The sequence below is a fragment of the Gossypium hirsutum genome, chromosome D04 (genome assembly GCF_007990345.1).
Source record: "Gossypium hirsutum isolate 1008001.06 chromosome D04, Gossypium_hirsutum_v2.1, whole genome shotgun sequence".
NCBI lineage: Eukaryota > Viridiplantae > Streptophyta > Magnoliopsida > Malvales > Malvaceae > Gossypium > Gossypium hirsutum.
The window spans coordinates 43,688,757-43,760,845 of NC_053440.1; the positions used below are offsets into that span (position 1 = coordinate 43,688,757).

Sequence of the window (72,089 nt, forward strand, 5' to 3'; positions counted from 1 at the left end):
GGCTTGTGGAACTGTGTTTTTTTTTTAGTTATCTGTAAATGATGAAACTTTGTATTTGATGAACGAATCAGAATCTCTTTTATCTTAGAACAAAGTGAAAAAAAAAAAGTAGCCGATTTTTGTTGGGATGGTATGGTGAAAGCGAGCATGAGAGAATATAATGTTGGAACAATTTTGCTTTGGGTTTAAGAGTTCAGCTTAATTTCATCTACTTTAATGTGGGTACCCATATATGTTTGGTTGGAGGGAGTGATGACTGCTGATGGTAAGGCAAGTCCAAATATAAAGTGTTTATACGCTAGGTTATATCGAGTTTGATTGGGTAGTATTATTTATATATTTTCTATAATTAAATTCAAATAAAAATATTTTTAAAAGTATATAATTAAATTCAAAGTAAATTTGGAGATAAAACCCGAAGGTGACCCAGCCATCGATAGGTGTAGGCTCATTCAATATTCTATCTTTATTCTCTTCCCTCTTATAATAACAATTCTTTGGTGATACATAACAACAGTATTCCATGCACTATTGAATGGCAAAAAATAAAATCATTATTTTAATAATTTTTTATTCATATATAGTATAATAAATTGATTCTAAAAATGAAAGTATAACTTATTAATTTCTAATATCTATTATTAACTACTTTATATTTTATCATATTTAATAAAATTTTATAATGTTAATATTGAATATTTATTTTTAAATAATTATAATTATTATTTTGGTAATCATATTTTAATATTATTATATTATAATTATAAAACTATTTTAATAAATTAGACTACAAATTTTTAACCTAATTTATAGTAATAAATTTATATATTTAATAAATAGGGTAAACTACATCTAAGATCACTAAACTATTAGTGAGTTTACATTTTAGCCACTTAATTTCAAAAAGTTACAAAATGTTTTTTGAACTATTCAAAAATTTTTATTTAAGTCACTGAGCTATTCAAATGTTTTTATTTAAATCACTGGGTTGTAAATGTTTTTTAAAAGTCCAACTAACAAGCTCTAAGCTACAATTCAACAATCGGTATGGTGGATTAGTACCCATCGACAAGTAGAAGAACATACCTTAGATCCAAGTCGATCCGACAGTCAGTGTCGGAGATCGAAGAAGAAAGTTTTTTGAATTTTAGTTCACATATTCGTGAAATTCAAAGTTGTTCTATAAAAAAAATTGAATTGTAGAAAAGAATGAGAATGAGAGCTTTTGTTTGATGCAGGTGGTGCGAACAGAGAAGACAATACAATAGTGATTTTACCAGCATAGTGACTTAAATGAAAACTTTTGAATTGTTTAGTGATCATTTTGTAATTTTTTGAAATTGAGTGACCAAAACGTAAATTTTATAATAGTTTAATGACCTTGAGTATAATTTATCCTAATAGAACTTATTTAAGTTTTCATAAGATTAGTAATAAATAAAATATTAATTTTTATGAGAGGATAGGGGTGAGCGTTCGATCGAATTGAGTGAAAAAATTTCGAGTTAACGAGTCCTATTTTATCATTCTAACTCGATTTGAATTTTTTTCAAATCGAATTGAGTGGAATGAAATTCAAGTTGAGTCAAGTGAAATTGTTCAAGTTAAATTAAAAAAATTAAACATGTCAAATTAAAATATTGTTACAGTATAACTAATTCCATGTTAGAGCACATAAATTTAAAAAAAATTCAAAGCAAAATAAAAATAAAAATAAAAATAAAAATAAAAATAAAAATAAAAATAATAATATATTAGTATGATAAACTTGAATCATTAATTAACTTATTTAGGTCCCAAAATTATTATTTTAGACTTTCTTTATATATTCTTTAAAATTTTTATAAATATTTTGAATTTTTAAAAATTATTTTAATTTTTTTATTGTAATTTTTGTTGAGAGAGACCAATTTGCTCATTTTCAAAATTGACATGGACCAAAAGAGAATTTACACCAATTTGATAGTCGAATTATTCGAGTTACTGAAATTAAAAAATTCAACTTGACTTGAACTCGAAACTCGAATTACTTATTGGAATTGACTCAAATAACTCGAACAACTCAATTTAATTAACTCGAAATTCGAATTCTTTTTAAATTGTTTCGAATCGAATCGAATTTTAGTCACCCGTATAAAAAAGTAGAATTATATCTTCATTTTATTCCTTATGAATTATTTGATGAAACCAAACAATATAACACTATAAGTCATGTATTCCTTCCATTCACTAATTATTTCTACATTCCATTTTCATATTACACCATCCATGCTCTCTTTTAGGCATTAATTAAAAAGAAAACTGAAAGTGTGGTTAGGCGAATGCCATGACCCATTCTCCCACATTGTTTTGATACTGCAAATCCCTTTGAGCTTCCCTATAATATATATTTCAGAAAAACTAATGAATTTTAAGTGTTAGCCTGAATTTTGTTTAGGAATTCCTAAAAAGAAACAAACAGTCCCAATTGTGAAGGCCATTTCTTGGTGCACCTTTCAATATCTTTTAACACTTCTGTTTTTTGGGTCAACGTACATATCTTTTATAAAACTTTTAAAGATTGACAAACTGAAATAAAAGATAATTTTATGACTATGTTTTCTTTTTATACATTTAATCTCACTTCTACTTTTTGAATTGTGCTTTTCTTTTAATTATTATTATAAATTGATGGGCCTTACTTTTTAAAACATGTAGCAATATCTTAGTATTTTTGTACAATTCAACAAATATTACACATTTTCATTAAATGCGCAAAAAAATTATTGTAGATAAACTAACTCCACCGAAAAGATTAAAATCGAATCAGATCGATCGGTCGAATTGATTGAATTGGAAACCAATCAAGGTATTGGTCCAGATAGATGGGTTGATCGTTTGACCTGCAAATCAGTACAAATTGATTGAATTGAGGTAAAAAAACCACTTGAATTACTTTCCTCTATTTTTTTAAATTTATTACTTTTTTAATAATTTATTTGATTAAATCAGACAAACCGAAAACGAGTGACCTAACCGGTTCGACCGCTAATCTAGGTAACAATTCCATTATACGTCAGTTGTCGTCAAGCGTAAAACTGTGTGATTTTTCTTTGACATTCTCCTTGTTGACGTAGTATGAGTTTGTTATGCTTTAGTGATCTTTTAGTAGTTCCCTTGGTGGATAAAAACGAATGGTCTCTTGCGGTGGTACAAAGTAAACAGATGACTAGCCACGAATGCCCATTTGAGTGATCACTGTCAAGAATATAAAGTGGAGAACCATTTGTGAGTACCGTCTAAACCATTACTCGTGCTGCCACATATTCAAGCTGAGGTAGGTATAACATTCCTAATTAAAAAACGAGAGTAAGTTTTTTTGAATTTTAACACTTTGATACCCTTAAACCATAACTTCTTTTGTAAAAGAAAAATAGATAAACTATTATAACTACAACTTTTAGGCTTCCATGCTAATGAAGTATCTAACATTAGACCCAACTTTAACTTCTGCAAACTGTTTAATAATGGAGCCCTGGAAAAAGTACAAATTCAGGTGGTAAAAGAAAAAGCAAAAGAAGATAAAAAGCCATTGTAACACTCTTTCTAGTAATTATTGGTGTATTCAAAAGTTAAAGGCATAATTGTAAAAAAGCCCTCAACCTTTGGGGGCTTTTGGATATATGCCCCTAACTTTTTTATTTTTTGAAATCGGCCCTTAATGTAACAGATTTTTCAGATATCAACCAATTGAAATGGTAACCGTCAGCTGACCGTTAGTCAACATCCAATAAAAAAAATGGGTCTATGTGGCATTCCAATTGATTGATGATGTGGCAGACATTAAAATAATAACGCTGGTGTGGCAAAAAAATTAAACAAATTTAATAAACATAAAACAAAAAAACCCTAAATCCCTAGACCCCCAAATTCGAAACTTTTTTCCCAACTTCTAAAATTCCCAAATCGTGAAATTCTCCAAATCCATAACCTCCGAAATCTTTATTGAATCCTTAAAATCTTTAAATCCCTAAATCGTTAGCATTTCGAAATATTCTTGAAATCCCTAAAACTTTTACGAATCAAATCATTGAATCCCTAAAACTTTTAGGAACGAAAAAGCTTCACCAATCGTGAGCAATTTCCGTAACCCAAAATCAAAAGGTAGGTGCTTTCGTATTTGGTTTGTTGGGAAAATAAATTCCATTTTTGGTTTGATTTGTTGGTCATTTGTGATTTATTATTGCAATTTCAGTGCCACAATGTAGGGTTTGTTTTGTCGATTTGTGATACGACAGTGGTCCCAATGTTGTTGATAAAGCTGTTATTAAAATTGTATATTTTATTTGTGATTTATTATTGCAATTTTAGTGCCACAATGTACAGTTTGTTTTGTTGATTTGTGATGCGACAGTGGTCCCGATGATGTTGATTTTTGTTACCCAAGAAAAAAGATGTTAAAATTGTAGACATGTGTTACTGTTTTGTATTGTATTCACAGAAGTGGTCTCGATGTAGGTAGTGAGTTTTTTAATGTTTTTTGCTTAGAAAATTGTTTTTTTATTCAAAGAAAATTGTTTTTTCTTAGAAAAGATGTTAAAATTGTAGACTTGTGTTACTATTTTATTTTTTTAATGTTTTTTACTTACAATGTGTTACTGTTTTTTGCTGATGTCATCAAATGAGGAATATTATATTATTTTGCATGTGGGTAGGCACTTTGTAAAGGACCCATATGTTAGATATGTAGGTGGGGAAGTGATTAGGCTTAAAGAGGACCCAAACACATTATCTTATTTTGAATTATGTAAAATAGTGAAAATTGGGTTAGGGTTTAACATTGTTATGTTAATATATTTATGATTACACTTCCACCATAGCCATGTTAGACTTTTGGGTCAAGTTTAAAGAGATTGACTTATATGTTGAACATGAGGTTGATAACCCTATAATTGTAGGTGAAATTTTTCTGTTGACTATTGAGGAGGGTGATGTTGAAGGGGTGGAAGTTGATGGGGAGGGTGATGATGAAGGAGTAGAAACTGATGGTGATGGTGATCTAGAAAAGGTAGAATCTGGTAGGGAGGGTGATGTAGGAGAGATACAAGCTGATGGGAAGGGTGTGTTTGCTACTGGTACTGAGGTAGATGAGTATATTGGTATGGGAAGTGGTGGACATATTAGTTTAGGGTCTACTGTTGGAGAGGATAATATTGCTGAGAGAAGTAGTGGAGAAGAGGATGGTTGGGTCTGATGAAGATGAAAAACATGAAGCTTGGTTGGGTCCGATGAAGATGAAAAACATGCAAGTTTCCCTTATACAATAATAAGTTAAAATTTAGTCTAGGAATGTTGTTTAAGGATGGCAAACATTTTAAGAGTGCAATTTGAAAATACTCTAAAGAATGTAGAAGACAACTAAAGTTTATTTAGAATGAACCGAAAAGGGTTGTTGTGAGGTGCATTGCTTCCCCTAACTGTTCGTAGAGAATTAGGGCTAGCTACAGTCCTGTTGCGAAATGCTTGCAAATAAAGACGTTTCAGGATAAGCACCATTGTTTGGTTACTTTTAAGAATAAAATGGTGACTGTTGCTATGGTTGCCCAACATTTTGAAGCAACTATCAAGGATCACCTTAAGATGAAGCTGAGGGAAATTCAAAGAAGATGTGTTTCTAAAATGTATGTAAATGTGACCATTGACTATTGTTATAGAGTAAAGAAAATAGTGAATGAGAAAATGGTTGGGAATCATAAGGAGAAATTTGGCTTGCTATGGGACTATGCTCATGAGTTAAGGTCAAAGATGCCAAGAAGAATAATAAAAATGGCTGTTCAAAGGGTGACAGCAGACTCCGTTCCTCATTTTAAGAGGTATTATGTGTGCTTTGATGCACTAAAGAGAGGCTGAAAAGTGGGGTGTAGGCTACTCATTGGCTAGATGGTTGCTTCCTCAAAGGCTCATTTAAGAGTGAATTTCTCACAACTGTTGGAAGGGACGCAAACAACCAAATGTTCCCTATTGCATAGGCTGTGGTTGAAGTGGAGTGCACTGATTCATGGGCTTGGTTTCTCAGTCTCCTATCAATTGATTTGGGCTTAGAAGATGGGTATGGGTACATAATTATCAATGACCAACAAAATGTTAGTAAATATGCAATTTTAAGCTTGGTATTATTTTTTAATCTATTATTTATATTTAACTAAAATTTTCTAACAATCTATCTCGTTCATTATTTTGAATTAGGGCCTTGAGATTGTAATTTCTAACATACTACCAAGGGTGGAGCATAGGAATTGTACGAGGCACGTGTTTGCAAATTGGTCATGGAGGAAGTTAGAGAAATCTTATGAGTGATTTCTAGCAGATTGTGAAGTGCACGACTGAAAGGGAGTGTGAGGATATATGTTTAGCACTGGAGAAGAAAGATAAGGATGCTTACGATAATTTGATGAAAAAGTCTCCAAAGATGTGGATTAAGCCATTTTTGGGGACTACTTGTAAATCAAATATAGTTGACAACAATTTGTGTGAAGCATTCAATTCAAGCATTGTTGAAGCTAGGTTCAAAAGAATTATCAGAATGCTTGAGGATATTAGGACCAAGATGATGACTAGGATAGTACAAAAAAGGAAGTTATGTAATGGATCGAAGCAAAATTATGGTCCATTGGTGAAAGCTAAGTTTGATACTGGCAAGAAGGACTGTGTAGAGTGGCAACTGATATGGAATTGTGAAAATAGATGTGAGTTGAGGAAAGGAAGTTATCAATATACAATGGACCTAAGTCAAAGGATATGTAATTGTAGAAGTTGGCACATTAGTAGGATTCCATGTTCCCATGCATGTGCTGCCATGTATCACTTAAGGCTTCAACCAGATGAATATCTGCATGAATATTATCACATTCATACCTACAAGGAAGCTTACTCTTTCCAATGCAGCTCATAAATGGGCCACATGATTGGGAAAAATTTGTATTGAGCCAGTGCTACCTTCTATTGAAAAGAAGATGCTTGGGAGGCCCAAAAAGAATAGGAGGATGACCAAAGATGAACCAAAGAAATTGAAGCCTGGTCATTTGAGTAGGAAATGTCTACTCATGACATGTACTCAATGTGGCCAACATGGCCATAACAAGCGGTCTTGCACAAATTTGAAACAGGTATAGTGTTGTTATTCGGTTATACATATTGAGTAAATTTTTTATTTTATTTTATCTAACCAATGATTATGGTCTATTTTTTACAGCAAGATACACAACCACCTAAAAAAAAGGGGGAAATCTTCTGTTAAAATGTCAACTACCTTAGATAAATCTAAGGGAAAGTAAACATTTTATGTAAGTTTCTTGCTTTTACTATTGATCAAACATTATATATTGTGTTAATATTAATATAAAATACTCTTGTAGTCTGGTAGAACCACAAGGAGCATGACAACAGCTTCATGCCAAGATGGTAGTGGACAAACTTCTTCAACACCCAAGTTGCGAAATAACAAGCGAAATGCTCCTTTCGACCACTTGGGAACATAAGAATCAATTGCAGGAAACATGAGTAAATCACTGTTATTTTGTTTTGAATGACTTCTGCTGTTTGTCTTGTGATTCACTATGATAACATGATTTTGAACTTGTACAATCTTACATGGAAAAAATACAACTTCATTATATATATTTGTTGTGTTTTCTCTGGAACTAGGGATGCTATCCTTTTCTTTATGTTGTATGCCAAATCATGCCATAATTCACTTCATGACTGTGTATATAACCTTCTATAAATAGGTCCATAAAAACACAAGTCTCTTATTGCAACAGTTTTCTGTCTGCGAAGTTCCTTTGTCAAGAAAATCATTTTATCCAGGGTGCCATAATTCATTTATCTATTTGTATCTGTTTTCTATTTCGTAGAACCATCTCGCGACAGCTCATGATCTAAAAAGAATAGTGTAAGGTATTTTGCCTACAACATTTTGGTTTTAAAATAGAATATCGTAGTCACATTTTGAGCCTACAACATTCTGATTTTGGAATACACCATTGTTGAATGTTATTTTGTTGTATTGAAAACCAATATGTTGGTTTTTTTTTTGTTCATGTATAGCTCACTCACATTCTGGTTTTTGGCTTGTATAGGGTGAATGGTGTATAGGGTGAATGGTGTATAGACTAATCATATGCTTTTGTAAAGTACATTTATCCAAATTGCAAAGGGGAAATCATATGCTTAAATGATCAAATTTGTCTTTTTAGTCTTATGTTTATTGTCACTGCATTATTTATTAAACTAAATTAAATTAGGCATAAACAATAAATATTAGCCATTACTTCCAAGCATTATGTTAAATTACATAAAAAAACAACCAATATTAGTTAATCAACATTTGCAACTGCTAGCTGCATACATTTATCTAAATCGCAATAGGGAAATCATATGCTTAAATGATCAAAGTTGTCCTTTTAGTCTTATGTTTATTGTTACTGCATTATTTACTAAGCTAAATTAAATTAGGCATAAACAACAAATATTGATCATTACTTCCAAGCATAATGTTAAATTACATAAAAAACAACCAATATTTGTCAATCAACATTTGTAATTGCTAATTGCATATGCCTCTTACCATTACTGCCAAAAAAAGAAACCTATGGTGATGCATACAATACATAACATAGAGCAAGAAAATAATATCTTATACATTGACTTCTCTTTCTTGATAACTTAATTTTTTGCTTCATGGTCAACATTTTCTTCCTTAATGCTACTTCTCCTTCAACACCACAAATTGATCTACCTCCTTCAACCTCAATGTCAACAACACCATTGCCACTATTATGGTTATCATCAAATGCAACCAAATCCATAACGTTCTTTCTAAGTGCTAAATTATCCTTCAAAATATTTCGTTCACTATCACGCAATTGACGCAATAACTCAGTGCACAGTCACACATTTTCCCATCATACCACTTGAAGAAATTACAACCACCGTCCTATAAACAAATCCCAATTCAGCCAAATTGAAATAATCCAAAATGAGAACAAGACAAATAGTGAGATTTATGAAATCATCAAAGTTGAGCTCAAGCTCAATTTGCAAATAAAAATTCTTCACTTACCCAAAAATCTGAACAACCATAAAATCTCCTCCCTGGATTAAAATCGCTCCATGAAGTGTCTCTTGGAGCTAACTTATTGCAGTGACATTTTACTGCTGGACCATCGTAGACATACTCCCTTCGCGATGAAGTAACAATATTTGCATATGACGATTTTTTCTTCAAACCATTCAAACCATGCGTTACCCAACCTCTAGATTGGCTATGTGAACTATGTGAATCCATGATTTCAGACAACAAGGAAGAAAAATAAAAATTTCCAGAAAGATTAAGGATTCCACGATTTGGTTCTAAGGGATTAGGGATGTAGAAAAATCCCTTAATCAATTATTCAAAAAAAAAAACAAAAAGAGATCCCATCACAAATCGACAAAACAAATCCTACATTGTGACACTAAAATTGCAATAATGAATCACAAATAATCAACAAATCAAACCAAAAATGGAATTTATTTTCCCAACAAACCAAATAAGAAAGCACCTACCTTTCGATTTTGGGTTATGAAAACTGCTCACGATTGTTGAAGCTTTTTTTGTTTCTAAAAGTTTTAGGGATTCAACGGTTTGATTTGTAAAAGTTTTAGGGATTTCAAGAATATTTTGGAATGCTAAAGATTTAGGGATTTTAAGAATTTAGGGATTCAATGAAGATTTTGAAGGTTATGGATTTGGGAAATTTCACGATTTGGGGATTTTAGAAGTCGGAAAAAAAGTTTCAAATTTGGGGTTTGGGGATTTAGGGTTTTTATTGTCTTATGTTTATTAAATTTGTTTAATTTTTTTGCCATGTCAGCGTTATTATTTTAATGTCTGCCGCATCATCAGTCAACTGGAATTCCACATAGACCAATTTTTTTGACCCGTTGTTGACTAACGGTCAGCTGACGGTTACCTTTTCAACTGAGTTGATGTCTAAAAAATCCGTTACGTTAAGGGCCTATTTCAAAAAATAAAAAGGTTAGGGGCATATATCCAAAAGCCTTAAAGATTGAGGGCTTTTTTTGCAATTATGTCAAAGTTAAAAGAAAAACCCATCTGATCTGCTCATATTTTTTTAACTCTTACACTTGTTTTTTTATTTTCTACAAGATAAAAAAAAAATTAACTGACAAAAATTATAACTATATAAAAATTGCTGTAAAAAAAACAAATCATTGATGCTGACCTTTAAATCAAGTACAAAGATGAAAATAATGGGGTTAGCAGTGTGGTACTTTAAAATGGGACATGCAGTGTCAATAACTATATGCCTTCTGGGCTGTAAATGGTTCACATATTTCTCTATTAAAATAATAATTTTATATATTAACAAAGAGTGAAAATTAAGTGATCAGTTCTTTGATTTGATCAAAGACGAAGTTGAAGTTATTTTATATTCTAATTTTAAAGTTTAAGTGAGTGACAGAAGCATTAACCATTTAAGCTTAATTTTAATTGGTTGTCCATTTCGATAAACTTAGTTGGAATCGAAAGAGAATTCTATGCATAAATTAAGAGGAGAAAGATATTGGCTTAAGAGTATTATTTAATTTCTGAATTCGATATTTTTTTAATATTAATTTGATACTATGATATTGTAGTATCATTTTATCTTCTAAAAATTATATTTTTTATTAAAAATTTAAATTATGATACGAGATAATTTTAGAATAACATGAACAACAAAATTGATGCGGAAAACTCGGATCTAGACACAAGAGAAACACAAATTAGAAATAAAACGAGAATAAATAAAATTAGTTAAATAATAATAATAATAAAAAGGATAGATTTGCCCTATAGAACCCTTGGTTAACTTGTAACCAAAAACGCCAATGATTGAGCGGCTCTCTACGAAACCTCTAGGAGAAGAACCTCTAGAAACACCGATGAACGAGAAAGAAATTTGAATATCTGTAACTCTGAAATACCCTCGAAAGTAACAAACTCCAAAATAAATAGCAAGAGAAGAATCACTCTACTCTCAAAAATTTGCCTCACACAAATTTGGAAGAAAACAAAATACTTTCTTTTTTTTATTCCCCCTCCAATGTGTAGAAAGCAAGCCTATTTATAGGCAAATTGTAAGAGTAATTGAATCCTAATAAAACTCTTTCAAGAGTAATTGAATCCTAATAAAAACTCTTTAAAATTATCTAAGAAAATAAATAAATAATAACCTAACCAATAAAATTACTTAACTCATAAGTGATGTGTCCCAACCAATGAGAAATAAATAAATAAATAATAAGATACATAAAAGATTAATCCACCAATTTATGGGCTTTCACTATTCCAAGATTGGTCCAGTGAATTGCATTCCCGTATTTTTCAACGTCACGAACATGATGACTTAAATTTGTAGCAACAAAGTCTTGGACAAAAGCATTCATCTTTGATTTTAATTGTCGTGCCTTGCTTCGAGCGATTAGACCACTAGGAAAAACAACCCATTGAGTGTCACCTCCTTGGCTCGTATCATTCTCCCCCTCTTCAAGAAGATTCGTCCTCGAATCTGAACCTACATCAAATTCAAAAGGAGAAAGATCAGAAACATTGAAAGTAGCACTAACACTATACTCACCAGGAAGATCAATGCGATAAGCATTGTCATTTATTTTCTCGAGTACTTGGAATGGTCCATCCCCTCATGCATCAAGTTTATTCTTTCTCTTAGAAGGAAATCGTTCCTTCCTCATATGTACCCACACCCAATCTCCAGGTTCAAACAAGACTTGCTTTCGCCCTTTATTAGCTCGATGTGCATTGGACTCATTCTTTTTCTTAATGGCTTTACGAGCCTTCTCATAGATCTCTTTCACTAAATTAGCTTTCCTTTCACCATCTAAATTAGCAATCTCATTCAAAGGTGAATGAAGAAAATCTAAAACAGTAAGTGGATTAAAGCCATATCAATCTCAAAAGGAGTAAAACCTGTGGAAGAATGAACAGAACGATTATAAGCAAACTCAACATAGGGTATCCATTCTTCCAAAGATTTAACATTCTTACCTATTATGGATCTAAGCAAAGATCCCAAAACTCGATTTACCACCTCGGTTTGACCATCAGTTTGAGGGTGGCATGTAGTAGAGTAAAGTAGTTTAGTACCTAACTTACCCCATAACACCTTCCAAAAGTGACTAAGAAATTTTGCATCTCTATCAGAAACGATAGTCCTTGGGATTTCATGTAATCTCACAACTTCACGGAAAAATAGATCGACAACATGGGTTGCATCATCAGTCTTATGGCATGGAATGAAATGAGACATTTTAGAAAATCGATCCACAACCACAAAGATGCTATCTCGTCCACGCTTTGTCCTTGGTAAACCTATTACAAAATCTATTGAAATGTCAGTCCAAGGTGAACTAGGAACAGGAAGAGGAGCATATAGACCATGAGGCATCACAGTGGATTTAGCTTGTTTACAAGTAATGCAAGTAGAGCAAATTTTCTCAACAATTTTTCGCATGTTAGGCCAATAAAAATACTTATGTAAAACATCATAAGTCTTAGTGACTCCAAAATGACCCATAAGACCACCACTATGAGCCTCTCGAACCAACAATTCTCGCATTGAACACTTTGGTAAGCATAGTCTATTATTTCGAAAAAGATAGCCATCATGCTTATAAAATTTGTGAAATGCACCATGTTCACATGCGTCATAAATGCTTGCAAAATCAGAATCAGTGGCATATAAATCTTTGAGATACTCAAAACCTAATAACTTAGTATGCAAAGTACTGAGTAAAGTGTACCTCCTTGATAGAGCATCAGCCACAATATTATCTTTACCTTTCTTATACCTTATAACATAAGGAAAAGATTCAATGAATTCAACCCACCTCGCATGTCACTTGTTCAACTTACCTTGTCTCTTTAAGTGCTTAAGTGATTCATGGTCAGTGTGAATCACAAACTCCTTTGGTAAAAGGTAATGTTGCCAAGCTTCTAATGCCCTTACCAAGGCATACAACTCTTTATCATAGGTCGAATAGTTCAAATGTGCTCCACCAAGTTTCTCACTAAAGTAGGCTAGTGGTTTACTATCTTGCATGAGGACGGCACCTATACCTACACCAGAAGCATCACATTCAATCTCAAAGGTCTTTTTAAAATTAGGTAAAACAAGAATAGGAGCATTACACAATTTATCTTTAAGTTCATTAAATGCTAATTCTTGCTTATCTGTCCAATGAAAAGATACATCATTTTTAATAAGTGCAGTCAAAGGTGAAGCAATTGTGGAAAAGTTACGAAAAAACCTACGGTAGAAATCGGCTAACCCAAGGAAAGACCTTACTTCAGAAATAGTTTAGGGATAGGCCATTCTTTAATTGCCTTTACCTTCTCCTCATCCACATGGATTCCTGTAGAACTTATCACAAAACCCAAAAAAACAAGCTTATCCATACAAAAGGTGCATTTTTCAAGATTAGCAAAGAGTCGTTCATGCCTTAGCACATCTAATACTAATTTAACATGCCCAACATGATCATTCAAAGTTTTGCTATAAATCAGTATGTCATCAAAATACACAACGACAAATTTTCCTAAAAAAGGTCTAAGTATGTGGTTCATTAATCTCATGAATGTGCTAGGAGTATTAGTTAAGCCAAATGGCATGACTAACCACTCATACAGGCCATACTTAGTCTTAGAAGTAGTTTTCCATTCATCACCTTGTTTCATTCTTATTTGATGGTAACCACTTTTTAAGTCAATTTTAGAGAAAATGCATGCACCATTAAGCTCATCCAACATATCATCCAATCGAGGAATTGGATATCAATACTTTACCGTGATCTTGTTGACAGCACGACAATCAACACACATTCTCCAAGAACCATCTTTTTTTGGGATGAGAAGTACAGGGACCGCACAAGGGTTTAGACTCTCACGAATCAACCCTTTCTCTAAGAGATCTTCAAATTGCCTTTGCAACTCCTTAGTCTCTTCAGGATTGCTTCGATAGAGTGGTCTATTCGGAATACTCGAACCAGGCACAAAGTCAATTTGATGTTCAATCCCTCGTAAAGGAGGTAATCCCTTAAGCATTTCAGAAGGAAATACATCCTCAAAATCCTGTAAAAGATCAACAAAACAACTAGGCAAATGTGTATTAGGGTTAGTCAAAACAAAGTTTTCCCTAAACCTAATAATTACAAATGTTTGTTTTGTACAAATAGCAAATTTGATATCTCGAAACCTAGCGAATAAACTCACTTTCTTATCTCGTGACTTGTGTGTGCAATCACTCACCAATGTTGGGCCTTTAAGTTGGCTTCTAACACTAAGGGCCTCTTTACTTTCATCCTTTTTCAATGGTTTTACCTCACTTCCCTTACCCATCTCACTAGCAAGTTTGAGTTGATCATTGTAGACTTCTTGAGGAGGAAGTAGAGCCAAAGTAAACTTCTTTCCAAGGAACACAAAGGTATATTGGTTAAGGAAACCATCATGATTTACTCGTCGATCAAACTGTCATAGCTGCCCAAGTAATATGTGCCCAGCTTGCATTGGAACAACATCACACAAAACTTTATCAGAGTATCTACCAATGGAAAATGAAACTAAGCATTGTTTAGATACTTTTACCTCCCCACTATCATTCAGCCATTGCAAGCAGTATGGCCTTGGATGCTTCACACAAGGTAGGCCAAGTTTCTCAACAAGGGAAGAACTTACCACATTGGTGCAACTTCCACTATCGATGATCAATGAACTAGGTTGTCCACTAATCAAACATCTCGTGTGGAAAATGTTATCTCTTTGTTCGCGCCCTTCCTCTTTAAATTGGACATTTAAATCCCTTTGAGCAACAAGTACTTTCTCACCATACTCCAAGTATTCTTCATACTCATCATGAGTATGCACATCATCAGCATATTCCAAAGGAGGCATCTCATCTTCGTTATCAGACTCAAAATCAACCTCGCCATCTTCTCGAATCACCAATGACTTTTTATTAGGGCATTCTCGAGCATAGTGACCCATTCCTTGGCATTTGAAGCAGGTAATATCTTTTGGCTGCTTAATGGCACTAGGAGAAGTAGAAGAAGAAGATGGAGCTCGATTAGTAGAAGTAGAACCTTTAAGTGAATTAGGCATACCTCTATCTTTGGAGTAAGTTCTAGGCTCATTTGGCTTGAACTGTGCATCTCTCCCATTCCACAATCTATCATCTTGTTTTTGCCAATTTCCTCTCCAAGCAGGATTAGAAACTGAACTAACACCCCTCGTTGACCCTTTCTTTCGTAATTACTTTTCAATGGTGAGTGCGGTTTGAAGCATCTCTTCAACATCCATGTAGTGTTGTAACTCAACTCGATTTGCAATCTTAGGCTTTAAGCCGGCAAGGAATCTAGCCATAGTCACCTCAGCCTCTTCAACAAGATTGACTCTAATCTGAATAGTCTCCATCTCTTTGTAGTAGTCATCCACAGATCTATCTCCTTGAACAAGATGTTGGAGTCTTTGATGGAGTTCTCGATAATAGTATGGTGGAACAAACCGTTTTCGCAAGATGCGCTTCATTTCAACCCAAGTAGTAACAGGTTGCTCTCTATAAAGAATCCTACTTTTACATAATTGATTCCACCATGTTAGTGCATAATTAATGAACTCAGCGACAGCGTATGTTACCTTTTTCTCATCAGAGTAATTGTAACAAGCAAAGACTGCTTCCATTTTTTCCTCCTAATCAAGGTAAGCATCATGATCATTCTTCCCTGAGAAAGAAGGAAATTTTGGTTTGGGGGTGTCATTGTTTTGTTCCAACCTTCCTCTAGGTACATACTCGGACTCAAAGTCATCATCAAAAACATGGTCCTCCCTTCATTTAAAAGTTTGATCTCACGAATTTGATCGGCTTATAAAGGCTTCGTTCAACTTCTTGTAATTATCGGCAATGTATCTCTCTTGAGTTGTAAGTTTTGTATCAAGATACTCCCTTTGCTCTTGTAACATCTGAGTCATGCGATGTTCGAATTGAGTTTGCAACTTTTTCATCTCTTTTTGTAACAACTCGACCAAAGGATCGTTCTCTCTTTTTTGCTCATCCTCTTCATTTTTACTAGTTTAAGATCTAGTTAGCGGCATGGTATCTGTGAAAGATCAAACAAACAGGAACAAGAAAGAAAAAAATAATAATAACCTCACTCGTTAGCTAAGAAAAACTCTCTGAATGATTCAAAACTTGTAAATATGTTTGGAGAGGGTTAGTAATCAAGATCAAATAACGGAGGTACAAACTTCAAAGAGACAATGAAAACCCTAATTGCTCTAAGAGGCCAATAAACTTGACGAGGCAATTTGTAATGGAGGCTACACAGATGAAGGAATTGTGCGTGCCTTTTAATATCTGCTAACACAAGAAGAAACAAAGTGTTAGAAAGCGTAAGAGAAACAAAAAACGTAGACCTGCAACGATCCCTAACTCTAGAGTCAAAGAAAAGCTTTAATAAGAAGAACACCTAAGAAAACTCTACCCAATTTAAAAAAAAAAACAAAAATTGGAAACGTTCGGTGTCTTAAGATTTTCAAAAATTGAAGCTTTAATTATACTTGAGTCAAGAAAACAAGAAGGAAAAGAAATTCGATTTTGGGAAAAATAAAATAAAAATAATAACAATAATAGGAAAAGAAGAAACCTGCGTATGAAAGGTAGGCAACTTTTTTTTTTTGCAGTTTTTTTTGCGCTTTTTGCTTTTTTTTTTGCGGTTTTTTTTGCGCTTTTTGCTTTTTTTTTTAAGAATAAGAGGAGAAAAAAAATCGACGAAACCGATGAGAAGTGTTTTTGGTATTTTGACTCGTTTCGGATATGATTTTAGCTTCAAAAATAACACCGAATAGTCTGAAACTAATACCAACTGATGCGGAAAACTCGGATCTAAACACAAGAGAAACACAAATTAGAAATAAAACGAGAATAAATAAAATTAGTTAAATAATAATAATAAAAGGATAGATTTGCCCTATAGAACCCTTGGTTAACTTGTAACCAAAAACGCCAATGATTGAGCGGCTCCCTACGAAACCCCTAGGAGAAGAACCTCTAGAAACACCGATGAACGGGAAAGAAATTTGAATATCTGTAATTCCGAAATACCCTCGAAAGTAACAAACTCCAAACTAAATAGCAAGAGAAGAATCACTCTACTCTCAAAAATTTGCCTCACACAAATTTGGAAGAAAACAAAATACTTTCTTTTTTTTTATTCCCCCTCCAATGTGTAGAAAGCAAGCCTATTTATAGGCAAATTGCAAGAGTAATTGAATCCTAATAAAACTCTTTAAAATTATCTAAGAAAATAAATAAATAATAACCTAACCAATAAAATTACTTAACTCATAAGTGATGTGTTACAACCAATGAGAATTAAGTAAATAATAATAATAATAATAAGATACATAAAAGATTAATCCACCAATTTATGAGCTTTCACTATTCCAATATTGGTCCAGTGAATTGCATTCTCGTATTTGTCAACGTCACAAACATGATGACTTAAATTTGTAGCAACAAAGTCTTGGACAAAAGCATCCATCTTTGATTTTAATTGTCGTGCCTTGCTTCGAGCAATTGGACCACTAGGAAAAACAACCCCTTGAGTGTCACCTCCTTGACTCGTATCAGAAATTATAAAACCTAATGTAAAAAAAATTAAGTTAAAATAATTGTGAATTTCAAGATTAAATGTGGAGTTATCCTATAATAATATTAGGCATGTGATGGACAAATCTTCGCACGCTGCTGCTGCTTCAACCATAGGTAACTGCCACATCTATGATGCGCATGGCTACACCTACAAAGCACAAGCCATTCGTCATCGCCCCAACACCCCTTTTACCATTCACCTTTAATATGATTTTTCTAAAAAAAAAGGTTTTTTTATATAAATAACCTAAAATTATTAATTAATTACGTAAATAACTTGAAAAAAATATTATATACGAAAATAACTCGATTGCTATAGTAGAAGTTAGTATTGCTTGACCAACCGGTGATACTATCCTTTTTTTCCTCTAATCATGACTCAATCATAACTGTATAAAAATTTATTTTATTACTGTCACTGTGTTAGACGGTGCTCGTATGTATTTTTTAAAATATCTGTGAAAAATACGAGTATTCACAGTGGAGAAATAAAAAAAGAAAATATTTTTTAATGGGTACCGCCGGTCTATCAAGTGACACCGGTCCAATATTTTTTTAAAATTTTGTTAGTGAAAAAAATTTTTTTTATTGATGCCACCGATGTGTCAATTAGCACCAGTGATATTTAATATATATATATATATATAATTCAAGGATTAGAATTAACTATTAAGCCTATAAATTAACGTTCCACATCAACAATACGTTCCTGATGTAAAGGGCGAACGAATCAATTTTTACAGATCAATAATATTTAGTGACAATTTTATAATTTTTCATAGACTATAATAAAAACTTATTAATAGTTGAATAAGTTGTCTACCCTAATTAAAATTTGCCTCTTGTAGTATTGGGGATGAAAATATATCATTATAAATTTTACATTTAAAAATAATGTTACGTATAAATTTACATTTAAAAATAATATTTCATATACAAAATTTTCAATTGGGGAAATAATAATTTAAGAAAAAAGTGGATAGCTTTTTTTTTAATAACGAGAAATTTGCTAATTTTCAATATTGACCCGAACAATTTTACTATATATACATTCTAGTCCATAAGCTTTAATGTTTTGAAAATCTAAAAAAAAAAAAGAGAGGTTAAAAAGTAGAAATTTTAACAATGCATTTTATTATTTTATAAAAAAATTAAGAAATTCAAAATAATCCAAAACAATAAAATTTTTGAAAATTTTAAATAAAAATGGAAATTTAAAATATATATATCCTTAAAAAATCTGTAAGTTGTTAAAAATTTTAAAAATAAAAATATTATAAAACCAGAAAATAAAAATTGAAACACAATTCATAAAAAATTGAAAAATATAAAATAAAAAGTATGAAAATTATAAATTTTTAGTAAAAAGAAAATTTTTAAATTTTAAATATTCCAAAAAAGTTTACATAAATTCTATATTTTATTTTTATTTTTATTTCAATTTGAAGTTTTTATTAAATATTTTTGTATTTCTCATATCTTTAAAAATATTATATTTGGAATTTTTTTATATTTGAAAAAGAGATTTATATTTTTTATATTTTTATATTATTTAAAAAAATTTATAATTGCTTTTGAATTTTTTGAAATTTTCTTATTTTAGAAATATATTTAAAATTTTATTAACAGATAAAAGAAGTTGGGAACTCGATGAGCCAAACACACCACTATAGAGGACCTAGGACCTACAATTAATGTTACACCAACTCTCTGAAGTTGGTTAACCTTTTACTTTCTAACCTCTTAGTGCACTATAATACTCAGGTGGAAGAGCCAACCATATAAAAAAGCTAACCCAAGTGCACTAAGTGTTTAAAAACTTAAGGCTTAACCGAGACTTACAATTACAAGATAAGAGAACATTTTTATTAATACACAATACAATTACAATATGACACACACTTCTCTATTTTTCATCATCACATAAATGAAAGATCTTACCCCTATTATAAAGTTTAGTGATTGCTGGACTATTAACACATGTCAATATCCTTACCATTAATTTTACAAATATCTAATAACTAGAATGTTCATGTATAATGTCTAGTCTTTTAGAGAATATCCTATTTTTATTTTATTTTATATATATTCTAGAATCTTCCAAAGAAAATATAAGTTTGGTTTTTATCTAGAAGTTACATTGGCTTTCAACACTCCCCCTCAATGCAAACTTCTTTCCACAAATGGTTTGCAGATCATACCAAGTGCTTCTCTGAACTTCTCAAACTTTAGTCTACTTAGACTTTTCGTGAATATGTCTGCAACTTGATCAATTGTCTTTGTTGGCACCATCTTGATCTCCCCTTCAAGGACCTTCTCGCGAATATAATGATAGTGTACTTCTATATGTTTGTCCTGGCATGAAAGATCAGATTCTCTGCTAGACTTATGGCTGATAAATTATCGTAGACAAGATTTACTTGATAGTTTGTTGGCTGATGAAGATATTCCATCAATTGTTTCAGCCAAGTACTCTCTTGTATCGCTGGTGCTGTCAACCGATATTCCACTTCGGTGCTTGATAATGACACTGTTGGTTGTCTCTTGCTACACCATGATATTGCTCCTGATCCAAGGCTGAAGATGTACCCAGTTGTCGATCACCACATATCATAGTCTCCAGCATAGTTGACATCACAATACCCAACCACCGGACATTCTTTTGTTTTCTTGTATAAAATATCAAAATTAATGGTGCCTTTAACATACCTCAGGATGCACCGATATAATAAACACGTAGTAGTTCGTTGGGACACTAAAAATGGGGTAGTCCGCCAGGACGGTAGTCATGAAAAATCAAGAAAATGAGGAAAAAGGGTTAGAAGAAAAATATAATTGATGGAAGCAATAATTAGCTAGTGGACTTGAAGAATCTGCCTAAAGAGGAAAAAGTAATAGCAATAAAAAAAGTCTGCCAAAACGATAAACATATAAGCTGGTAGGGCATATGGTGGAAACCCAACAAGAATCAGATATGAGAATAACATGACAATAATTCCTTGTATATAGGAAAACGAAAGAGGATTGATCCGAGGATCACAGATAAGAATCCACCATTAAGAATCTCCAGAAAGTGCTCAAAGAAACTTTGTATGTTAGAGAAAGGTCTTGTAATAGTAACTAGAGATTCACTCCCAATTTAAGGCTTCATTAAAATCGTAGTTTATATAATGAGGTAAAACGTATGTACTCCGGATAGTCTAATTTGTAAAGAGGGGTTAGATGGAACCTATGGATAGAAAGAAGTACTATTAAGGATTATCCAAGTAACAGTTATGTCTGTCAAGACTATTCTTCTTTGAAGGGAAAATATTATGGGTACACCCACCATAGAGTTAGTTTTGTAGGGAACCATCATATAAGAGAAATCGTAAACTCGGATGGTCGTTCAGATAATAGTTTGTGGGACACTGTACGCCAAAATGGTCCACAACAGAAAAACATGTTACACCTTAAAAGTAAAGTATCACAAATAGGGCAGATTATAAGGAAGTAATCCAAACAACTTTTTAACCAAGTGTAGGGTGAAATGAGAGTAAGTCCACCATAGTGGCATAGGTTCTCTTTAGTTAATCCTACTAATGGGATGACAACAAGTTTTTCAAGACTATATTTGGAAAAGTGAGTTCGTCAAGGACTAGTTAGATTTGGAATGTTCGCCAAGGAAGACCTAACCAAAGGGTCCTTATGGTGGAAGTTTAGGAGAACAACCTTATAAGTACATAGTGGAAAGAGGATCCATACTGGTAACCGACCATTAAACATTTTAATTAAGGGTTAAATATAAAATTTATGAGTAGATGGATATCTAGTATGGAGAATGGATGAAATAAAAAGAGTATGTGAAGAAAGAACTGAGTATGCAGTTATGGTAAAACATCTGAGAAACCACCCAAGCTAGTCGTATAGTGATAAGATTGACCAGGTGAAGATCACTTAACGATATATCTGCCAATAGATAAGCTTGGAAAATGAATTGGAGACTACCATTATTGATTAAGAGAAATCATCCTAAAACGATTAGGGAGTTCAATGTGTTTAGTTTTTTTTTCATTTATTACCCACTATAATATGAGGTATTTTTTTTAAGTAATTGAATAAAGAAACTCACTAAGTTCTTTTGAACTTAAAGGTTTTGGCTTAACTTTGTAAGACTCGTTGGGTGAATAAGGATCTTGAAGAGGGACCAAGCCAAACCGTGTTAGATCAAGAATCACCGCTAGTAAGGTGTCATGCATATGGAAAGAGGTACCTTCAGAGGCTTCACCTCGGGGTTAGAATTATTGTAATTGAGTAGTTTTCTTAGAATTTGAAATTTCAAGGTAGTCAAATTATGTTTGGTTCAAGGTACCTATTGTAAGAAATATTCGTAATAAAGTTATAAAGTCTCTTAGTGAATTGTTTTTATTAAATTTTGATGTTAGACCAAACCGATTCAATTGTGATACTCCATGCCCAAACTCGACGATTGGGTTGGGTAAAGGCGTTACACTTATGCAATTACCAATCCCCATTGAAGGATTATTGTAAGGCCAGCGACAACTTACACAAATGAACTGGCGGGGCAACCTCATTGTTCCCCCTTGCTTGATAGGGATGCGAAGGGGTATGTGAAGTACAACTTCACGCAGGTTTTGTGAATGATGGGTTATAGAGGCTTCATGGCCAATTATGGTCATTTAATTCGAAAGATACGGTGAAGTACGAGAAATGTACGTAACATAAATGGAATATTTCGGAGGGTATGTCCCGTGTTCTGCCTATCATACCTCCAAATAATGTAGAATCACCCATTGCTGTGAACGTCCATCCATTTGTATCTATTGACATGAGGACCACCTAATCCTCTTCCTAGTATAGTCAAGCTTAGACTCCAGGTTAGGAAACCTTTAAAGCTCGAGCCACCATTGACATATCTTTGAACAAATAGGATAAAGGGGAGGTTCCTAAGATGTCTTTCCGCTGGATGTGGAAACACTTCAAGAGTATGTTAAATAACAGAAGAAATGGTTGGAGCAAATATCGGAGGGATGTTATGATGGGGCTCATGAACTTTGGTTGTATCCTTTCCTTTTATCCTTATTATATTTCAAAGTGTGGACATTGTGCTTGATTTTTATTAAATTTGAGTATGCTTTTCTTTTGTGCAACTACTTTTATTGCAACCACCTCAGCCTGTACCACCGACCTGATGGGCTCCAATTTTGTGAATTTTTTTGTTGACGCCGTAGCAACTACTGATATGAAGAGACTGGGGAGAGAATTTAAAAACCCGCCCAAGAAGATTAAGAAAGCTGGTTTGGTTAAGGGGCAGGGGCTTATCGAAGCCTCAAAGGGAAATTATTTGGGATCCTACTACTCCTCAACAAGCTCCATTGAAATTTCTACAGTGGAAATTTGAGGGTGGCCTAGAGCCTTATCTGGTGTCATTACCCCAAAATTTGCTCTAAGAGGTCAATCTAGAACTACGTCCTAAAGCCCTGTCGCGAGTGACATTTTTGCCGGATGTAGCTCAACCCCAATAAGTTGTTAAATACCTGCCACAATTATCTTTTCAGGTATAATTTTCATCTTAACCTTGAGGGTTTTGGAGTGGTGTTTATTGTATTAACAAGCTTGGATGGTTTCTTGTATGTCCTTCAAGTACAACAACTATTCTCACCATTTCTGGCATGTCTGTCAGAGATGACATCTTTGATCGTGTTATGCAAAGCTTGCTACCGATCGACAAATGCACTGGACTTTACCCTAAACCACTACAAAACTTTACAAAAGTATAATGTGAAGTATAATTTAAAAGGTTAAGGATGAATTGGTTGAGAGCCAACAAGCGATAGAAGAGCTCTAGAAGGATAGGTCCAATGAGGATCTCTCAGCAAGTAAAGCTAATGAGGAAGCTATTTATTTATGAAGTCGAGTGGGATTTCTCATGGCTTCTTTGGATTCCTTTGAGAGGAAGAAAGAGACATTAATCCTTCATTGTGACCGCCAGTAAATAAGTAAGATGTAGCTTAGAAGGAGGCTGTCTAATTGAAGCTAGTCCTCCACAAGAAGGAAGTGAAGCTCAAAAAAGCTCGAGAAGAGTTGAAGAAGGACAAAAGTGCCCAGGCCAAGGACCTTAAGATGTCTAATGATGAGCAACTTACCGTTGGACCTATTGTGAGAGATGAGATCGTTATAGGGGTCCAAGTCGCTCGTGGGTCGTTGGATTTGTACGAAGTGATTTGGAAACCTTGTATGGATGTGGTGCAAGGCAGGGAAATGGAATTTGATATTTTTTTTGGAAACTATTTAAGGAGAGTACGACTAGCAAGGTGTTCTCTGTTCCTTCTGTCCTAACAAATGAACCAACGAGTGGTTTAGGAGGAGAAACTACTCAAAATGAAGGTGCCATAGAAAATCATGTTCCAGGTTCCAACCATGTAGATGCCTTTATGAACTTGTAAATGTAGAAGACTAGGCTTTGATTTTTCGTATTTGTATTTGTACTTGGTATATATATTTTATTGAATGAAATTAACTTTTTCCACTTCTTGTCTTGGTTCCCTTTATTCTTCACATTATTTTGTGCTAATACCATCTTTTGCGAAATGAAAACCTTGTGAAAATTCAATAAGTTGTAGAAAAGACTAAGCACATAAAACGGATGGCATTGACTGCAAGTGGTTCCTTTGCTTTGTTTCAATACTCTCCAATTTAAGATGACGTGGTCAATAACGTCAATCATGGATGGTTATTTCGCTTCATATCAACACCGTCTGTAGCTTCACCTGTTATGGAATGAAGTAGCTAAAGGAATTCTCTAAGAATAATCATATTATTTGAATAAGATTAACCACAAGTTGTCATTTTGCATAATCCAAACATTGTTAAACCTAGGAGGTTAGCTCTAAGGAAAATTCCCAAACTTGTGTATAATCTCGTGTGAGGATATTTCTAAAGGGTGATCGTAGATTATTTTTAGATGTTAAGTATGAGTGGTTAATAGGCGGATCGTTTGTGCAGGTAGTGCAACAGGCAAAGTATTTTTTATGGGTAGTTTAGTAAATGAAATGTCTTATTGTTGAAGCGTGCTGAGAACGTTTCTTGAGAATACAAGGAGGAGGTATTGGAGGCTTATTAAATACAAAGCCTAACAGTCGTACCTTGGGAAACAACACCAATGATAGGATAGGATATATGTCATTTTGTGGGATACATGCCTTGGCCTGAGTGGCCCATGCTAAGCATGTCTATTGGATGTTCGTACACACCGTTTGACATGGCTCTTCCAAGTAAGGGGACCTTCCCCCTATATATACCTCAACACACGATGTTGAAGGGATCCCTTCTTCCCACTTTTACTCCTTTAAGCAATATACCCTAGCATAGCAGTCTTATTTATCCTTCCTCCTCCTTTGATACTTTGGCTCTCCGTCTGTCACAGGTGAAATGACCTCTTTGCCTCCACCGTCTCCTCCTCTTTATTTCCTCTTTTTTGAACGTTAGTATCCGCAAACTTTTATTTTTAAGTTAGAAAAGTAAAGAGACAAAATATTAAAATAAAAATAAGATGATTAAATTTTAAATTTACTAAAAGTACAAGCACTTGGAGTACATTTTAATTTTATAAAAAAAGAAAGAAAGAAAGAAATTGTTGGGTTAGAGGGACCTATTCCTCTGCGAAATCTGGATGGTCTGCTACAGCGAATTCATTTTCATACATTAATAAAGCATTAGTTTATCACGGGGGATTAAAATTTTCAGACGTGGTTAATTCTTCTATTATTGTGCTATGACTAAAATGATTTCCATATATGTTTGTGTTGAAGTTGGAGTGAAATTGCTTATTAACTTTCACCCTTAGCTTAATCATCTATTTTTAAATTGGTGTTTAATTGAAACAGGTCAAGACAATCACAATTTCATTCTATTTCTTACTCCCAAGTTCTGATATTCAATTAATTACCAATATCGATGTCCAAAGTTTGAATATGAGATTAGACATTAATTCAACTAAATTTTTTGTCACTGTTGGACAACATATTATATATATATATATAGGAACTGCCTTTGTTTATTTGCCATTCAATCCAACCCTTCTCTTCTCTCTCACTATTTGTTTACATATTTCATATGGATCCAAAACGCCTCCAACTTAACCTTTGGACGCCATCCATATCTTCTTCATCTTCCTCATTGGAACAAAACCCTTACTTTTCATATTGCCACTTACTTTCCATTGATCACAAACATCATCTACCTTCTTCTCCAAGCAACCTTAATGCTACTAAAGGACACCATCAAGAGTTTCTTCATCTCGATCTTACATTAGGACCACCACCTGACCCTAGCTCTAACCCTAACCCTAACCCTGCGGTGGCAGCACCGACCGGCCGCAGAGCTCGAGCAAACCCTTTTCAGAAACTTAAAGGAGGCAAAAGTGAAACCATAACAGCACCATATCCATGGGCCACAACACGACGAGCCAGGGTTCATGACCTTAACTATCTCCAATCCAATAACATTCGCACCATCAATGGGCAGGTTGAATGCAAAGTGTGCCAGACGGTTTACACCATTGAATATGACATAGAAGAAAAGTTGAAGGGGATCAAAGATTTTGTATTGGGCAACAGGTGGAGGATGAATGATCGAGCCCCCAAGTGTTGGATGTATCCCAGGCTTGATAATTGCAAGAACTGTGGGAGCAGTTTGAAACCAGTTATTGGGAAGAAAAGGGACATAAACTGGCTGTTTTTGGTGTTGGGACAAATGCTGGGATGTTGCAAACTATCAGACCTCAAATACTTCTGCAAGCATACAAAGAATCATAGGACGGGTGCCAAGAATCGACTTCTTTATATTGCTTACATTGAATTGTGCAAACAACTCTGTCCTCATGGACCTTTTCATCTTTGATTTCATGGTTTTGTTTTAGGGTTTAGATTATTATTATGATTTAGTTTCTTTTCGTTTTTCATTACTTTGTTTTTTCTTTTTAATATTAATGTCTCAATGTGATTTAATCGTAGTTATATGTAAACAATTTTATGGTTAATTCGCCTTATTTTAAACATCAGCATGAAAATTTTGGACTTATTTATTAAAAAATAGCTATTTTAAACTTTATTACCATTTTTTTATTTTGTAAAATATTACGTAGTTACCTATGCTAATTTCATCTAAATATATTTAAATTCACATTTAATACTGAAATTGATGATATTGATGATTAAATATAACCAAAAATAAATAAAAAAAGACCGATAAAGAAAATTAAGAACACTTTAAATTGAATTTTACCTTTTAGATGTTATTTTGTCCTTGTAATGATTCTATAATGAAATATGGTCAAAATTGAGTAAATTGATCCCTCTCAAAAAAATAAAAATAATTTAATCTCTGTCAATTTCAAAAGTGAGCAATTCACGACTTAATGTTTTCCATCAATTGTACATGATTTTGATTGGTATAATAACAAATTTAGCCTTCAAAGTTTACATATTTTGTCAATTTTATCCTAATTTAACAAATTTATCTAGCAAAATTTGTGTAAATGTTGAGACTGAATTTATTGAATTTTTTTGATTTAAGGCCAAAATGTCAAAACATAAACATTGAATGCTAAATTTATTATTATTCGATCAAAATTATATATAATTGATGGAAGACATTAATATTGTGATTAATTCACACAAGATTGATAGGGACTAAATTACTTAATGAAATATTATTTATGACTGAAAATTAAATATTTTAAAATTATTTAATCAAAAACTAATATTAATAAATCAAATATTTTCCATTTAAAGAAAATTTTAAATAGAATGAATCACTCCTTAAAAATCTCTCTGTTCAACTTATTTTGAAATTCAATTTAGAATCTCAATCTCATTAGAACTCAGAAGAAAAAAATTACATAAATCTGTTGAACCAGTCCTTTCTGCTTCAGATCTCCACTTCTCAGCCTAAAATTTCTCTTAATGTTCTCAAAGTTTTCTTTTCTTTTTTTGTTCTAATCTTTGACATGGATATTAACCCCCATCCTCTCCAAGCCTCTAATAACGAGGACGAAAATTTACTCACACTATCGTTATCAACACCATCACCATCAGCGCAGCCACCGTCATCTTCGTCTTCCTCACTAATGCCACCACCAACATCGTCACCTATGGGGCAGCAACAAACCATTCAACTATGTATCCCAATCCCACAAGCGCCACCATTACCATATTACCCGAACCACCAAGTTCAAACCCCAACCGGCTTTAACGCTATTGATAGTAACACTGTTTCTGGAGCGATTGTGAACCATTCACGTCCCTCTCGTTCACGTAGGAACCCTTTTCAAGCACCAAGGCAAGGGCGATCCGAAACCATCCCACCACCGTTCCCTTGGGCCACTAACCGACGTGCCACGGTTCACACCCTTGATTATCTTGTATCTCACAACTTGACCAGCATTTACGGTGATGTTCAATGCAAGAAGTGCGACAAGGTTTGCAAGGTGGAATACGATTTGCAAGAGAAGTTCAAAGAGATAAGGGATTTTATAAAAGAAAACAAGTTTGCATTGCATGATCGAGCACCCTCTGAATGGACCACACCCACATTGCCTAGCTGTGAAACTTGTGGTGGTACCTTGAAGCCTGTTCTTAAGAAGAAAAGAGACATAAATTGGCTGTTTTTGCTGTTGGGGAAGATGCTGGGGTGTTGTAAATTATCGGAGTTGAAGTACTTTTGCAAGCATACCAAGAACCATAGGACGGGTGCTAAAGATCGGGTCCTTTATCTCACTTACATGGGTTTATGCAAGCAATTAGATCCCAATGGACCTTGTGATGTTTGATCTCCCTTTTTCATATTTATGCTTGTTTTTTTTTTCTTTTAATTAAGTTCATGCTTCAATGGAAAATAAATGTTTTGGGAATGAAATCTTAGTCGATGTTTGATTCTTAGATAATTTCAGCTTCTATCAACATATTATGATGGTAAAGAATGTGCTAAAGTTGGAGAATTCCTTACAAATATGTCAATTCAAAGTTTGACGATTTTGGAAAAACATGTTTTCAAATTTAATATCATTCAGGGGTTTTTTTTTTTATAAAATAGGAATTACCACTATTTTTTACCTACCTTGTTAAATTAATGAACACATTGATTACCATGTCAAATTTCATTTTCCTAACAAAACCAGATCCCTTCACTATTTTGTATAAACTATCCAATTTAATGCTTAACCTTACCGCCCTTTTATAGTTAGGGGTGGCATTTTATCAGTTTTTTTTTAATTTTTCGAATTATATATTATTATAATTCTATTTGTTTCAATTCATTTTTGGTTTTTAATTTATATAATTTTTTATTATGAATTTTTAAACTTAATTTGATAAATAAATTTTTATTTTATAACTTTGGCAAAATTTCAATCTTTTATTCCTAAATATTTGTAAAAAATAATGATTTTTCAACTTTTATATGATATTTTTTAAAAATAATTTTTATATGGAACTTTTAAGTTATTTTCATTATATTAAAAAACATTATTTTTATATATAATAATTTAAATTAACTAAATTTATAATAAATATTTTGGACCACCACAAATTTTTTAAAACTTTTAACTTCCATTCTATTCAGATTAAATTATAATCAATAAATTAAAAACTTATGGATCTGAGACCGTCTCAAATTCCGATAGCAGCAATATAGATGCTTTGCTTTCTGATAATTCTAGCTGTGGTGTAAAGATTCAAAACTAATTTATACATTCTCGAAAATGATAATTCCATCTTCTTCTTCTTCTTCTTCTTTTTGGTATATTTCAACTTACAAAACCGAAAGCATCTTTACTACCTCAGCTACTAGTTCATCTACCAACCATATCTCTATTTCCCTACCTATTACATCCATATTGTCGCTCGACTCCAGCCATTGACATTCTCCTGCTAGCACCGTCTTTCCGGCATCCATGTTTTGGCTCACTAGTGACTTGCGCAGGCTATCTTCCACATCTTCAATGCTCCATTTCCTAACAGACTTCACACGTGGATGTAGGTGATGCTTCATGTATTGCTGATAGATCTCCCCTAGCTTTGAATTAATCCTATCAAACATCAATCGCCTTTCAGCCCTTGACGAACTATTTAGATTACCATATTTTTTCTCAAGTTCTTCGAATGTCAACGGATTCACAGGACATTCTGGAGAATGGCATCTCGCTAAGAATGTATCCAGGTCGGCTCCGTTAATTCCAGATTCAACCAAGATGTCATCTATGTACATGGATTCCCAATCCTCTTCGGCCTTCGGTATCCCTTTGTCCTCAGTGAACCCGATGGATACTTCATCACCCTCATCTTCACTCGAAAGAAGCATAATTCCTTCTTCATATGCCTCGGATTCTAGCTTTAATAGTTGAAGTTGCATCCGAAGGCCTAAAAGCATAAACAGAACTAAAAGTTAAAAACAGAATAGATAGAAACTCATGCAGTGAAAATGCAGAACAAAAGGTTTCATGCAGAATATGAATTGGATGAACTTATGGCTTTGATTACTCTGGAGATCAGCGCTAATACTCTCGAAGCATTCTGAACCAGATGAAAAATCCTCTGTGAAAGGAGTTTCTATAATTGAAACAGGACTAGGCTGATCAGCTTCGTTAGAGATCAATCGAGATTCTTGCTCTGGTACAGGGCAATGCGATGTGGCTTGCTTGGAAGGTCCCTCAGATGGTTCCTGGAGATAAAATACAAGAGATGAGTAGAGGAAATTCTATTCAACAAAACATATGCTCTAAATATTATATAAGATGTAGAGGTTAACTATTTCAGGCAAGTTTCAAATTACAACACAACTATTGGAAAGAGCAACTTAAGACTGCATCTATTATCCGCATAAGTTAAGACTTCAGGCCAAGAGTGCCCAAGGTATTAGGTTAGTCAATATCGCTACATGCAACACAATGAGAGCGATTGAGCAATACATGTTAGAAAATATAGTAGAAAAGCAGAGCAATACATGTTAGAAAATATAGTAGAAAAGCAGAGCAATACATAATTGAATCTTATATAGGTAGTGAAAAGCTGCACATTAAAGTACATGTCCTCGGTACAAGATGTGCTTTTTCATAACATTTTATAGAAGATTATGTCCCTACTTCTATGAACTTTTATAGAAAAGTTGAGCTATTTCAATATAATCATTGGATGCAACTTTTGGGAAAAAATTAATTATTATAATTATTAAAAAATCTGCACCACCAAACTACTGACAATACATGCATAGGATTTACAAGCTAAAACACTATTGAAGAGTAAAAAATAGTACCTGGGAGTCCAAATTATCCAAGTCGCCAGTAGAAACAACAGCATTCGCTGAAGTAGAAGCTGACAAATCCTTATGAAAAGGTTCAGAAAGCACAACCTTATTCTGATTATTGGCATCCACTGCATTTTCAAGAACTGAAGTTGAATTCCTGGTAGTACAAGCAGATGCCCCTGAAACCATAAGGTTGTCTTCAGATTGATTATCACCGTCTGAATTTTGCAGTAATTGATATGGGGTGAAAAGACTAACTAGTGAAGTATCATTATTTTCCCTGTTATTACTGCAACTACTAATTGGACATCGAGATTTCTTAACACGGAATCTTTGATTGCTTGGCAATGAAGCTTCTCTCTTGGAACCATCTTTTCGAATCTCACGCCGGTCTATGCAACGAGTTCCATGATTAGTGTTAATTCTAAGACTTCCAAAGTCAGTAGAACAAGTAGGAACCAACGGAGGTCTTGAAAGACTACCAAGACATCCGTCCTTCCAACAATCCCTACTGCTAATGCCTAAAGGTTCATTCCACACTGCTGACTTAACATGATTCCCAAACTCACTGCATCCTTCCTCACCGAAGCCACTACTAGAATTTGCAGGGCTCACTTCCTTCTCTGAGATGGCAAGCATTTCACCAAGTGTGCTGCCCATACTAATCAAATCTACCTCTTGAGGCCTATGTGTTTGTTTCCACCTCTCAGATAGTCTCTTCTTGGCCTCCCTACTAAGAGATGATTCACTAGAACCGGATGATGACCTCCTATGCTGCTTATTCCACCCCATGTTATCTGTGTAAGACACTGTTTTTACATCTGAATCATTTGCAGATTCAGATCCAGATACATCACAAGAATTTACATTCCCAGCATATCCTCTAAACCTGGAGGTTGAGATTTTTATTGAGCCATTGCTAAAGCGATTTTTCATTTGTCTAGTAATCTCCCTGGCAATTTTCCTGGACTCTTTAGAATTATGGATTGAAAACTCAATATCTTGGTGAACTTTTTTCTCCCTCCATAGTTCTGCCTCCCTATTTAGGATACCCGAGTTTCCAGCACTACCAGATGGAGGATGATGAGAAGAACAAGGTGATGAAGCAGTTAGGGCAGAGTTTTGTGACTTCCCTAGACTTGGTTTCAAGACAACAATTGTTGTGGGTAAAATAGGTGGACCATTTTTCTCTTCCAATTGAACCTTAGGTGCCTTGAGGCGATTGTGAGCAGCATATCTCCCATAAGATTGATTCAGAATATCTTCTTGATGCTGCTGAGGGCACTTCAATTGAGTTTCTCTCCCTGCCTTTTGGCCTAAGCAAACATTTTGGTTTTTAAGAGTGTGTGATGACTTCATAGTCGAAAATCGACTACAGCGAGACTGAGGTAGCGCAACTTGCAGATCATCCAAATGCTTTGTGAATAATGAATCTGGTTGATGAAGGAATTTCACCAGAATATCCGCATTTGAGTCTACCACCTCAAGGGTATCCTTGAATTCCCCAGAATCTAGTAGGTTTTCAACAGGTGAAAGACCCTCACCCTCCATAAATTTCTTCTGAATAAAGGCCAGTTGGACATCAGAAACCTTTGAATTTGCAGCCCCCTGCGACGAGTAACCACCAGTCTCCACTTTTGCTGCATCTAATACTTCAAAAACATCTTTAAATTCCTGTTCCTCCTTTGAGCATTTCCTAGAAGACTGCCGGCTACTGAATGTACCACCGTTTTGAACTTTGGCTTGACTAATCTGGGTTCTTTTCCTTTGTTTGTGGTTAGGCTGCAAAGGTGGTAGTCCATCAACGCCCATTAATCTTGCTATAACACTCAGTGGTCGTCTTCTAGATTCATTCTCTTTCGACATCTCTTGTGCTAGCAGCTTCTTCATTGTAGCCCCCGTTGATTGTTTTGATGATCTCCAACCCAGCTCAAACATTAACTGCAACAATAAAGAAATGCTGCTTGGTTATAAATATTAACTCATTAAATATTTGGTTATAACTGCAACAAAACAGCGCACCTTATCTCCCTCTGTAGTATCACTACTGCAAGAACCGGAATCAGACGCCGAGTTTGGAAATTTTCTCTGTTTTCCTGGAAAAGAGAGGGGGAGACAGTTTTAGAAGCTACGTATAAAAACATGAGAATTAGCAACCCGGCATCTAAGCTAAGCATTCGTAGCTCGTCATATCCTTAGAAAAGCAAGCAAAATCATGTCGATTGCATCATAGAAAAGTCAAAAAACAAGCAAATTTACTGAAAGCATAAGCAAAGGATAGAAGGAGGAGATAACCAGAAAAAGTAAAACTAAAACAATAATGCGTTTGGTGGTAACAATCTGAAATGTACCAATTTCATGAGCCAAAAATGGAATCTAAAGGATTTTCCTTTTGCCTAGGATTAACTTAGCAACCAAACCAAGTGAAAATGAAACGGAAAGCAGACCTGTAAAAGAAGGAGAGGCAGTTGAAGCAGTGAAATCAAGGCTCCGTTGCCAAAACATCTCCACTTTCAGTGGCTTTAAAGTAAGGAAAAGAAAAGAGAAAAAGAAAATGTTAGCTGGGGATAGTTATAAGGGAGAGCGTGACAGGGGCGAGGAGCAATAAAAGAGGTCCGTTAGAGGCGTGGAAAACAGGCAAGAGTGGTGTTGTTAACATTCAAATAGTGTGAGAGTGACTGTTGATTGTAGATATAAGAGCTAGCTCAGTCTGCTCTGCGCGGGCAACTGCTCACTCCTCCCCCAACTTGCCTTTTTCATTTTTCTAATATTTCTATTTCCATTGCCACTTTTATATATATATAAATATATTTTTACCACAACAAATTACGCTCTGAATTTAGTGGGGGGATGTTTGTGCCACATTAAATCATACAACTAACTTGTTGCATAAATATTTTTGTATCTTGTTATATAATGCTGTAATTATTTTTATATGAAATTCCCTTCGGTAGGTCCTAAATTTCACTTCTTTTCTCTACGAACGTTGAAAACTAACTATAACACACATACCATGTCATTTGACCCTAAATAATGCATTGCCCATCCACCTTTTAGCTGCTTCATTGCACCCAACTTTTTAAGGGGTTAAATTGCATCACACTCCCAAACTATTGCTCAAATTTCAAATTGACCCCATGACTTTCAAAACATTTTAATCCATCAATTCCTTTTAATCCACCATAAAGCATATTCAAAACACATTAATCAAATATTCCGCATAAACAACATAGATCTATTGTGTTAAAAAAAATTAAATAATGTCATTAAAATTTAATTCATATGTTTAAATTGACTATTAACACATAATAAAATGACATAATTTCTAATACTTTTAAAAACTAAATAATTTAATATTTATATTCAGAGCATAAACATAATAAAAAATAAAAATATGAATTATCACCGGGAAAAAGAAAAAAGTAGGCGTCAAATCAAATATGTTTCACTTTCACCAACCATCCATGTATATTTTTCATCAAGGCATGATTGTCTCGGAATGCCTTTATTTCAGTGTAAAAAAAGCCGATGCAAAAGAGCACCATAATTAGAAATAAAAAAATTTTGATAGTTGTCTCCACCATAAAGAAAAACAAATTAATGAAAAGCGGTGTCTGATTACCCTTTTCTAACACTGTTTCTTCCCTGATTTCTTTCGCTACTTTACTGTCTCATATACCAACCATGACGCTTTGATCATCCAAGGAAATGCAATATAAAACTAAGATGGCAACACTTGATCTGATAAAGCTTGTAAATGGTTCAAACCCCAATTATTTAAGCATCAACCCGAGCCCTAAACTTTGGTGCTCTCTGATATTCTCCCGTTTTTTCTGGCTCCGAAGCCATCGCCGGTCACCTACAACTGCCTAACCAGCTCACCCGTTCGAAGACAAACAATTTATACTTAAATGCAATTGACCCTCTACAGTGTAATCCAAACGGTTTAAGTCCAAACTGAAGATGGGGTTTAGGGTAAAATAACAGTACAAAATGTTCATGCAAAGAAGGGAATATTACCTCTAACAGTCAGTATCAGACATTTATTGTGTGATTCAGACAAGACTGCTATGTCACAGACCTTTGTCTGAAAATCAAAAGAACAACTACAAGGGTAATGCAGAAGCTGCAGTATTTTAACTACACAAGGAGTAAATAATAATACCATATTCAACATTTCAACTCCCCACTCACACTGCTCATACTTCACATGTCTCGCCAAACAATCAAAGTATGAATGCTGTGTCCATTAACATGCACAGCATTGAAATACCAGAAACATTGACATCTACGGAGTTGTCTAATGGCTGATCTTACAAAGGCTCAACGGGAATATAGCGACAGCTAAGCTGAACTGAAACTAGTGGCATCCCAAACATGTCCCTGGAACAACCAACAAACTAGTACAGAAATCAAGTCTAAACAGATAACGAACAAAAATCAAGCAAACCTGTGAACATACAAGTAAGGTCAACCACATAACAACAAATTCTAGATGGAAATGGCCCCTTTATTCTATAGACTAGTAAGATCGTTGGCAACTAGCTGGCCCAAGGTGCAAAAGGAAGAGGATATCAAAGTAAGGGAGGAAAAAAAATCTAAATATCATGGCAAGTGATTCTTGTTACAAATTATGAACTGCAATAAAACAATATTAATGTACATATGTTGTGATTCGACAGCCATGAGCTCAACTCAAATAATGATTTACATGCACTTGTCAAACATTGAACATTAATTCCTACCCCCTGTTTTTTTTTCTTCTTAAGGAAGAAGTCCGAGATTTGGGTATTCAAAGCCTTGTTATCTAAACAAAATCATTCTAGCAAATTCTCACTAATCAAAGAAGCCTCAGGATGAAGCAACTATAGTATAACATCAGTAAAAGTAGCTATTGTACAGCAATCTCTACCATGGTAATCATTCGTATCTTACTTAAGCAAAATATTGACTCCCACAATACACAAACACGGGTTAAACCGCCAGCCTCTCATTAAGAACTCCATTCAGAGATATCAGCATGCATCTTATATCCTTCATTAGCCACTGCAAGTTTTACAAATTACTCTTATATAGGAAACGTCTCATAGCATTTCCTAGGATTGGAATAGGATAAATTGGTAGGATTGTTCATGAACCACGGCCTCATCACTTCATTTACAACCATAAGTACCACAATGACTAATCAACCATTGTATTATGGCTATGTAACAAAATGCATTGGTATCACTATTTCACCGCAATTAATTTAAAAGGTAACAGCAATGTAATTTTCACACACTCAGGGTAAGCTGCTAACAAATTCAGAGGTACTTGAAAGTCATCACTTTAACAACGCCAGAAATTCAAGGATCGATAGTAATAGCAAGTGTTCCCATTTTTAATTATTATTCAAGATTATACTGTTGTTTTTAATGGTAATCACCGGTGACGAAGAAACATTTATATACATGTTTGTATAACAAATAGATAGGATAACAGGAGCTTGCAGTTAACTTCCATAATAGATAAGCTTAGCTCAACTAAGCAATGTTTAACTTTATACTAAACCCAAAAAAACTTATGTAATGCAACATTGAATAAAACGGTAGGAAAAATAAGAGAAATAAAAGGAAATTAAAAGGAAGAAAAACAAAAAGGGACCTCTTTGTAAGAACATGAATCTTCATCTCAGAAAATGAATAAACCCCAAGACACTCAACGCTTCACTGCGCCTTCCCTTTCGGCTTTTTCGGCAAAAAGCCTAGTGGCGATCATGTTATCAACAAAGTACTCCCTGTAAGGGTGATTCTTAGGAACAAGTTTCCTGAACTTTTCAAACTGTTTCTCAGCTTCAGCTTTCTTCTTCAGTAACGTGTAGATAATCCCCATACACAAATATGGCCTAAAATCCTTTGGTTCCTCCTTAACCAAACCTTCATAAACCTTCAAAGCTTCTGAATGTCTCCCTTCAATGACCCGAATTTGAGCAATTAATAGCTTGAAATCCCTGAAATCTTTATTCTTCTTCTCTTTCTTGCACTTCTCCATTGCCCCTTCAATTCTTTTTTCCAGTTCTTTCAATTTCTGACCCGAATCCGAATAAGCCATTACAAGGCCGTGAAAAGCTTCCACCCGATCTGGGTCTTTAGCCAATATTTCTTCGAACTCCTCCTTGGCTAGCTCGAAATTGCCAGCGTAGCTATGAATTTGGGCTCTTAACATGGGCCATTCCGGGTCTTGGGGTTCGAGACGAATCAAACGCTCGATAACATCGATAGCTTGTTGCAGTTTCTTTAATTTGATCCGGACCTCCATCAGAGACCGCAGCGTTTCAACGTCATTCGGAGTCTTCCCTAATTTTTGTACCAGGGTTTTCTCTTGCTCTTCTAAGGAGACCATCGATTCCCTCGTGGCGGTCTCCACGATGGGTGTCGTCAGGGCGGCGAGAGCGGGTTTCTGGTAGAAGCGGGCGAAGAAAAGCGCGGCAGCAGCGGTGACGGTAATGCAGGTGGTTTTGAGGAGGGGCGTCAGCGTTTGGAGGAGCGAAGGCGAAGGCTTTGGGGGTTCAAAGAAGGGAGTGGAGGAAGAGGAAGCCCTGATGGAGGATAATTTGAACGAAGACGAAGCCCTGAAGGAAAGAGAGAAGATGGGTTTATGGAAATAGGGACGGTGGTGAATGAAAGAGAGGTGGAGCGGTTGGTGACGGCAGTGTAACGTAGCAAAAGACTCCATGGTTACAGAAAGAGAAAAAAGAGAGGTTTTCTTTGGTATATTGGTCCCTAAAACCCAGGCAGAAGATGATAACGAAATGGAAAGAGGGAGAACGCGAAAAGTTCAAAATCAAAACCCCTTCGAGCAACGAAGAAAGAGGATCCCAAAATGTGCGGTCTTTGAAACCCAAATTTGATGCTTTGTCAAACTTAGCTAATTTGAAGCCCCTCACCCAAAGAGCCCAATCCACCAAATGCCATCGCCTCTTTTATCCAAATCACCTTTCTCGTCCGACCTCTCTCATCTCAATCAAATTCCTGTCGCTCACCCTTCTTATTATAAGCCAAACCCAAGAGAAGATTTTTTTATTTACTCAAAGCAAAGCATCTTTCTGACTTTCACCCATTTGTTCTTATTATAAAGCATATTCTTTTATGCTTACTTCAACTTTTAAAATTTAATCACTTTACTTTTAATTCCAATAACTTACTCTTTCTTAAATAAAGTCTATTCTATAATATTATAAATTACCTTTTGTTAAATTTGAATATGTGCTATCGATTGAATTGAACTTTAATTTAATCAAACAAGCAAAATGTACTCAGGGCTAGTATATCATCAAAGTTGAAAACTGCTTTTGAAAAGTTTGATAATGTTTATCATTCTTGTCAAAAAGTGCTTTTGAAAATATGAAATCTCTATTTTAGACATTGTGTTGTAAAATAGAAGATTTAATAGAGAAGGGTAAAGTACGTAGTTTGTCACCCATCTTTTAGGAGTTTTCATTTTGGTCACCCAATGTAACATCTAACTTGATCGTCGAGTCCGAATGTGAGACGCCACATTCATTGTCGAAGCAACTTAGACTAATTTCGAAAAGACCTAGTTTCTAATGGTGCCGAAAATTACAGGCTTGAGACCCTATTTTCGTAAATCAATGCCGTAAATATTAAATAAAAGTAATTACAAACTTATTATATAAGTGAATTGAATTTTGGATAGATAATTTTGCCGAATTAGTGATTAATTAAGGTTTAGAGACTAAATTGTAAAGTCTAATCGTTATAGATTTTTAATTAGAAAATTGGCTTAAGGTCTAAATAGCAATTAAATCATCTTCTTTTCAATGCCACTAAATGACTGGTTCCTATGCAATATGTAGAATATAGGGCACTGTGGTAGCGAGGATATTGAATGGCAGACATTCTTCTCCATTTTATGCTAGTTGCTATGGAAAAATTGAATTTTTTTTTTCTAATAACCATAATTGTGTACAAGATCTTATGGATACAAGTTTTACTTGGGCGAGGAGTTATGCAATGTAGATTTCCAATTTGCTTCAACCTAATCCTACGGCCACTGCTATGCATTGGTTGCCATCGGAGAAAGGGTGGATTAACCTTAACATTGATGGGGCGACGTCATCAAATAGTTCCAACGCCTCTATTGGAGGAGTGTTTAGAGATTTAGATGGAAATTGGTTGTGTGGTTACTCAATGATTATTGGCAAGGACACAATATTTAGGATTTAAGCAAGATTTGTTTTAAAAGGACTATGCATAGCATTGGAGAAGGGATTCAGACAGTTAGATCTAGAGTGTGATAATGCACTTCTAATAGAACCCCTCTTAGTTGGTGGCATTGCCAATAGTAGGATGGTGGAGTTACACTTAACCCATCAATTTCTATGTTGTAACTGGAAAGTACAAGTCCACCATATTACGAGGTCTCAAAATGAAGTTGTTGATCGTATGGCCAAAATTGTTACTATTGAATTCACAAGTTTACAATGGTTTGAAGAACCTCTAATATCAATACAGGGTTTATTGCTGACTAATCACAATCATTCTTTTACGCTACTTTAGTTTTATGTTTAAAATTGTAACCGTTTAATACTATTCTTTTCTATAAACATGTTGAAACATTCTCAAAACATAATATTTCATAATTTTCAACATGGTGTATACCTAATAACCTACCATTTCCCTTAAAATAAGTGAATGAGCATATTATCTTAATAAAAAAGTTTCCTAAATTAATTATTTATACGAAATTTCATAAGTATAATCATTCCCATATTAATATAAATAATCATATGAAGGTAAATAAAATTCTAAAAAAAAAAACCATAACATTTATAATTCACAAGTTATTATACCAACCAAAACATCAATAATAGTTACTAACAAAAACTATTTAATAGACTTAAGTAAAGGAAACAAATTTGAATCGCACAAACCAATTTCATTATCTGTTTCCCCTTTTCATCTTTGACCCTCGACAATTCGATCTCGTAACCTAACCAAAATCAAGTATAATTGCATACTTTTATAAATAAGTTCTTTTTTAATGTTTGTATCACATTATTTACTTGATCGAATCAAAATTCAACTTCATATTTATTCTCTAGCAACTTCAAACTACCCATCCATAGCATCTATTTTTAGCAGCTTTCATTCTTGTTAATCCCTAATGCTCAAAAATAGTTTTCTCAGCAACCATTAATTAATGTTGTGTTTAGAAACACTTTTGACATAAAAAGCATTTTTGAAACAAAAGGAATGTTAAACAAGCAATTTTTGAGTTTTGAAAAGCACTTTTAAAATTTTTAGCTTTTCTCTCCCCAAAACACTTTTGACAGTTTAATTACGTTTTCACCCCTCTAACACATGGTTGGTTAATTGCTTAAAAAATATTTAAAATTTATTTTTCATATATTAAAATATTAACAACAAATTATAATAAATTATTTTCTATATTTTTATTAAAATATTATAATATTAACTAAATTAAACATTATTTAAATGTTTATTTGTTACTTTATAACACCATGGCTAAAATGAACATTTTATTTTTTAAAAGCACTTTTTGACAACAATACTAACACTTAAATCTTAAACTGAACTTTTCAAAACTACTCCTCAAAATCATTTTTCTAAAATACTTTTTAAAATAGGCATTTTATTTGTTACTTTATAACACCATGTCTAAAATGAGCATTTTATTTCTTAAAATCACTTTTTGACAGCAATATTAAACACTTAAATCTTAAACCAAAATTTTCAAAACTACTTCTCAAAATCACTTTTTAAAAGCAGTTTGTCGAAAGAAATGCTAAACTAACCCCAAATCTTATCCCAACATTGTCTACTTTTATTTCTAGCATGCATATCATTTAAACTAAGCTTAACAACAATTCTCCATTTTCAAGCTTTAATTTCACTAAAAACTCAACTATGACAATTTGAATGTAGCTTAACAATTGAGAAATCTAATATTTTCATAAACTAAAAATCAAACCTAAATTTTAAAGAGAATGGCTTGCTAACCTTGTTCATCAATGGCCGATTATGGGGAAGGAGACCTTTCTTCTTCCTTTCTCTTATACGGTTATGGGAGAATAAAATGAAAGTAATGTAAACTTCTCTCTCCCACTTACTTCTCTCTCTCTCTCTCTCACACACACATATATACTTAAATAAATTAGTAATCCATAATTAAAAACAAAAATCAAGGGCCATGATCTTACCTTTTATAACTTAGTGGAAATCAATGGACTAAGCCATGCTAATCCACTGATCACTTAATAATAACGGTAATCTTGCTATTAAGTCCTCACTTCAGTTCAATTGGCACTTAAGGCCTTACAAAAATTCAAAATCATTTTACACTTGTTTTAGTCACTAAATAGTTTAGTGTTGTATTACTTTTAATATTCTATTTAATTAATTACTAAATAATTTTATTTCTCATTTAATTTAATAATATTTCTATTTACTAATTTCATAATCATTTTATAATTGTTTGGTTACAATTTTTGAACAGTTCAATAAAATTGGTCTCGACACTAACTTTTCTTATATTGACGAAAACCGGGTCGTTACACCCAAAATGAAATTCTTGTAATTTCGTCACTCAACTTTTAAAATGTTTTCATTTTAGTCACTCAACCGTTAAATCTCTAACGGAGATTAATTATGCACGTCACATCATGTTTACACTTTTATTTTGCTCACTCAAAAAAAATCTTTTTTTTATTGTTTGGGATAAAAAAATTAAGGATTAAAGTGAAAAAGTGGTAGAAATTAAAATAATATTTTGAAAATTGTCAAATTGTACTTGTCTACCCCTTCCCAAAAGTTCTAATTTTTTTCAATATTAAAATTTTAAATTTCAATACATAAAAATCAATTAAATAAATTATTGAAAAAAATTTATCCATTGACAATGTCACCCGATTTGTTAATATAATATTAAAATTAATTAATTTAGTATCCTTCTAATTTTGAAAATTTATTTTATGTTTCCAAACTAAAATCAACTCAAATAAGTCATGTTGAATAATTGTATATGAAACTCAAATTTATTTTGATTACATGATCCTGAATCTTTCATATTAAGCTAAAAGTAAAGAAAAATCCCTATAATTATAATTTGATTAATTAATTTTATCTTCCATTCCAAACAAAATTAATAAATTTTTCCTCACTTCTTTATACAAAGGAAGAACAATCATTTAATTTAAGGGTAAACTACATAGATGGTCACTCAATTATCAAACATTTTCATTTTAAGCACCCAAAATAATAACAATAAAAAGCTTATAATTTAGACACCCATGTTAGATAGTTGAATCACTCTTGTTAAAATGGTAAACGAAACCTCTCCCCTTCACCTACCTGCTCGGTGCTTCCATTGCCACCCCTCCATCTTTCCCCACACATGACCTTGTTGTTAACACAAATCTTCGGTGAGGAAAATCTCGAACACATGAACGGAACTCATACAGAAAAATAAGAAATATGACAAGGCTCTAAGGCGTGTATCAAGCCACTATCTTTAAGGTTATATTCGCCCCCACCTATCTTCGGTGTGAAAATGAGTTCCAAGCAAATTAACCTCGATGATACAATGAAGCCAATGACTATTTGCGTTTTGCACTGACGAGAATAGTCCACTATGCACTGAGTAATGTATAACAAGAAACTCAATTTCTACAAAAGATTTCTACAGTAATACTTTATAGAATAATCTAATAATATTATAAAATGAAGGAAGGAAAGAAAGAATATTAGAATTTGTTGGTATGTTTTCCAAATGAAATCCCATTCCTATTTATATGAATTTTCATGTCTCTTCATAAAGACATCTTTCAATAGGTATCTTTCTGAATAATAATGTCTTTAAAATAAACACATAATTATTCATTTAATATTATAACTATTTAAATAATATTATTTAAATAGTTATAATTCTTTTTCAAAAAATTAAATAATGTAACTTTTGATTAGTTACACCCATTCATTTATAGTTATTGGAACATTATAAATATTTGAAAATGTTCCAACAATTTCCCCCCATTTTCAAAATATTTAAATTTTGATATTCTTAGAAATCAATTTGCATAAATGAAGGTATCTTACGATTGAACCTTCACTTAGTGAAAACATGTTAAAGTTAATCGAAATTGCATGGTAGACTAAGCTTTGAACCAATCATTCTATTTGATTAACCAAACATATCTCACACAATGATTTCAACATCGGTCAATGTATAGTATCTAGAGACACTATTATGGCCATGTGTCTGTGTCATTTTTTCATAAGTGATGTTAGAGCCAAGCCCTTGGGCTCTTAGAAGCGGCCACACTTACACTCACATAGGTAGATCCCATCAAGAGTGTTCTTGTAATTATAACACTCTAACATATTTATGTTATAGGTCCATTAAGAGTACATTACTCATCTTTACCCTATCATTATGGGTACCTAGCACTTTAATCTTAGGATGGATTTATTTATAGTGCTAACAGTCACATACTAATAATGTATTTTGTCTCATTGAACTCAAGATTTGACGTTATACCAAGCGTTGGGTCGAGTTTTCATCATGGGTGACTCTAATTAATAGGCTTGAGTCCCATCCCTTTTGAGGTCATTTTTACTGCATCTCTAGCAAGACTTTTTGTCAAAAGATTCGCCAAATTTTTACTTGACCTCACATAATTAATAGTGATCACTCCATCAGAGATTAATTGTGGAACATAACTATGTCTTAATCCAATGTGTCTAGAGTTTCCATTTTATACTTGGCTATATGCCTTTACTAGAGTAGCCTCACTATCTATATGCCTTTACTAGAGTAGCCTCACTATCACAACAGATAGAAATAGGTGAAATTGGCTTAGGCCATAAAGGTACGTCATAAAACAAAATTCTTAACCATTCTGCTTCTTTAGATGCAGCGGCTAATGCAATAAATTCTGTTGCCATGGTGGAATCAGTAATACATGTTTGTTTCTTGGAACCCCAAGAAATGGCTCTTCCACCAAGAATGAAGATTCATCCACTAGTAGATGTATGATCTTCCAAACTTGTAATCCAACTAGCATCTGAATACCCTTCTAAAACTGAAGCATATCCATTATAACACAATCCATAGTTAATAGTTTTCTTTAAGCACCTAAGTATTCTATTCAAAGCTTGCCAATGCAAACTACTTGGAATACTTGTGTACCTACTCAATTTTCCAACAGCATATACAATATATGGTTTTGTACAAGTCATTATGTACATAAGACAACCAATTAGACTTGCATATTTCAATTAACCAATATTCCTACCAGCATTAGATGCTAATTTTATTTGAAGATCCATGGGTGTAGATCCTGGTATACAGTTAAAAAGATCAAACTTTTTAAGCACCTTTTCAGTGTAATGTGATTGTGATAAAGCTATAGTGCTTTCATCTCGGGTTACTTTAATCCCAAGAATAACATCTGCTACACCCATATCCTTTATAGTAAAATTGTTTGATAAGAATTTCTTTGTGTTTTCTATTTGTTCCAAATCTGTGCAAAAAATGAGCATGTCATCTACATATAAACAAATTATGACACCTTTTCCATTTTCAAATTTGCTATATATGCACTTATCGGATTCATTTATTTTATAGCCATTAGCTAAAATAACATTGTCAAACTTTTGGTGCCATTGTTTTGGTGCTTGTTTAAGTCCATATAAAGATTTAACAAGCTTACATACCTTATGCTCTTGTCTTGGAACAACAAATCATTCTAGTTGTTCCATGTACACTTTCTCTTCCAATTCTCCATTTAAAAATGCAGTTTTAACATTCATTTGGTGAACAACCAAATTATATATAGAGTTAAGTGATATTAAGAGTCTAATTGTAGCAATTCTTGCTACTGGAGCATAGGTATCAAAGTAATCAATACTTTGTTTTTGTGTAAAACATTTGGCTACCAACCTTGCTTTAAATTTATCAATGGTTCCATCGACCTTTATTTTCTTTTTGAAGATCTATTTACAACCTATTGGTTTAGAACTCGATGGAAGATCAACTAAGATCCAAGTTTGATTTCCCATTATTGAATCCATCTCATCATTTATTGCTTCTTTCCAAAAAGCAGAGTCTTGAGATTTTATTTCCTTTTCAAATGTAATAGGATCAGATTCCGTATTATAACAATGAGGTATCTTATTGCATATACTTTTACCCTTTCCTTCTACAAGAAACATAATGAAATCTGGTCCAAAATCTTTGACCTTTCTAATCCTCTTACTTCTTCTTAATTCTTGACAAGATTCATCATTATTATCAATTTATTCTAATGGAATCTCATTCTCGTTTGAAGAATGAATCAATTGTTGTGGTTATAATTGTCTTGATATAGAATTAAATCTATTTTCATCAAAAATAGCATCTCTTGATTCAATAACAATATTAATTGAAATTGAATCATTTGGTTCAATTACCATAAACCTATATGTCTTGCTATTATGTGCATATCCTATAAATATGCATTTAATTCCTCTTTCACCTAACTTTTTACGTTTAGGTGTTGGAACTTTGACAATAGCTCTACAACCCTAAACCTTAAAATAATTAAGGTTTGGTTTCTTTTTCTTCCATTGTTCATATAAGGTTATTTTAGTTTCCTTATTAGGAACTCTACTCAACATATGACAAGCTGTTAGAACAACTTCTCCCCAAAAACCTTGTCCAAAACCTGAATATGATAACATTGAATTTACCATTTCAATCAAGACTTTATTTTTCCTTTCAGCTACACCATTTTGTTGTGGTGTGTAAGGGGCTGAAACTTGATGGATAATTCCAGTGGATTCAAAATAACTTGGATTATAGTATTCTCCACCTCTATCCGTTCTTAAGCACTTGATAAATTATTCACACTGAAGTTCAACTTCAGATTTATAAACTTTAAATTTATTAAGCGCTTTATCTTTTGCATACAATAAATATACATAACAATATCTAAAACAATCATCAATAAAAGTAACAAAATATTTCTTTCCACCTAATGTAGGAGTATTATGCATGTCACTTAAATTACTATGTATCAAATCAAGCAATTTTGTTTTCCTTTTAACCTTAGGGAAGGGTTTCTTGTAATTTTAGTCAACATACATGTATTACATTTTTCAATATTATTATTAAAAACAGGAATTAAATCTAACGTATACATGTCATTCAAATTTCTATAATTCAAATGACCTAGTCTATAATGCCATAAACAAAAAGATTCAACCATATAAGCAGAAATAGTATTTTTATTCTTATTAATAATATTGAGTTTGAACATACTCTCATACATATACCTTTTCCCTACAAAAATTCCTCCCTTAGACAAAATAAACTTATTTGCCTCAAGAACAAGTTTGAAACCAAACTTATTCAACAGACTTCCAGACACTAAATTCTTCTTAACTTTTGGTACATAATATACATCATTTAAGGTTAAAACCTTTCCAGAAGTAAATTGTAGTTCAACAGACCCTTTGCCTTTGATTGCTGCAGTGGAAGAATTTCTCATGTGCAAGACATTGTCATTTTCACATTGTGTGAACTTTGTGAACATGCTTTTGTCTTTGCACGCATGTTTGGTTGCTCCAGTATCAATCCACCACGTATTATCATCATGTGCCATATAAATTTCAGATATCATTGCAATGAAATTTTCGTAATTATTAGCCTTAGAAGATGACTTCTTCTTTAAAAATCGACATTCATTCTTGAAATGTCTCGACTTACCACAATGATAGCATGAGCCCTTTTGTTTCTTTTTCAACTTAGGTGCTTTACATTTTGTTTGAACTTTCTCTTGAATGGTTTAGTAGTTTGTATGTAACACCCCCTAACCCAAAACCGTCATCAGAACAAGGTTACGAGGCATTACCGGACATCTCGGATAATTTACAAATAATTCTTAGATAAATAACGAACATATATAAAAGAATCATAAATTCATAAAAATTTATACTGATTGGCTTCATTTGTAACACCCCAAACCCGACCTAGGAGTTATGGTCGAACCTGGCGGTGTCACATTGAGGTGTTTAGCATAAAACTTGTTGTCGTTGGAATCTTTAAAATCAATTAATCATTTTGTTATTAAACGGTGATTCTAAAATGGGTTGTTCATTTCTAAGCGTGCATCATTAAAAGCTAATCATGTTTAAAACGTTATAAATTTTCCAAAATCTCATTTATTGTGGAAGTTATTTTTTTGGAAATGTTGCGAAAATGTGGTGTCTTTAAAAATAGTTACCTTTTGAAAACCCGTCTTTTTCTACAACTAGCAGTTTATATCAAACTAAATAAATAAAAACCTCAATTTAAAGTTTATAACTTTAAAGAAGCCTTTTTACATAAAAATACCCAAATTTAGTTACTTATAAATCAAAGGCTAAAAACGAAAGCTAATGCGGTTGTGTGGCCATCATCAAGTCCCTCGTAGCACCGACTTACCTACAACTGAGGATTACCTGTACAGTTAAACAGAGGGGTGAGTTTATGAAAACTCAGTGTGTAATCCCCTAACAAGCAAACAATCAATTAAATAGTAGATAAATGCAGTTTGGGCCTAAGCCCTTTCCCGTAACAGTAAACGATTGGGCTTGAGCCCATCACAATGCCAGTAATCAGTAGGGCCTTTGCCTAATTTCAGTAATAGTATCAATGGGGCCTTGGCCCATAACAGTAACATATATCAATCATGTAGTGAACAGTATGTAATATCATTAATCGATGTAGTAACAGTAAAAAATCATTAATCAGTGCAGACATGCAGTTAGAAATCCTACCCAATCCAGTCTCTATACACCATTTAGTCCCGCCAAACACACCATGTGGGGATAAAATCGACCCACCCAGCTAGACACACCAAGATTAGCACCGGTTGCGACACTAATTAGTATTGCAGCAAAGCTGCTAGTAAAATAAACGGCATATAGCCATCAGTAGGTCCACAGTCATCTTGGGCAACCCGTGCAACCTTATCAGTACGGTACACTTCCTCCAAATATAACAACCCTTCCCATACAATATATCGTGACATAATATCATACGTGTATGCAAAATGTCATGCTCAATCATAGTCATACATATCATAGAGCAAATCAATCATACATAACATAAGGCCATAACAGTCATTTCATCTCCTAAGGTATTTTGGTCATTTTACCCTATGGGGTATTTCGATCATTTTACCCTATAGCGGTATTTCGATCATTTTATCCTATGAGGGTATTTCAGTCATTTTACCTTATGAGGGTATTTCGGTCATTTTATCTTATGGCGGTATTTTTTGTTATTTTACCTATTTTAAGGTATCGGTGCAGATATCAACCTCTCGAAAGATCCACAGTCGCCTCGAGCGACTTAGGTAACCTAAATGGTCATAACAGTGTAAATGGGCCCAAGGCTCATTACTCGGCCCAAGTGGGCCCACACGCTCGTGCGGCCCGTTCAGCCTAAATTTCGCCACGGCTATGAGATCTACATAGCCCAGTCCAGTATTTGCCACAAATCGTGGATTTCATTCGTGTAGGGCCCACAAGCCCATTAAGCCCACACGGCCCATTTCGGCCCAACGTGGCCCATTACGGCCTAAGCCCATGAATATGCTTATGGAGGCCTCTATATTCTATCGCCCATGAAAGTGCTCGTGTGGTCTCAAACGTCGTATTTTTGTCTTTTCGGCTTTTGCCGTTCTACAGTTACAGTGGGGTGTTTACACACCTAATGCGATTTGCAGATTCCCTTCGTTCTGAACACTCTTATTTTGAAAATCAATGATCATCGCACCCTTGGTTCCCAAACAATGTGCCAATCAACCTCGACCACCACCTACACAAAAGTCACCATCTTTATATTAGACTCATACTTGACAAACCATCTTAATTGCACCCCACTCACCACTCCATATTGTTTCTCAAAAAGTAGCAGATGACTCCTTATCATACCATAACCACTTACCAACAACGATAAAACAGACTACAGATCAGAGATGTAGCGTACAAAAAATCGAGAATCGGGATTAATCTATCAGTATTCGGCCAATGGAGAGCACTTGAGGGAGAGGAAGATAAAAACCGTGCGCTCCCAATTGATTAACAAACCCTTGCTAAAGCCGAGAGCTATTTGGCAGAGCTTAAAAAAAGAAGAAGGGAGAATCGACTAGGAGAGAAAATCGAAAAGAAAAATGGTGAGGGAGGAGAGAAGCTGTATTCGACCAAGGTTGAAAGAAAATGAATGAAACTCGAATTCTAACTCTCACCAAATCGGCAACAACCCCAAATCTCAAAAATCCCTCCAATTCATCTACACACTTTCCATCCACTTCCTATCCCTTAATTTTCTACTATTATCTCTGCACAACAACAACCTCCCCAAATCCCAATATTTTCTCTTCAAATCTCTCTAAATATCCATCCTCAATTCTCTCTATGACCAGTTCAAACTCCATTTAGCAGTATTTCAATCCAACTCTACCACCCACACGAATTAGGCAGCAAAATACTCCTTTTTTGATGTGCCACCACTTGAACCTTAGACCCCATATACACTCCACACGCCCCTTACCACTAGACCAACAACTCCTTTAAATCATATTTTAACCACAATAGTTTAAGAACCTATTATCTAGATCTAAGGATTTTATTCACTTAAAATAAAAATTTTGCATAAGCCAAGGCTTGAACCCTTGACTTTTCAAACACTTCTAAACGCTCCTAAATCACTTAACCACTAAAGCAGACATTCATTTATGTCACCTCCTTGCACAACTAAATATTTATGTGCAGTCGCCTAACTATTCCCTTGTTCAAAACCTATTTCTTCTAGGCCCAAAATTCGGGGTGTTACATCATTCATTTTTTAAAAATTTTTTAATATAACCTCTTTATAAATATTGAACATTCCCTGCAAATTTCATATCGCAACCAAACCAATTCCAGTATTTCAGTCAATGCATTTATATACTCAAATATACTTAAATCATACTTGACATATTGACTTAACAACTTAATTAATGAAAACCCTATTATCATTTCTAATTAGTTCATAAACTATTCAAGCCATTCCAATTCAATACCAATGCCATAAACAATTTCTACCATTTTACTACTTTATTCATCAAAACACCAAATATCTTTCTTTACAACAAAATTATATAACATACCAAAATAACCATTATAATCCCTATGTACATGCCACTTTCATTTAAAGGAAGAAAATATCACCAAAATCTTTATGCTGGAGTCGGGATTGTTCGGATGCTGGACCGAGACTCTTGACTTCTACCGACCTGCGCACGAAAACAACCGTACGCTGAGTATTTTATACTCAGTGGTATTACCATAATTCAAATTATAACAATAATAAACATGTAATGTAAAAATCATACATATAAATTTAAATTCAAATTTCATATTTCAACAATAACAATTCATCAATTAATATCATATATCCATAATTTGAACTTGGATACATCATGAACCTTAGGTTCATTCTTCAATCTCATATCACATTTCAATTCACAATTTAACTTTTTCTTCTTATTTCAGTAGCTTTATTGATCAACTCATTCGGTTTATCATTTCATTATTTACCCTATTAACAAAACTCGGACTTTGACGGATACATAGATCCAACCAAACACTCCAGTATGGCACCCAATGCCTCATCAGATAGTTCGAAGCTATAGTTGACACCAGGTGTCTCATCGGCAAAGCCGAAGAAAGTTGGTACCCAGTACCTCATCGAATCTATCCGAAGAAATATAGTGACACCCAGTGTCTCATCGACTCGAGGTCGAAGTATCCCTAAACTCTTCCAATCCTATGGCATGCCAACTATATCCGACTCAGCCCGATTAGTTAATAGGGTCTCCAATTTCACATTTTAATTCAATTTCACTTTTTCACTTTCAATCACAATTCAATTCAAAATTCACTTTTCCATTTTCAAGTCAATATTCATTTCAATTTCACACATATATTCTTCATTCAATTGAATTTCTTTCAACTTAATAATAATACTTATCTTATATTTCACTTACCATACATATAAATTAAAATATAGCATTTAATAATAAATAATTTGAATTATAGTAATGCAAACTGTGCTTCTCGTATCTACTCCTCGTCCACTTTTTCTTTTCCTTTCTTCGTGGATGCCTCGGGTGCGATATTAGCTACGAAAAATTAAGATCATTTCCATAATCATTAATACAATATAAATTTTTCATCTAATACTTGAATTTCTATTTTACTTTCATCCCAATTTCAATTTAATCCCTAAATATATTCATTTATTTTTCTATCTCAATTCATACCTCATTTCTACTCAATTTCAACTAAACTTAAACTTGACTATCTAATTTTTATCATAAATTCCTAATTTCGAAATTCTTGCAATTTTGGTCCTTATTATATAAAATTTATAACTTATTTTACAATTTAATACATCTCCCAATTCTAATTAGAAATTTTATTAATTCAATTTCTAATTCACACTTTTACCTAGCAAAATTAATGTCTAAAAATCTAATAACTTCCAAAATTTTCAGCATATCCTTAATAATATTTTGTTCTAGATTCATAAAAACTCAAAAATTACAAGAAAAGAACTTAATTTGACTTACCAATTTAGAATTGAACCTTGAAAACCTTAAACTTCTTCTTTTCTTTTCTCTTTTTCTTTGCTTTCTGTTTTGTCCCCTATTCTGTTTCTATTTCCTCTGTTTTCTTTCTTTACTTTACTTTATATATAATATTATAATAATATAATATATAATAATAAAACATAATAAATATCTTTATTATTTAATAATATAATTTTTAAGGATTAACCGTCTCACATTATGCTTTTGGTTTAATTACCCTTTTAATCCTTTTTACTTTTTTTGTATTATATTTATTTATTAATTTAACAATAATATAATATATAATTATATCAAATATATATTACTTAAATAGTAAGTAAAATTAATACATATATTACAAATGTAAATATTCTAATTAACACACTTGTATTTTATCATCACCTTACACTTGTCTTTATTTTATTTTATTTTATAAATATCTTTTGCTTATTATTTAAGAAAATATACAAATATATTACAAATATATTTTCATGTATTTTACACATGTTTATTATCACTACCATACATTTGTCACTATTTTAATATAAAACCATAATATATATATAATACATAATAATAAAAATCTTCTCATTTGTCGGCTCACCTAATGAAATAGGCATAATTTCCTATTTAATCCTCTTTATTTTATTTTAATCTATAATTAAACTTTTACCCCTAATTCAATTTAGTCTTTTTTACTATTTTCTCTAAGTTGAGCTAATTTCACTTAATTAAAGCCTATTTAAACATACTACTAAACTCACAATTTCTCTTAATAATTATTTACGGACTCGGTTTGCTAAGACGGAGGCCCGATAATATAATTTTTCGATGCCCGTGAATTTTGGGTCATTACATTGTACTTCATTCGTAACATGCACTTTGGCATCTTCAGAATTTAGGTTCTGGTCTTGCTTTTGATATTCTTCTTCAATACGAAGATGATTTGCCAAAGCCTCAAGAGATATTTCCTCTTTTTTATGTTTTAGACTTCTATTAAAGTTTTTCCAAGATGGAGGAAGTTTGTCTATTATGGAGGATACAAAAATAATTTCATCCATTTTCATTTCATATTGCTTGAATTGATTCAGCATCTTTTCAATATCACGGAATTGTTCCATAACAGAATGACCATCAACCATTTGATAATAATTGAAACGACTGACAAGAAATTTCTTACTTGTAACATCTTCGGTCATGTATCTTATTTCCAATTTGTCCCATAATTCTTTAGTGGTGACCTCGTTTTGGTAGGTGTCGAACAAACCATCAGATAAACCATTCAATATGTGGCCCATGCACATGTAATCAGCATTGTCCTATTTTTTTCTTTCTCAGGTTGCAGCAATAGATTCGTTTTCATTCTCTTCAAGTCTTGGAGTATCCAAAACATAAACAATCTTTAAAGTTGATAATAAGAGCATCTTTTTCTGCCATCGTCGAAAATTGCCACCATCAAACCGATCAAGTTTGACGAAGTTGGAAACCAACTTCCTTAGTGTTCCACTTTCATGTGTTGTGGTAGTCATCATGAAATATAACCTTAAAATTGTTAGTACAAATCTCCGGTGAGGAAAATCTCGAACACACGAACGAAACTCGAACAGAAAAAGAAGAAATAGGAAAGGCTCCAAGGCGTGTATCAAGCCACTATCTTTAAGGTTATATTCGCCCCCACCTATCTTCGGTGTGCAAATGAGTTCTAAGCAAATTAACCTCGAGGATACAATGAAACCAATGACTATTTGCGTTCTGCACTGACGAGAATAGTCCACTACGCATTGAGCAATGTATAACAAGAAACTCAATTTCTACAAAAGATTTATGCATCAATACTTTATAGAATAATCTAATAATATTAGAAAATGAAGGAAGGAAAGAAAGAATATTAGAATGTGTTGGTGTGTTTTCCAAATAAAATCTCATTCCTATTTATAGGAATTTTCATATCTCTTCATAGAGACATCTTTCAATAGGTGTCTTTCTGAATAATAATATTTTTAAAATAAACACATAACTATTTATTTAATATTATAACTATTTAAATGATATTATTTAAATAGTTATAATTCTTTTTCAAAAAATTAAATAATATAACTTTTGATTAATTACACCCTTTCATTTATAGTTATTGAAACATTATAAATATTTGAAAATGTTCCAACACATGTTTGGTTCATCATTCCCCGTTTCGACAAACCCCAAACTTAGAAACATTTGAACAAGTTTGCAAAAAGCGAACCTCGGCTCGGGGAAGACCCACTGGAAACCCTATGTTTCTAAGAATAAGCATAAGAATCAAGTGAATTACAATATGTAGGGATGAATCTCAAAGGAAATCTGTCACTTATAATAGCCAAAATGAATATACAAGAGTAGGGGTTTTTGAGTTTGGCGTTTATAAAAACAATAAATAGGTAAGGAAATGGAAAACAAGAGGAGAGCATGTAAGAATGTTAATCCAGTGTTTTACTCTCTATTATCAGAAACTCCTTAAAGGAGTACGAGCAAATTAAAATGAAAGATATGCTTTCTTTTTCATTATCCAATCAAATTGAAGCACAAAACTGCAATCAATAAATCCATGGAAATAATATTCACCTTAAAGAATACAGAAAATAGAACAAGAGAAGAAGGCAAAGCCGAACCTTTTTGGATTTCGGCGTGAGCTTCATCTCCACCCAAAGGGAGGCAATGGAAGCACCAAGCAGGCAGGTGAAAAGGAGAGGTGGGTTTCAGATTTCCGTTTACCACGAAAGATTTTTGTTTATCATTTTAACGGGTAACATAGATATTTAAATTGTAAACTTTTTATTTTAGATGCTTAAAATGAAAATGTTTAATAGTTGAGTGGTTATCTGTGTATTTACCTTTAATTTAATTAATTGCAACGATTTTTTTTCTTTTAGCTTAGTATGAAATATTTAAGATTATATAATCAAAAGAAATTTAAATTTTTTTAGAAAATTATTAAATACTAGTTATTTCAATTGATTTCATTAAGAATAATTTAGAAACCTAACATAAAATTTGAAAATTTAGAAGAGATTAAATTAGTTAATTTAATTAATTTCAATATTACAATAACAAATCGATTAACATTATAAAAAGATTAAAAAAATTCAACAATTTATTTAATTTATTTTGATGTTTTAAAATTTAAAATATCAATACTAAATTTTTTTTTTAGAATTTTTGACAATGCAATAAACAAGTACTTTAATGCATTATTTTTATTTCTACAATCTTTTCATTTTAATCTTCTTCTTTTTTACCTCAATCAAGACTTAGAAAAAAAGATTTTTTTTGTGACCAAAATGAAAGTGTAAATATGATGTGGCGTGTATGGTCAACCATTATTAGAGATTTAACGGTTGAATGATTAAAATGAAAGCGCCCTAAAAGTTGGGTGACAAAATTACAAGGATTTCATTTTGGTCCCAAAATAAAAACGTCCTAAAAATTCAGTGACAAACTGAGTAGTTTACCCATAAAAAAGTAATTTAACTAAAAAACACTTTTTTTTTCAAAAGTGAAAAAAGTTAAAAATTTTACATTTTTAACTTGGGTTAAAATCTCAATTTAAAATATTTGAAAAGATCTTCTTTATCAATTTTATTGTGTTTGAAATTATAATTTAGGTTAAAATCAAAACATCATAAATTCAAAAAAAAAGAAAAAAAAGAATAGTGTAAGGATTAATGTAGTCTGTACTGTAGTGATGGGCATACGATTTTTGTTTTGGTATTAATATGTATCAATATTGGCATGTTTTGACGTATCGTTTCGAGTTTATCAATGTTTTTATATATTTTTCACACGCATATATAGTGTTTAATATTTATTTTCTTGATAAATCATAAAAATATTTAAATGTTTTTCACATATGAATTTACAGCTCAATTTTTTATTTTTAACAAATTAAAGATTATTTTAGCAAAAAAGTATATTGTATATTATATATACATGCAAATATATTTCAATTACGTCCATATAAATATATTTATATGTAAATATAAGTTCTAAAATTATTAATTTAATTGAATAATTATTAATTTTAAATGTAATTATAAAAATAATAAAATGATTAAAATAAAAAAATTTAAAATTTGCATCAATCAGAATAAATCAATATACATTCGTTTGACCGAAACAAATTGAAAGACATCAAAATAATTGAAAATTATTAAAATTTTAATCGAAACCGAATATATCGATTTAAAACCAACATTAGGTAGAAACCTATACAATCAGTGCCGGTACAATGCAGATTGCCATGAGGAGAATTAAAGACCTAGTATGGCAAAAGTGGCCAAATAACAATCTTCGAACCATAGCTTTCATACTGATGCACCGCCAGAGCTGGTGGCTAAGGACAAAAGAATTAACCCTTTGTTGCTCCAATGAGCCCCCAAAAGCAAGTATAATTCTAGATATTTTCCCAATTCTCATTTATCTTCTCCATTTAGCTAGTATTTTACTCTATTCTCTTTAAATTTCCATCGTTTTCAGAAAAAGTCAAACTTTGGACGCACCATAGCTCACTTTCCTCGCATTCAAACAGTAATCTCGCTATTATAACTCAACCCAAGAAGAGATGTATTTTACTCAAACCATCTTTGACCCATGGTGGATGACTTCTTCAACTTGGCTTTCTTTTTCTTTTTTGTTCCAAAGCTTGGCTTTCTCAACCGCATACTTCGCATCATTTACATCCGAATCACAGCAAATTTAAAAAAAAAACGACTATAAATTGAGCCCTCCTTTCAGAAAAAGCTTCAGACTCTGACAATTGATACACAGTCGCCTGTCATCTCTTTGAAAATGGTCCCAAAACAGAACCCCCAAAAAGAAAAAGTTAAATCGCCATTGCAAATGTAATGAATTTTATTACAATATATACACTTTTTTTTACTAAAGGCAAGTTCTAACAAAGCTGACCTGACAGCGAGCGGTGAGGGTTTTACCTTAGATACTGTTGGCTCAACACCGGGTAGGAACTGAAATTTTGGACCACCTCTGCTATGGAGGCTATTGCTTATACAAACTCTACAACTATGGATCAAGAACTACTTAAACAAGTCTAAATCTTGATTTTTAGCTCATAGATCATGCATTAAATTAGTCCTTATTGCCTTTCTCCCTCATGTATGCATTAACCCTGAACTGGATCCTTTGCCTTTTCTCCATGTCTGTAGCTCTTTGGTCTCTGTTTCTTGTGTAAGCCTCAAAGAACTCCTTGTTCTCTTTTTCCAACTCATTCCAAACTGTTAACCAAAAACCACACATACTCAGAATCATATTATAATTTCTAGTCTTTTTTAAGAGTTCAAATCTACCATCTCTGTTCAAATATATATATATGACTGAACCTGTTGAAGTAATGACTGGTTTAATACTTGCATGCTTAGACAAAGCTTCCATGCACTCCTCCTTGCTCATGTTGAATATCAAACACTCTTCTATAAGATGATGCACCTGCATAAATACATACATACATACATACATACATACATACATACATACATGATCATCTTGGAAACAACTATAACTTTATGGAAATTGCTATATAATACTTACCATATGGATGTATGAAGCAGAAGAGTCATCCATGTTCATGAAATCATCCAAATATTGGTACTGAGTTTAGGCTTTTTCCACCAAGAACTAGCAGAGTGGAAATTATATAATAGAGGAAACAGGGGGATGAAGAAGAAACAAGACATGATGTCATAGGTTGTTGGTTGGGTCCGATGTCCCACGTGGGACGATGTCTATGATTGGTGGAGATGAGATTTTATTACCAAGCACCACTCTTCTGTCCGAAGCTCGATTGTGCTAGTACAGAGAGAATTTTTGTCGACTATTGTAAGCTTAATTGATAAAAGCCATGATTTAGTTGATGTAGAATTTGAAGTCTCCAAGTTGGTAACGCCTGTTGTAGGTCGAGTGAAAAAGATTCTATGAATGCAAACAAGCAATAACTTGTCCGGACTCGACATAACTTCAAATCTAATGTAAGTATTGAAAATAATTTCATATAAATAAATGTGTTAAATCTGCAGGAACATGCATGCATGCATCCATTCCTTTCCAATCAAAATACAGAAGATGTACCTTCAAGTTCTGGCTAAACATCCATCAGTACGAGTAAATGGGCATATTGCTTTAACCGTAGTGATCTTTTTCATCGTCTTCTACTTCAATCACATGATGGAAGATGCAACTTTCAACATCTATTGGACCATATATGTTTGTTAATATTAAAATTTAAAGGGTTAAGATTCAGTTTTTACGTTTCTCTCAATTTCATCTTTGATGATTTTTATGCCAATCTGTAAAACAGTTTAAAAAGTGGGATCAATTTCAATTTGACTTCTGTTGGGGTAAGACAAGTAACCTAACTCATTAAAAGTGTGTAAAAGGGTTTTTTGCTTTAATTTAGAAGGAAATAGAGGAAAGTTAAAAAAGGGAAATCAATAAAACAAAGGGAAAATGAAGGGAAGATTAAAATAAGGAGCTATTTTGTGTGATTGTGTTTTTGTAAAGTGTTATATATATAACTTTATATTTTTAATAATTTAGGTTAGAAATATTTTATGTTTTTTTTTCATAATTTGACTTAGGATTTAGGTTTAAAAGTGATTTTTCATCTAAATCATAATTTCAAATTAAAAAATTTGGTAAGCAAGCACTTTCAAACCAAGTTTTGATTTGACAATAATAGAGTAGTCTCTTAAATTTTATTAATAGACCTCAAGGGTATATATAATAGTAGTTACGTAGGAATCAAATTGCTAAAATATAATATCCTATAATAATATCTTAATACTCCCTTCAAGTTAGAGCATGCAGATCATAAATGCCCAACTTGCTGAGAAGATATTCAAATTGTGATTTACCAAGTGCCTTTGTAAAAAAGTCAATCAACTGAATAGAGGTCGAAATATAAGAAGGTGCAATCTACTCATCCTGGATTGCATCCCTAACAAAATGACAATCCACTTCAATATGTTTAGTACGCTTGTGAAATATGAGATTCTATGCAATATGCAGTATAGATTGACTATCCCAAAATAAAGGAATTCCTTTAGGATGATGAACACCTAAGCTCAATAGCAAGGCCTTTAGCCACTTGAGCTCACAAGTAACAAAAGCCATAGACTTATGCTTAGCCTCAGAAGAATAACAGGAAACAGTATGATGTTTATTAGTTTTCCAAGAAATAGGAGCTTGTCCCAGAAAGACAAGCCAATCAGTAAGCGAATGTTGAGTTAACGAACAAGCAGCTCAATTTGAATCACACCACCCTTTCAAGGACAAATCACTATCATTAACTAATCACACTTGGTGTGTCATGCTTTCTTGGTGATGACCTTATTATCTGAGTTTCCTTAATACCTTACTAAGCTTATTTTTCCTAATGAGTTATTCCTTTCTAAGGCAGTTTCTTGCCATAGTCCAATACTAGTTATACGCCTACTTAACACGCCAAGAGCATCAGTGGGGTGGACAACACTTCACCCTTTGAAGTAACACTTAGTTTACTTATTAAGTTCAGAGCTCTTCCAAACACTGGGCGTTACCATACTTTTAAAGAACTCTTGTTCAAACATCGTGGTCTTAGACTTAGCTTAGAGGAGTACCTCACCCTTCTTCTAGTCCTATTATCTCAAGAAAAGAAAAAGAGAAGATATTTTCTTCTTAACCTATCTTAAACACTCAACTCAACCCAAGTTTTTATTGAAACTTGTTAAACATCATATAAATCATTGGATGGTTTTATCCAAATTTACAATTTTCAAGAAAACTAATCGAGTACCTACCTTTGGTCCTTAACTATCTTAGTTCTCGTTTGGTTGGTTCCTAACTATTGTTCATTCCATCTTGACTGGCTCAAAGCCAACCTTATAGGATATTTTACACTGCTAATGTAAACTCGTATTATAAAGATCATTTCCCTTATCCATAACGGAGTCCACCCACTCTATGTGCTATCAAAGCTTTTGGGCGAACCCTTTCTTACCTATACTTCTTATCACTTTGTGCCAACCTAGTGTTCACCAACATCAAGGAGTCACAGGCGTGCTCAAAGGGTTCTCATACTAAGTCTAGTTCTAACATTATACATATTCGAAACTTATCTCATCTGTCTTATTTCCCTAAACAATATCCAGACACTAAGGCTTCGACGGGCAGGGTGTTACAATGCTGCTAATCATTTGTAGGCCTACTATTAAGAATTGGTTTTGAAATCGTTTCAATAGGGTTTTGTGTATTTCTTGAAATTTCCTCGATTACCTTTTTACTTCGAGGTTTAAATTCATTCATATAACTTTCTTTTAGGAAAGTAGCGTGAATTGACATTATAACATTTTCTTCTTTTGGGTTATAAACAAACCACCCTTTGTTCCCTTCGAATATCCTACAAACACGTACAATTCTATCCGTGAGTCAAACTTCCTCGCATCTTTGTCCAATACGTGGGTCAGGCATCCCTAAATCCTAAAATGATTAAGATTCGGCTTCCTGTCATGCCACACTTTGTATGAGGTTTTTGATACTGCCCTAGTTGGCACATTATTTAGAATATAACAAGTCATTTGTACAACGTATCCCTAAAAAGATATTGGTAGCTTCAAATAACTTAACATCAAGCATACCATGTCTAAAAGCGTTCAGTTTCTTCTTTCCGCCACACCATATTGTTGTGGAGTGTCTGACGTGGCTAATTAGGAAAGAAGCTCATTCTCTATGAGGTAGCCTAAGAACTCATTAGATAAATATTCCCCATCTTGATTAGACCGCAGTGTCTTTATAGGTAAACCTAATTGTTTCTCCACTTCCGCACAAAACTCTTTAAATTTATCAAAGGTTTCACTTTTGCGATGCATTAGGTATACATACTCATATCTGGAATAGCCATCAATAAAGGTTACAAAATACTCATACCCGCCTCTTGCACTAACACTCATGGGGCCACATATACAAGTTTTAGGGGTTTTGCGACCCTCATTCCTTTTGCATTAAAGGATCGCTTAATCATCTTACCTTTCAAGCAAGATTCACATTGTGGAACATTAACTTTTTTAAGTGAACTTAAGATGTTGTCTTTAAGCAAGAAAATGTTGGTGATGTTAGGATGAAAAATCCTTATTGATTGATTGTACATGTACTGAATAATAAGGTTGAATTAGGTAAGGTTAGTAAGATTAGATGGATAGGTTAGGGTGACAATTGAAACTTACGAATGTTTAAACATATGTGATGTGAATGAATCTTTTGATATGATTTCATTGTAGGAATTATGTAGGCTGATGTTGGTAATATTGTGTTTTGGAACTACGTCTAGCATGAATGTAGATAGACATGAAATATGTTTTAAGATGACGTTTTTTCCCACATGTGTAACACCCCTAACTTGTCTCTGTTGTTAGATTAGGGTTACAGAGCATTACCACAAAATTAAAAACATTTAAACACCATATCATTCAATAACTTAAATATATCATAAACCATTCAATTACATGCATACTGTCCCTAAATCAAGCCCTCGAGGCCCTAAAAATAGATTTAGAACAATTTGGGACTGAAACAAACTGAAAAGTTTAGGAAAAACATGCAAAATTTTCAAAATAGGGGTCACACAGCCGTGTGGCCAAGCTATGTGCCTCACACAGCTCTGTCATACGCCCATGTCACCAGCCGTGTAAGTTTTAAACTAGGGACAGATGGTTGTGTCCCAGCCCGTGTCCTTACCCATGTAACTCACTGAGTAGGGTCACACGGCCATGTCCTACGCCCATGTGCTAGGTCGTGTCCCATGCCCGTGTGCCAGGCCGTGTAACTCTCTGAATTGCCCCACACGCCCGTGTGCCAAGCCGTGTGCTAGGTCGTGTAACTCACTAACTTGGACCTTAAGCAATCTTAGATGACACACAGTCGTGTCACCAGGCCGTGTGCCTCACACAGCTGAGTCACATGCCCGTGTCTCAAGCCATGTGAACCTAAAATTTACCTAAAATCAAACCATTTGAAACCATTTCATGCATCACCTTTCAAACCATTTAAGCAAACATTCAAATGGTTCAAACACCATCTAAATCTTGCATAAACATACCATTTCAAGCATTCTAGATCATCTAACCAATATGTCATTCAAAGGCACCATAATTAGCATCCAAACAATACTTACCTAAACATGTCAATATTGTACCATTTCATACATGATAACCTATTCCATTACTTACCAAAACATACCACATATTGACCATTCTCAAACTATTCAAAACATACCATAGAAGACCTTATAAACATACATAACAAGGCAACCAAAGTGACATAATTTGTCAATGTATCAAATGGTACCAAACGGACATAACTTCTAAAAGTTTATATATGCCAAAGCACCAACAACACATTAATAAAAATATCATTACAAATCACCCTATACATGCCACTATAAACCTTGGCCAAAATATTCAAAAACTATCAAAAAGCTTGCTGGATAGTGTGATAGGTCTCCGACGAGCTTTTAACAAAATCGAGCTTTCGATAATCTATAAAACAAAGGAAAACAACTACGTAAGTAATGAATGCTTAGTAAGCTCGTATAAACCAAAACATAACTTACCATTTCATTTGCATAATATAAAGCCATTTCATTTGCATAATATAAAGCATAAGTATAAACTCAACCAAGACCATAAGCTTGGCATAAGCCTATATAGCATCATCAAATTCACAAGTTAGTACACATGTTCATATTTATTTGAAATCAACCATAAGATATCTGGTTTATCATGTATAATCATAACATTTTGCACCATCAATGTTACCATAATGTCATGATTCATTGCATTTACACACCTACCTTTTCCTTTTCTTGCCTGTTGAACCCTTTAGAATTACATCAGATACACAGGAAAGCTCAAACAAAGTGTGCTTGTACATATAATAGTAACATTTCTTTTACATCATTGCTCACACGAGCTACGAAACGGGCCTGTTCACACGAGCTGTGGAGAATCTGCAACAAATGCAGGACCTCAGCCATCAGTAAGACATTCAAGACTAGCAACCGAAACATGAAATCCCTAATGACATGTCATTTGTATCCTAAGAATTCCTAAGGTTCAACCATGACTCATTATCCGTCAATTCGTCATAGCATTGATACGTATATATATCAATCATTTACATTAAACATAACATAGTAAACATTAAATTTAAATAACATTAACATGATAACCATTCATACGAGCTTACCTCGATAGTTAAGGGCGTGGTAGTTTAATCGAGCTAATCTGAAGCTTTAGCTTTTCCTTGATCTAAGTCCAAACGTTATTTATCTTAATCTAAATAGGTAATTTAAATCAATTAAATACTTCTAGTACTCAATTTAATCTACATTTCATATTTATGCAAGATTACCAATTTTTCCCTAATATTTTAACTTTTCACAATTTATTCCTTAAACTCATAATTTGAAATCTAACCATTTTAATCCCCCTTATGGGCTAACCAAATTATTTAGAGACTCATACCAACGCAATCAAACCATCATTTCATAAATTTAACATGAAATTTTACTATTTTCATAAATAAATCCCTAAATGTATTTTCATAAAAAATCACTTAACAAAACATGTTTATTTTTCAACAAAGACTCATAATCCATCAATTAACATCAAAACCTAACCAAAAAAATTCATGGCAAGTCCCTCAACCTTTAAAAATTTTGCAAATTGACCCCTGGGCTAGCTAGATTAAGCTAAAACGAACTCGAAAACATAAATATCATTAAAAACGGAGTTGAAATCACATACCATACAAGTGTTTATGCTAGCCAAAACTTCAAGCCCTAAAATGGCTACTCTTTTATTCAAAATTTTTGTGATGAAAATACTTGGAGAAGATGATACCAACTTTTCCTTATTTTAATTTAAGTTTATTTATCAAAATACCAATTTAAGCTTAATCATTAACTTTAAAATCGACTAATTCATGGCCATATTTGTCCACTAACCTTAAGAATGGTATAATTGCCATTAAAGTGCATTTACTTTCATTTCTATAGTCATTTAGCCCTTTGCAACTAATGGAACTCCATTTTTACACTTTTTATGATCTAGTCCTTTTTCACTTAATTAATCATGCAAGCATCAAAATTTCTTAACGAAATTTTAATATGACCTTAAGATATTCCTGTAGATATTAAAATAATAATAAAATGATACTCACTCATCGAAATTATGGTCCCAAAACCACTATTTCTGATATTATTGAAAATAGGTTGTTACAACTCACCTCATAAAGGAATTTTCATCCCCGAAAATCTTACCAGAAAATAGGTTTAGGTATTGAAATTTCATAGCTTCTTCCGGTTCCCAAGTAGCTTCTTCAATTCTGTGGCGTTGCCAGAGCTCTTTAACTAAAGCTATACTTTTATTTCTTAACTCTTTAACTTCCCGAACTAAAATTCTGATCAGTTCTTCACTGTACGTCATATCTGGATGAATGTCAACATCTACAGGTGAATCACATGTGAAAGTTCTGATCGATACCATCGTAACATAGATACATGAAACACGTCATGGATTCTCTCTAACTCTGACGCTAAAGCCAATCGATAAAACACTGGCCCAATCCTTTCAATGATCTCATATGGCTCGATAAATCGTGGACTAAGCTTTCCTTTTCGGAAAAAATGGAGAACTTTTCTCCAATGTGACACTTTTAGAAATATCTTATCGCCGACTTGAAATTCTATATATTTTCTTTTCAAATCCGCGTAAGATTTCTGACGATCAGAAGTAACTTTCAAACTATCACGTATAACTTTGACATTTTCTTCCGTTTCTCGAATCAAATCAACACCAAATAGTTTTTTCTCACTCAGGTTAGTCCAATATAATGGAGTTCGACATTTCTGACCAGACAAAGCTTCGTACGGTACCATTTTAATACTTGCATGATAACTAATATTGTATGCAAATTCAACCAATGGAAGAAATTTCTCCGAGTTACCTCCGAACTCTAAAACACAATATCAGATGGGCCATCAGTCTGAGGATGAAATGTTGTACTAAAATGTAGTCGAGTACCCAGAGCTTCATGTAACTTACTCTAGAATCGAGAAGTAAATCGTGGATCCCTGTCGAAGATGATAAACATCGGCACACCGTGCAATCTAACAATTTCAAAAATGTACAACTCTACCAATTTCTCAAGTGAATAATCCATACGCACTAGAATGAAATGTATAGATTTTGTCAACCGATCTACAATGAAAAACATCTTTCTCTTTTGGAGATAGAGGCAATCCCGATACAAAATCCATTGTGACACGTTCTTATTTCCTCTCTAGAATCATCACAGGTTGTAACAAACCAGAAGGTACCTGATGCTTGGCTTTAACTTGCTAACAGATCAAACATTTTGATACGAACTCTGAAATCTCTCGTTTCATACCTGGCCACCAATATATCTATTTCAAATTACTGTACATTTTATTGGCACCAGGATGTATCGATAAGCTACTATTGTAAGCTTCTTGAAAAATTTTCTGAATAACATCAGAATTCCTCGGAACACAAATTCTGTTTTTGATGTACAAACTATCATCTGAACCAACATGAAAGTCTGAGTTAGGTGTTGGCTCAATTAGTTTCTATTTTATGATCAATTTTGCATCACATTTTTTAGCCTTACAAATCTGTTGCAAAAACACCGGTCTAGCTTTTAATTCAGCTATGATAGAACCATCATCAATCAACGTTAACCATGTGTTCAAGCTCGCAAAGAAAACAAAGATTTTCTACTTAGAGCATCAACAACGACATTAGCTTTTCCTGGATGATAGTCAATGATCAAATCGTAATCTTTCAACAATTCAAGTCATATACGTTGTCTTAAGTTTAGATCTTTCTGTGACATCAAATACTTCAAACTTTTGTAATCCGTAAAGATATGATATTTTTCTTCGTACAAATGGTGTCGTCAAATCTTCAAAGCAAATACAATAGCTGCAAGCTCTAAATCATGAGTCGACTAATTTTCTCATGCGGTTTCAATTGTCGAGAAGCATACGCTAACACTTTGCCTTCTTGCATCAATACACAACCTAAACCGTTTAATGAAGTAGCACTATAAATTAGAATTCCTTACCAAACTCTGGTTGAACCAACACAGGGGCTTCAGCCAACAGCGCTTTCAACTGATCAAAGCTTTGTTGACACTTTTCAAACCATTCAAACTTGACTTCTTTCTGTAGCAGTTTCGTCAACGGCGTAGCAATCATCAAAAATCTTTTGACAAATCTCTAATAATATCTGGCTAAACCCAAAAAAATACTGACTTCTAAAACATTTCTCAGAGGCTTCCAGTCCACTATAGCCGATATTTTACTTGGGTCAACACTAATACCGTCTATCGATACCACGTGTCCCAAAAATCCAACTTTTCGGAGCTAGAATTCACATTTGCTAAACTTAGCAAACAACTATTTTTCGTGTAAAGTCTGTAAAACAATTCTCAAATGCAAGGCATGCTCTATTTCATCTCGAGAATAGATCAAAATGTCATCAATGAATACAACAACAAATCTTTCTAGATACGGCCTGAATATCCTATTCATTAAATCCATAAACACAATAGTTTCATTGGTCAAATCAAATGGCATAACCAGAAATTCATAATGTCCGTACTTGGTTTTGAAATCAATCTTTGGCACATCTGAGTCTTTCACCCATAACTGATAACATCCAAAATAGAGGTCAATCTTTGAAAGTATTGTCGCACCTTTCAGGTGATCAAACAAACCATCAATACGTGGCAAAGGATATTTGTTCTTGATCGTGACTTTATTAAGCTATCGATAGTCGATACACAATCTCATAGACCCGTCCTTTTTCTTGATAAACAATACATAAGCACTCTAGGGAGAAAAACTAGGTCGAACAAAACCTCTATCTATCAACTCTTACAACTCTACTTTTAACTCTTTCAACTTTGTAGGTGCCATCCTATACAGAGCTATCGATATCGAAGATGTTCCTAGTACTAACTCAATAGTAAACTCAACCTCTCTGACTGGCGGTAACCCTGGTAACTCTTCTGGAAATATATCTGAGAACTCACATACGTCAAAATTGACTCTAATTTCAAGTCTAAATCCCTGAAATCAAATATGTAAGCTAGATATGTTTCAAAACCTTTTCTAACATATTTATGTACCGTCATAGCTGAGATAACATTAGATGCACCATTCAATCTATCTGATTCAATTAAAACCCTTTCACTATTCTGACATTGCAACACAATATGTTTTCATCTACAGTTCACAACAACATCATGCAGAGTTAACCAGTCCATACCCAAAATCATGTCAAACTCATCAAAGGTATTTTTTTATCTGACACTAAAGTCGTGCATACATATAAATGTGTTAACCTCGGGTCAATCAAAACATTAACATTAGTATCAAAGATAGAAAATGTACCAGTGATCACATCAGGCGTTGAAGCTTCCTCTCGAGCACGAATCGCATAAACCCTAGCTGGTGTCCGTGCCTCAGATCTAACAGTAGAATCTTTTATTCCACTCAAGTGTTACCCGTATTTCTAGTATTTCGAGGTGGTCTCCTTCTCGAAATCGTATTACTCAAACAAGTATTCTGGCTTTTTCCTTTTTCGATCTTTCAAGGCAATCTCTAATAAAATTATCATATGAACTGCATTTAAAACACGACCTGTCTTTCAATCTGCATTCATTGAAGTGTCGTCTATTGCATTGTTGACTTTCCCATAGGTCATTTTCCCATATCACGAGCCTTAGAATCTGCTTTTCTTTTCGCTTTATTGAGTACTTCGGCCTTATGTGCTTTATCAACTAGAACCACGAATTCTTTCAACTCAAGAATCATAACTGGCAACTTAATATCTTTATTTAGACCGTCGTCAAATCGGGTACACATAAAAGCCTCTGATGGTATACACTCTCGAGCATATTTGCTGAGTCGTGCAAATTCTCTCTTGTATTCGAGAAAATCTTTTCGCTCTTTATCGAGGAACCGCTGGCTAACATTTTTATTTCTAAACTCTGTCTGAAAGAATTCCCAATTGGGAATTCTTTCGATACTACCACAATCAATGTATTCCACCACTGATATGCTGAGTCTTTCAGTAATGATACAACACATTTTAAACATTCTACAAGTGAAAAGGATAACTCATTGAAAAATATCACTGTGTTTTCTAACCAAAACTCGGCCTTTTTTGGATCGTATTCAGCTGTACCACAGAACTCTTCAACCTTATATTTTTCAGATTTTATCAACTAGAGGCTTGCTTGTACGTATCTATTCCAAACCTAAGGAACAATAGGGACAGGTTGGGGTATGAGAGGGGGTAGAGGTCGTTGAGCCAACGGTTTCGTTCTCAGGAACTCTGTAAACCACTTAGACATCATCTGAAAGAAGGCTTCTTTAGTCTCACCTCCCCGGCCCTCAACTACGGGCCCACTACTATTAGAAGCTACTCCGTGAACAGAGGCTTACGTGTTACTTTCTACCTCATCGGAATTGGCTCAGTTGGATGACATCTTATCTATATGAAAAAATAGTTCAATTTGAGTTAGAAGTTATTACACTATCACAGGATATATAATAGCATATATTTCTAGACTCCATACATACTACGTTCAGTCTAAGAACCGATTAAATCTGGCTCTGATACCACTGAATGTAACACCCCTCACCTGTCTTTGTTGTCAGATTAGGGTTATAGAGCATTACCATATAATTGAAAACATTTAAACATCAAATCATTCAAAAACCTAAATATATCATAAACGATTCAATTACATGCATATTGTCCCTAAATAAGCTCTCGAGGCCCTAAAAATTAGATTTAGAAAAATTTGAGACTAATCTAAAATAAATTAGAAAGTTTAGGAAAAACATACAAAAATTTCAAAACAAGGGTCACACAGCCATATGGCCAGCCCGTGTGCCTCACACGGTTGTGTCATACGCCCATGTCACCAGCACGACATGACCTTACACGGTTGTGAGCTTCAGTCTATGACACGATTTAGGTACATGACCATGTGATTCAGCACGACATGGCCTCAACCTGTCACACGGCCTGGCCACACGACCGTGTGACCATGTCACCATGTTTATGATTTTTCCCTTAGTTATTCAAAGGTTTGTAATTTTGTCCTAATTTGTACTCGAGTCAATTTAAAAGCTTTTGTATGCTCGATTAAAACTCGTAATTGTTTGTAATTTATATTAAACTTGAATTATAACTCGTGTTTATGGATTTTTCAAATTTTATTATGATAAATGTGTGTTTGATTCTGTTAACTGTTGTAGCATCCTAAAACTTGAGTCTGGCGACCAGACCAAGTTGAAATAGTTTGAAGTAGTTGCTTTTCGCTAAAGAATTGAGAAATTATATATATTGTGATCTGAAGTAGGTGCTTGTCTATAAAACATTGAGAATTTATATATAGTTGTGGTTTAATTATAATTTATAATTATGATTGGATAAAGAAATATATGACCATTAAAATATGATAATTATATCTAAAGCTCGTTATGGTTTGATGCATCTGAAGTGAGTAAAACTCAATAGTATTTAGAACAAGTTCTCAATTAAAATTATGTGGAGGGAATATTACTAATGAGAACTTGCTAGAGAACTTTCACAAGTTTTCATGCTTAAAATGTGCTCTTACAATAGTAGTACCATGAGAAAAAAAGTTTAAGAAATATTCTAAGTTAATATCATGTTTACTTGTGATTGAACAAAATAACGAGCTTTTAATAAAAATCATGAAGTCCATCTCACTAGATCTATTTCATTCTCTGAATTGAATGAATGCATAATAAATTCGAAAGATGTAATCATGGACATGGACGTGGTAGGTGTAATTATAATAATCGCCAAAGAGGTTGCCACAACAATTCTTTTCACCACAAAAAGTGAGAAAGTAAAGATAAGTAAGAGAACAACAAGAATCTCAAGAGAACCCTTCAAGGAGTAGAGATAACTTATGCTATTCGTGTGGTATGAATGGTCTTGGATGTGTACCTATCATACGCCTAAACATTTAGTTAAACTCTATCAAACGAAAGAAAGACATCTCGTACACCTAAAAATTTAGTTAAACTGTTTCAAACAAAAGGGAAGTCATGTGGAAATGAATAATAAGAATGATGTTCAATCAAATTTGGTATACTAGATTAATAATCGTGATGAATCTAAATATTAAAGGGATATTAACGTTGCCTTTGTGATGCTGGTCATTTTAAATGCTAGCATGTTAAGTTTTAATATTTCTATAATCCATATTGAGGAATTTGTTGCTATAACTAATTGTTATTGATACTCATTACTAAACTTTAAGTCTATAATTTGATTTTAATATTTGTATGCAATCTTATGGTCATATCCCCTAAGATTGTGGAACCACTAGAAGTGAAAACATAGAGATAAATAAGATAACAAGATTTCTCAATATAATCCTTCAAAGAAAATATGTAATTTATACATGAAAAATCATTGGTTATGTACTTGTCGTACACTTGAAAATTATAGTATTCAATTAGTGTTCCTTAAAAGGAAGGAAACATATGTCCCGTGGACAATATAGCAGTGCATTCTATCTTTAGGGATAAAAAGTATTTTCTTGTTTGGTAAAAAAATAAACCAATCTTTGATGGTACAAAATCAATTTAAGGCTCCAAAAGAGCCTATATATTGTTACCATATGTTCAATGTGATAATGAATTATGTTAATATTTCATAGTCAAAATTAATTCAAGGCTCAATAAGAGCTAATACATTGTTATCATTATGTCTTAGTTAGTCTTAAAGAAATTATTATATTTAAAAATACATTTGTTATGATGAATATCATATTGAGATTGTGGACGGGGAGAAGATTATTTTCTATATATTAAATCTATTAGATTTTGGTAAGAATTTGGTATTAGAAAACTACTATTCTTTCCCTTAGTTCGTACCATACATATATTAGTATGGCTAAATCACATGTAATGGTAAACCAGAAGTTTACATTAATATTGTTGAATCATATGCATAGTAAACATAAAGTTTACTAGTCCAAATATATTAATTTGTTGACATGATCGATTCGACCATCTCAATCAATAATGATGCGATAAATGAGCATTTACATGGATATTTATTAAAGAACCCAAATATTCTTCATTCGGTTTCTCAAGTGCTACTTATTCTCAAAGAAGATGATTTATTAGAACCAGGGGTGAATCTAGGAGGGTTGACAGGGGCCTCGATCCCCCTAAAATGGAAATTTTTCTATTTTTACGCTTTTTAATTTTTAAAATTTTAAATTAATAAAGGTAAAATTGCACTTTGGCCCCTTAAAAATGATAAAATTTTGGTTTAATCCTTTAAAAATTTTATTTTTACTATCGTAAAAATTACAATTTAATTTCGGCCCCCTAAAAAAATTTTCTAACTTCACCCCTAATTAGAACCTCACTAGAAAAAATTGATATTAGATCTCTTACATTTCTAAAAGAAACATAGGCTCATTTATCCAGTAAATGGATATTTTGATATAATTTTAATAGATGCATTTATAAGATAACCACTTGTGAGTTATCAAATCGCAACTTGTTGTTTGCAAGATTAATTGTTTAATTGTTTGTTTAAGAAAACACTTTCAGAATATGAAATGCTCATTTGAGATGGGATGCGAGCTTGTCAATGCTGGTGAGTTTATTAATTACTTAATATATTAATTAGTTGGTGAGTTTATTTCCTTGTTTTGAAATTTCAAAACATGCTAATGTTGGTGAGTTTATTTCCCTGGCTTTCAATGATCATGGGATGCAAGCTTGTCAATGTGAGTAAATATCACAAAGCCTGATGTTTATGTGTATAAAATGGTTTAACAGAATGAATAATTAACTACCTCCAGTTAGTAACTAAACCATATTTTTTAGAATAATTTTTTATATATATAAGTAAAAGGATGTGATATTTTACATGAATTGACACTTGTACCATCATGTTAATAAGTTAATATAAATACTCCTCATTAGAATTGGCTTTTTTTCATGAGTTAAATACAACTCATTTTAGAATTTCAAAATGTGAGATATATGTTTAAGTTGCTCCACCATCATGAACAAAATGGGTATTCAAAGAATGTTGAAAATATTTATTAATTATGAATCTCCTTGTATTATTAGATGTTTTAAACGGTTTGGAGATTTGATTATGATATTAGTTTATTACTATTTTGATTTGAAAGTTTTTCCAATATTAGGGAAGAGAAATAATAGTTGGATGAAATAATTAGTTGGAATAGATCCT

General features: G+C 33.2%; 6 protein-coding genes across 7 annotated transcripts in view; 3 read left to right on the forward strand and 3 right to left on the reverse strand.

Annotated features, from left to right (window-relative positions):
* Positions 1-189, forward strand: part of LOC107899273 (protein SODIUM POTASSIUM ROOT DEFECTIVE 2) — a 1,843-nt gene extending 1,654 nt beyond the window's left edge. Inside the window, exon 3 of the mRNA XM_016824943.2 lies at positions 1-189. This exon is cut by the window's left edge and continues 224 nt beyond it. The gene's annotated coding sequence lies outside the window, so the exon portion shown is untranslated.
* A 24,779-nt stretch (positions 190-24,968) lies between these two features.
* Positions 24,969-26,781, forward strand: LOC107898170 (uncharacterized). The gene has a single exon (XM_016823710.2). The coding sequence runs from the start codon at positions 25,863-25,865 to the stop codon at positions 26,646-26,648; it is 786 nt and encodes a 261-aa protein (XP_016679199.1). The 5' UTR covers positions 24,969-25,862; the 3' UTR covers positions 26,649-26,781.
* Positions 26,782-27,653: 872 nt separating this feature from the next.
* Positions 27,654-28,726, forward strand: LOC107898402 (uncharacterized). The gene has a single exon (XM_016823891.2). The coding sequence runs from the start codon at positions 27,757-27,759 to the stop codon at positions 28,576-28,578; it is 822 nt and encodes a 273-aa protein (XP_016679380.1). The 5' UTR covers positions 27,654-27,756; the 3' UTR covers positions 28,579-28,726.
* Positions 28,727-29,427: 701 nt separating this feature from the next.
* Positions 29,428-33,802, reverse strand: LOC107899274 (uncharacterized). The gene is made up of 5 exons (XM_016824944.2): positions 33,497-33,802; positions 33,072-33,145; positions 31,059-32,990; positions 30,287-30,467; positions 29,428-30,166 (listed from the first exon to the last, which is right to left on the reverse strand). Exons 1-5 carry the CDS (start codon positions 33,552-33,554, stop codon positions 29,559-29,561), a joined length of 2,853 nt encoding a protein of 950 aa, XP_016680433.1. The 5' UTR covers positions 33,555-33,802; the 3' UTR covers positions 29,428-29,558.
* Positions 33,803-34,992: 1,190 nt separating this feature from the next.
* Positions 34,993-38,108, reverse strand: LOC107899275 (protein SLOW GREEN 1, chloroplastic). 2 transcript variants are annotated; one of them, XR_001684635.2, is made up of 2 exons: positions 36,693-38,074; positions 34,993-35,432 (listed from the first exon to the last, which is right to left on the reverse strand). XR_001684635.2 is itself a non-coding variant. In XM_016824945.2 (1 exon), the coding sequence occupies exon 1, from the start codon at positions 37,761-37,763 to the stop codon at positions 36,747-36,749; it is 1,017 nt and encodes a 338-aa protein (XP_016680434.1). In that variant the 5' UTR covers positions 37,764-38,108; the 3' UTR covers positions 36,520-36,746. The 2 variants fall into 2 exon arrangements, 1 of the variants encoding a protein (XP_016680434.1); XM_016824945.2 differs by lacking the exon at positions 34,993-35,432 and having other exon boundaries at positions 36,520-38,108.
* A 17,776-nt stretch (positions 38,109-55,884) lies between these two features.
* On the reverse strand, positions 55,885-57,441 carry LOC107899276 (uncharacterized). The gene is made up of 3 exons (XM_016824946.2): positions 57,292-57,441; positions 57,084-57,189; positions 55,885-56,978 (listed from the first exon to the last, which is right to left on the reverse strand). The coding sequence occupies exons 1-3, from the start codon at positions 57,328-57,330 to the stop codon at positions 56,833-56,835; spliced, it is 291 nt and encodes a 96-aa protein (XP_016680435.1). The 5' UTR covers positions 57,331-57,441; the 3' UTR covers positions 55,885-56,832.
* Between the last annotated feature and the right edge of the window lie 14,648 nt (positions 57,442-72,089).

Excerpts from the sequence above, each read along its gene's own strand:
- LOC107899274 (XM_016824944.2), bottom strand. The coding sequence starts at position 33,554 with ATGTTTTGGCAACGGAGCCTTGATTTCACTGCTTCAACTGCCTCTCCT. Across the intron at positions 33,146-33,496 it reads TGCCTCTCCTTCTTTTACAG|GAAAACAGAGAAAATTTCCA; the intron begins GTCTGCTTTCCG and ends TCTCTTTTCCAG. Across the intron at positions 32,991-33,071 it reads ATACTACAGAGGGAGATAAG|TTAATGTTTGAGCTGGGTTG; the intron begins GTGCGCTGTTTT and ends TTATTGTTGCAG.
- LOC107898402 (XM_016823891.2), top strand. The coding sequence starts at position 27,757 with ATGGATATTAACCCCCATCCTCTCCAAGCCTCTAATAACGAGGACGAA.
- LOC107899276 (XM_016824946.2), bottom strand. The coding sequence starts at position 57,330 with ATGAACATGGATGACTCTTCTGCTTCATACATCCATATG. Across the intron at positions 57,190-57,291 it reads CTGCTTCATACATCCATATG|GTGCATCATCTTATAGAAGA; the intron begins GTAAGTATTATA and ends GTATTTATGCAG. Across the intron at positions 56,979-57,083 it reads ACCAGTCATTACTTCAACAG|TTTGGAATGAGTTGGAAAAA; the intron begins GTTCAGTCATAT and ends TTTGGTTAACAG.
- LOC107898170 (XM_016823710.2), top strand. The coding sequence starts at position 25,863 with ATGGATCCAAAACGCCTCCAACTTAACCTTTGGACGCCATCCATATCT.
- LOC107899275 (XM_016824945.2), bottom strand. The coding sequence starts at position 37,763 with ATGGAGTCTTTTGCTACGTTACACTGCCGTCACCAACCGCTCCACCTC.